The sequence below is a fragment of the Aegilops tauschii genome, chromosome 1 (assembly GCF_002575655.3).
Source record: "Aegilops tauschii subsp. strangulata cultivar AL8/78 chromosome 1, Aet v6.0, whole genome shotgun sequence".
Taxonomy (NCBI): domain Eukaryota; kingdom Viridiplantae; phylum Streptophyta; class Magnoliopsida; order Poales; family Poaceae; genus Aegilops; species Aegilops tauschii.
Window position 1 is genome coordinate 56,128,382 of NC_053035.3, and position 72,089 is coordinate 56,200,470.

The 72,089-nt window shown below is 44.1% G+C and overlaps 2 protein-coding genes, 1 long non-coding RNA gene and 1 pseudogene across 4 annotated transcripts; 3 read left to right on the plus strand and 1 right to left on the minus strand.

Annotated features, from left to right (window-relative positions):
- The first annotated feature begins 12,071 nt into the window (after window positions 1-12,071).
- Window positions 12,072-17,646, plus strand: LOC109767107 (hydroxyproline O-galactosyltransferase GALT3). Its single transcript, XM_020325864.3, has 7 exons — window positions 12,072-12,796; window positions 14,732-14,981; window positions 15,066-15,341; window positions 16,312-16,440; window positions 16,762-16,938; window positions 17,015-17,122; window positions 17,218-17,646. The coding sequence occupies exons 1-7, from the start codon at window positions 12,165-12,167 to the stop codon at window positions 17,422-17,424; spliced, it is 1,779 nt and encodes a 592-aa protein (XP_020181453.1). The 5' UTR covers window positions 12,072-12,164; the 3' UTR covers window positions 17,425-17,646.
- Window positions 17,647-17,914: 268 nt separating this feature from the next.
- LOC109767106 (dihydrolipoyl dehydrogenase 1, mitochondrial) lies at window positions 17,915-21,942 on the plus strand. Of its 2 annotated transcripts, none has more exons than XM_020325863.4 (2): window positions 17,915-18,390; window positions 20,504-21,942. In XM_020325863.4, exons 1-2 carry the CDS (start codon window positions 18,124-18,126, stop codon window positions 21,752-21,754), a joined length of 1,518 nt encoding a protein of 505 aa, XP_020181452.1. In that variant the 5' UTR covers window positions 17,915-18,123; the 3' UTR covers window positions 21,755-21,942. The 2 variants fall into 2 exon arrangements, with proteins under 2 accessions (XP_020181452.1, XP_073363916.1); XM_073507815.1 differs by having other exon boundaries at window positions 18,079-18,640; window positions 19,396-21,942.
- A 682-nt stretch (window positions 21,943-22,624) lies between these two features.
- On the minus strand, window positions 22,625-26,701 carry LOC109767109 (uncharacterized; annotated as a pseudogene).
- Window positions 26,702-45,753: 19,052 nt separating this feature from the next.
- Window positions 45,754-46,704, plus strand: LOC109767105 (uncharacterized). Its single transcript, XR_012201734.1, has 3 exons — window positions 45,754-45,880; window positions 46,233-46,315; window positions 46,482-46,704. It is a non-coding gene; the product is annotated as an uncharacterized lncRNA (long non-coding RNA).
- The last annotated feature ends 25,385 nt before the right edge of the window (window positions 46,705-72,089 follow it).

Consider the following 72,089-nt stretch of genomic DNA (forward strand, 5'->3'; position numbering starts at 1 on the left):
GTGTATCTCGGCAACCTTCAAGCGGAAGCCTGGCGAGGGAGTCGGCCACGACCTGACTAACCACACAAGTCTCTAGTCCAGGTTTATCGCCTATTCGAGTTCCATCGGCAAGGAGATCCGGCCGGGGTGTCGCTCACGGCCCCAAACGATGTGTGCAGGGTTCCCAAGCCCACCTCGACGGATGGATCTACGCTTGGTACACCGTGCCATGGTGCCTAGTCTGTCCCAAGCCCACCTGTACCGGGTGCCACTTGGTAGACTTCTAACACAACCTACAAACACCAGAAACTAGTTGCAACTCCTGGACAGAGATCAGGTTGATTAATAAGTCGAGAGAGCTTGGAGTGCCCGGAGCCCAATGTGTGGTAGTAGCTGTTCATGGATCACAAACACAGAACTCAGTTCCTGAGGACGGTTTCAATGATACAACCCACCATGTACTCCTACATGGCCTCTCACCGCTACCTTACCAAATCGTGTTCACACACTTAGCTCTCAACAGTAGTACATGTTCACAACTCTCCAATTCATCCCCGATGAATCAGACCTGACACAACTCTAAGCAATAGTAGGCATGACAAACAAGCATGAATGAGTAGGCACATCAGGGCTCAAACAACTCCTACTCATGCTAGTGGGTTTCATCTATTTACTGTGGCAATGACAGGTCATGCAGAGGAAAGGGGTTCAGCTACCGCAGCATGTAACAGTTGAAGCGTTTTTGTCCTAATGAAGTAAAAGAGAGCAGGAGCGAGAGAGTGGAATTGTATCGGAATGAACAAGCGGGTTTTGCTTGCCTGGCACTTCTGAAGATAGTATAGCTCTTCATCGGTGTCGTCGATCACATCACCGGAACAACATCTACTGAGAGGGAACAAACACCGGCAAACAAGAGGGAACACAATCAATGCGATGCGACAATATGATGCATGATCATGACATGGAAATATGCTGTTGATTGAGCTAATGCAACTAGCAACCAGATTAAATGAGGTTGGTTTGAACCAAAGGTTCAAATTCAAACTCCATATGTGGAAATTCAAATGCCATTTACATGATTTGTCCTAAACAGTACCTATAAGTTGTTCTAACATTCATGAAAATTGTACAGATGGATAGATTGGATTTTTCTGACCATTTTTCATATATAATTTATCTTATTTGGAGTTACGGTTGAATTTCTATGAATTTTAGAACTTTTAAGCATCTTCTGGAATTTCCTGGATTATTTTAAATCCAGAAAATCAATTACTGCATCAGCATTGCGTCTGGGTGACGTCAGCAGGGTCAACAGGCCGGTCCAGGTCAAACCTGACCAGTGGGTCCCACTGGTCAGTGACTCAGGACAGGTTAGTGTCACAGACAGGTGGGGTCCGGTCAACAGGTGACATGGCCAGGTTAAACTGACCTGTGGGGCCCTTGTGGTTAGTTAAACCTAAACAGAAACTAAACCAGGTTAATTGGACAGTGGGGCCCGGCTGCCAGCGTCACTGGGTTAAACTAACCACGGGGTTAGTGGCTAACCTAATCTGCCACGTCACCTAACCGGCGTTTAGCCGCCGGTGCTAATCAGAACGCGGCGGCGCTCCTCATCCGGCCATCTCCGGTGACGAGAGCTCGCGTGGCTGGGCTCTATGGACGCGTCGTGGTGAGGCGCGTCATTTGGTAGCTGCGGGAGGTGCTGGGGTGGTCGGAATCAGCAAGGGCGGCGAGCGAGGCGGCGGCCGGAGCTCGGGTGGGCGCGGGGTTAGCGCTGCGGCTTACAAATGAGCTGGCTGTCGCGCTAGCGTTGCTCCACGGGGCGTTGCGAGTGCAACGGACGCACGCGCGGGGCCATTTGGTCACCGGGGCTTCGCCGGCTACGAGCCCGTGCGGCGACGGCTACGGTAAGCAAGGGGGCGACGGCTACGGCGACCAAACGGGGACAGGGTTAGGGGGGAAATGACCGGGGGCTCACCACGGTCACGAAGAGCTTCTCGGTGAGCTCGGGGAGGCACGGACGGCGACGGATTTGACGGCGGCGACGCACGGCCGTGCGCGGAGACGACGGGTCGATGGCGAGGCGACAGGGCGTCCGGCAATGCTGGCATTGAGGGGGGGCTTCAAGGCGTCGAGGCGGACGTAGGGGACAGCACGGGGAGGCGATGGAATGGTTGTGGCTGCGCGTACGGCGGTCGGCGTCGACGACGCACTCGGTGGACACGCGTGAGAGAGACAGGGAAGGGGAGAGAGGGCGAGGAGTGCTCGAGGGGACTCTGCGGGGATGGCGTGGTGTCTCCAGGCGCATCGGGGTAGCGGTGGGAAGCAAGAGGTGGCGCAGCGCGTGTGCGCGCACGGCGGCCACACGCCCTCGTCCTTCTGGCGCAAGCAGGAGGACGACTGGCATGGCCAGATGGGCCGGCTGGGCTGCACAGGTAAGTGGGCTGCCAGGTTAGGCCAGGTAACTCTCTCTCTCTCTCTCTCTTTTATTTCTGTTTTTCTATTTTCTGTAATTGTGTTTGGCTTTATTAAAAACGCCAGAGCATTTCCAAAAATCATGCAACTGACTGTGGCCACTGTTTGGAATATTTCCAATAGTAAACATTTCAGTTTGTGATTATTTGGGCATTTAATATATTTTATAGGATTTAAATGCCCAAATGCAAATACTATATGGTTTAATTCAGTGACCCCCAATTGACCTAGAAAAATGTGCAATATTTTTGGCAGAGGTCCAAGACCAATCCAAAGATGATGAACATTTTTGGGAAGGCATTTTGGGTTCATTGAAAATATTTTTATTTGAACCTAGTTGAATTCTTTCTGATGCTAGGGTTTGGTCAATCCCCATTTCAACTTAAATAGAATTTAAACATGATGCAACAAGATGCAAAACACCAGGCAGTACCAGAAGCTAGGGATGTGACACATATCCCCTAAACCAATAGTAACAACATCCTTTTTGCAGTCTATCTGGGCATTAACAGTATTCAAGAAGGGTCTACCAAATATAATGGGACAAAAGTCATCTTGTGGGGAACCAAGAACAAGAAAATCAGCAGGATATTTAACTTTCCCACACAAGGATAAAAAGACGAGATCTATATCTACCGCCATATAGATAAACGAATTTTGTCTACATCATGTCATCGTTCTTATTGCATTACTCTGTTTTTCCATGAACTTAATACACTAGATGCATGCTGGATAGCGGTCCATGTGTGGAGTAATAGTAGTAGATATAGGCAGGAGTCGGTCTACTAATCTTGGACGTGATGCCTATGTAATGATCATTGCCTGGGTATCGTCATGATTATTTGAAGTTCTATCAATTGCCCAACAGTAATTTGTTTACCCACCGTTTGCTATTTTTCTCGAGAGAAGCCACTAGTGAAACCTACGGCCCCCGGGTCTTCTTTCTCATATATTTGCCTTGCGATCTACTTTTCCTTTGCATTTTTATTCAGATCTATTAATCCAAAAATCCAAAAATACTTTGCTGCACTTTATTTTATTTGCGATCTATTTATTCAGTCTACTACAATTTACCTCACGTCCTTGCCAATTTCTGGCGCCGTTACCCGGAAGGGATTGACAAACCCTTTAACACGTCGGGTTGCGAGGTGTTGTTATTTGTGTGCAGGTGATGTTTACGTTGTGTTGCTTGGTTCTCCTACTGGTTCGATACCTTGGTTTCATAACTGAGGGAAATACTCTGCCGTCGTTGTGCTACATCATCTCTCCCTCTCCGGGGAAATACCGACATAGTTCTAGCTACCATCAAGGAGAATTTCTGGCACCATTGCCGGGGAGGATCTTCAACATAACCAGGTTCCTAATCACAAATCTCATCTCCTTGCAATTTACATTATTTGCCATTTGCCTCTCATTTTCCTCTCCCCCACTTCACAAAAATTTGTCGTTTCACTCGCCTCTCATTTTCCGTTCACCGTTTTCTTGCCGGATCTGTTTTTGAGTGCAATCTTGTTGTGTGGTCACCATGGCTCAAGAGAACACCAAGTTATGTGATTTCTCAAATACCAACAACAATGATTTTATTGGCACTCCGCTTGCTCCTCCCACCACTAGTGCGGAGACTTGTGATATTAATACTGCTTTGCTGAATCTTGTTATGAAAGACCAATTTTCCGGGTACTCCTAATGAGGATGCCGCGTCCCATCTTAATACCTTCGCGGAATTATGCGATATGCAAAAGAAAAAAGATGTGGACAATGATGTGGTCAAGATGAAATTATTTGCGTTCTCTTTGCGTGATTCTGCAAAAATTTGGTTCTCTTCTTTGCCTCGCAATAGTATTGATTCTTGGAATAAGTGCAAAGATGATTTTATCACTAATTATTTTCCTCCCGCAAAAATTATTTCCCTTAGAAACCAGATCATGAATTTTAAGCAACTTGAACATGAGCATGTTGCACAATCTTGGGAAAGGATGAAAATGATGCTAAGGAACTCATGGGTTAAATCTTTGAATGATCATACAAAAATTTTATGCGGGATTGAATTTTGTTTCTCGTGATCTTTTAGATTCCGCCGCGGGTGGTACTTTTATGGAAATTACTTTGGGTGAAGCCACCAAATTGCTTGATAATATCATGGCAAATTATTCACAATGGCATACCGAAAGAGCTCCTACTAGTAAAAAAGTTAATTCGATTGAAGAAATTTCTTCTTTGAGTGATAAAGTTGATGCTCTTATGAAATTGGTTGCTAGTAAAAGTGCTCCTATTTATTTTAATGATATGACTTTGTCTACTTTGATTGAGCAAAATAGTGATGCCATTGATGTGAATTTTATCTCTCGCAATAATTTCAATAACAATGCTTATAGAGGAAATTTTAATCCTAGGCCTTTTCCTAGTAATTCCTCTAACAATTATGGTAATTCCTATGGAAATCAATCTTATAATAATAATAGGAACACTTCTGATCTTGAGAATAATATTAAAGAATTTATCAACACACAAAAAGTTTTCAACACTTCCATAGAAGAAAAGTTGAATAAGATTGATGATTTGTCTAAAAGTGTTTATAGAATTGCTCATGATGTGGAAAATCTCAAGATGAAAATTTTTGTGCCTAAAGTTGATGAATCACTTAAAGCTCTTTATGTTTCTATGGATGAAAGTAAGAAAATAACTACTATGCTTAGAGCTAAAAGAGAATTTTTAGAAAAAGCTTTTTCTAGTGATCATTCTTGCAAAAATGATTGGTGTTTCTTATATTGATTCCTTGTTTAGGAAAGTTAAGAATGATGAAAAAGGGACCGGAGAAGAGTCAACTTTAGGTAGAAGGCATCCCAATATTTCGGAGGCTGAAAATCTTGTTGAAAAAATTGATGAACGTGGGTTTGGAGAGGTCAAAACTTTAACTAGTGATGTGCCCACTCTTTTGGATTACAAAGACTTTAATTATGATAGTTGCTCTTTGATTGATTGTATTTCTTTGTTGCAATCCATGATAAATTCACCCCATGCCTATGAACAAAACAAAGCTTTTACTAAACATATTGTTGATGCTATGATGAAAGCTTTGGAAGAAACGTTGGAATTAGAAGTATCAATTCCTAGAAAATTTCATGATGAATGGGAACCTACTATCAAAGTCAAGATTAAAAATTATGAGTGTTTTGCTTTGTGTGACTTGGGTGCTAGTGTTTCTACAATTCCGAAATCTTTATGCAATGTGCTTGGTCTTACCTATCTTGAATCGTGTTCTTTGAATTTGCACTTGGCAGATTCTACTATTAAAAAGCCTATGGGAAGAATTAATGATGTTCTTATTCTTGCAAAGAGAAACTATGTGCCCATATATTTTATTGTTCTTGATATTGATTGCAATCCGGCTTGTCCAATTATTCTTGGTAGACCATTTTTACGCACTATCGGTGCCGTGATTGATATGAAAGAAGGCAATATTAAGTTCCAATTTCGTTTAAGGAAAGGGATGGAACACTTTCCTTGAACTAGAATTAAGCCACCTTATGAATCAATCATGAGGGCATCTTATGGATCTCAAACCAAAGATGACAAAACTTAGATCCTTGCTTTATGCCTAGCTAAGGGCGTAAAACTATAGCGCTTGTTGGGAGGCAACCCAATGAATAAATTTATTTTTGCCTTTTGCTTGATGTTTTTGAGTGTTATCACAATTATGCTACTGTTATGATTGTGTTTTTTATGTTTTAATTAGTGTTGTGCCAAGTAAAGCCTTTAGGATCTTCTTGGGCAATAGTTGTTTGATCTTGCTGTAAAAAACAGAAAGTTTGTGCTCAAGAAAATAATTATAATTTTTTACCAGAGAGCGATAAAATACCTATTCCAATTGCAGTAGATCAATATATAAATTTCTCAGGTCGTCCTAATTTTTCATAATTTTTGGAGTCACAGAAGTATTCGAAATAGTCAGATTGCTACAGACTGTTCTGTTTTGACAGATTCTGTTTTCTTTGTGTTGTGTGCTTATTTTGATGGCTCTATGGTTTTCTTTGATGAGTTTTTGCCATAGAAAAATTGGAATATAGTAGATATAATACAAAAACAAAATATGAATTGGTTTGATACAACACTTATAGTAGTGGTTTATTATTCTTATACTAACGGATCTCACGAAGGTTTTTGTTGAGTTTTGTGTGATTGGAGTTTTCAAGGTTTGGGTTATCTTGAATGGATGAAGGAAGGATGTAAGAGCCTAAGCTTGGGGATGCCCCGGCATCCCAAGCTATTATCCAATAATGAGCAACCAACTAAGCTTGGGGATGCCCCCGAGTGGCATACCCGCTTTCTTCCAACAACTATCGGTATTTTACTCAAGACTATTTTTTATTCATCACACGATATGTGTTTTGCTTGGAGCGTCTTGTATGATATGTGTCTTTCTTGTTTTATTTTGTGTTTTAAGTCATCAATCCTTGCTGGACACACCTATTTGAGAGAGCTAAAATTATATCATGACTTGTTAGAATTTCTCTCTATGCTTCACTTAAATCTTTTATGAGCTAGGACTTGCTCTAGTGCTTCACTTATATCTTTTTGAACACGGTGTGCTTTGTTATGTTTTTGAAGAAATGCTCTCTTGCTTCACTTAGATTTGTTTGAGAGTTAGTAAAATTTTGAAGAAATTCTCTCTTGCTTCACTTAAATTATTTTGAGAGAAAGAAAAATTTGTTATGCTCATGATCTTCACTTATATTTGTTTGAGATTATGAAAAGAAACACATAAAAATTAGTGCCAAAGTGATATATATCCAAGAAGGATAAAGTAAAAAATGTCATGAAGATCATTGGACAAAATAAACTTGATACTTAGTAATAGTTTTGAGATATGATGATGTGACATGTGAGTTATGTTGATGAGTAATTATGCTTCAGTAAGAATCAAAGTAAATAATCATGTAGTGAAAATTATATCCTACTTGTGGTGCATTATTTGGTGTTAACTATGCTTAATGCTTGCTTATGAGATTATTCGTTTCTTGGTTGGTCGCTTCCCAATCTTTTGCTAGCCTTCATTTTGCACCAAGTATGATCTCTACTCGTGCATCCAAAATCCTTTAAACCAGTTTTGCCACATGAGTCCACTATATCTACCTATATGTGGTATTCTTTTGCCCTTCTAAGCAAATTTGCATGTGCCATCTGTAATTTTCAAAATAAACTTCTCTTTTGTGTGTTCGTTTCGCTCGCAGAACGGTAACGGGTGGCTAATATTTTCCATGCTGGATGTGTTATTCTCAAGATGAGTGTTTATTCACTTGTCATTGCACGAGAGTAAGGCAAAGGTCTTAGGGATGCCCAGTTCCAAAATGCAAAAATATTTACTTTATGTTGTCAAATAATAAATTCCTTGGAAAGTGTTGGTATGGAGGGCACCCGTGGATACGGCTAGCCATGTAAAGTGAAAGAAATGGTGGAAAAAGGAATAAACTTTATTTTCTGTTTGGGAACCGCCTATGGCATATCTAGCATGGAAAGTGTTGGGAACTCTAAGTCGTTTTTGTGGGAGGCAATATGATCGTGCTCAAGTATTGGGTGTAGTTAATATTCGAGCGTGTTTCATGAATGGATCAATGTTTGAGCATGATGGGCTAGGGAAAACTTATTTTAGCGTTAATATTTTGAAAGACTTCGTTGCTTGTTGATATGCTTGAATATCTAAATTATTATGTCAAAACTAGACTATTGCTTTGAATCACATAAAAGTCCAAATGTCCATGCTATAAAGAAAAGAATATGTTATGACTTGATGAACAACAATCCACATCAAAAATTCTGTTTTTATCACTTACCTACTCAAGGACGAGTAGGAGTTAAGCTTGGGGATGCTGATACGTCTCATACGTATCCATAATTTTTGATTGTTCCATGCTGTTTTATTATCAATCTTGGATGTTTTATAATCATTTTATATCATTTTTTTGGTACTAACCTATTGACATAGTGCCAAGTGCCAGTTGCTGTTTTCCATGTTTTTTACATCGCAGGAAATCAATATCAAATGGAGTCCAAATGCCCCGGAACTTTATAGAGATTTTTATGGGCCAGAAGAAAGGCAATGGGCCCTGGTTGCACCTGGGGGTGCTACCTCTTGAGCACTGCGTTGGTTTTCCCTTGAAGAGGAAAGGGTGATGCAGCAAAGTAGCGTAAGTATTTCCCTCAGTTATTGAGAACCAAGGTATCAATCCAGTAGGAGGCCACGCACGAGTCCCTCGCACCTACACAAACAAATATATCCTCGCAACCAACGCAATAAAGGGGTTGTCAATCCCTTCACAGTCACTTACGAGAGTGAGATCTGATAGATATGATAAGATAATATTTTTGGTATTTTTATGATAAAGATGCAAAGTAAAGAAAGCAAAATAAAAAGGCAATGGAAATAGCTTGTTGTTGGAAGATTAATATGATGGAAAATAGACCCGGGGACCATAGGTTTCACTAGTGGCTTCTCTCAAGAGCATAAGTATTACGGTGGGTGAACAAATTACTATTGAGCAATTGACATAATTGAGCTTAGTTATGAGAATATCTAGGTATGATCATGTATATAGGCATCACGTCCGCGACAAGTAGACCGACTCCTGCCTGCATCTACTACTATTACTCCACACATCGACCGCTATCCAGCATGCATCTAGAGTATTAAGTTCAAAAGAACAGAGTAACGCTTTAAGCAAGATGACATGATGTAGAGGGATAAACTCATGCAATATGATATAAACCCCATCTTGTTATCCTCGATGGCAACAATACAATACGTGCCTTGCTGCCCCTACTGTCACTGGAAAAGGACACCGCAAGATTGAACCCAAAGCTAAGCACTTCTCCCATTGCAAGAAAGATCAATCTAGTAGGCCAAACCAAACTGGTAATTCGAAGAGACTTGCAAAGATAACCAATCATACATAAAAGAATTCAGAGAAGATTCAAATATTGTTCATAGATAAACTTGATCATAAACCCACAATTCATCGGTCTCAACAAACACACCGCAAAATAAGATTACATCGAATAGATCTCCACAAGAGACGGGGAGAACATTGTATTGAGATCCAAAAAGAGAGAAGAAGCCATCTAGCTAATAACTATGGACCCGAAGGTCTGAGGTAAACTACTCACACATCATCGGAGAGGCTATGGTGTTGATGTAGAAGCCCTCCGTGATCGATGCCCCCTCCGGCGGAGCTCCAGAAAAGGCCCCAAGATGGGATCTCACGGGTACAGAAGGTTGCGGCGGTGGAATTAGGTTTTTGGCTCCGTTTCTGGTAGTTTGGGGGTACGTAGGTATATATAGGAGGAAGGAGTACGTCGGTGGAGCAATAGGGGGCCCACGAGGGTGGAGGGCACGCCCAGGGGGGTAGGCGCCCCCCCTACCTCGTGCCCTCCTGGTTGATGTCTTGACGTAGGGTCCAAGTCCTCTGGATCACGTTCGTTCCGAAAATCATGTTCCCGAAGGTTTCATTCCGTTTGGACTCCGTTTGATATTCTTTTTCTGCGAAACTCTGAAATAGGCAAAAAACAGCAATTCTGGGTTGGGCCTCCGGTTAATAGGTTAGTCCCAAAAATAATATAAAAGTGTATAATAAAGCCCAATAATGTCCAAAACAGAATATAATATAGCATGGAACAATCAAAAATTACAGATGCGTTGGAGACGTATCAGGGGGGTGCCCCGAGGGGGGCACAACCCACCAGGGCGCGCCAGGAGGCCCAGGCGTGCCCTGGTGGGTTATGCCCACCTCGGGTGCCCCCGGACCGCCTCTTTGCTCTATAAATACCCAAATATTCCAGAAACCCTAGGGGAGTTGACGAAATATTCATCCAGCCGCCGCAGAGTCCAGAACAACCAGATCCAATCTAAACACCATCTCGGATGGGGTTCACCACCTCCATTGGTGCCTCTCCGATGATGCGTGAGTAGTTCTTTGTAGACCTTCGGGTCCGTAGTTAGTAGCTAGATGGCTCTCTCTCTCTCTCTCTCGCTGATTCTCAATACAATGGTCTCTTGGAGATCCATATGATGTAACTCTTTTGCGTGTGTTTGTTGGGATCGGTGAACTTTGAGTTTATGATCAGATCTATCTTTTATATCCATGAAAGTTATTTGAGTTTCTTTGATCTCTTATATGCATGATCTCTTATAGCCTCGTATTTCTTCTCCGATATTTGGGTTTTGTTTGGTCAACTTGATCTATTTATCTTGCAATGGGAAGAGGTGCCCGGTAGTGGGTTCGATCTTACGGTGCTTGATCCCAGTGACAGAAGGGGAACCGACACGTATGTATCGTTGCTACTAAGGATAAAAAGACGAGATCTATATCTACCGCCATATAGATAAACGGATCTTGTCTACATCATGTCATCGTTCTTATTGCATTACTCCGTTTTTTCATGAACTTAATACACTAGATGCATGCTGGATAGCGGTCGATGTGTGGAGTAATAGTAGTAGATGCAGGCAGGAGTCGGTCTACTAATCTTAGACGTGATGCCTATGTAATGATCATTGCCTTAATATCGTCATGATTATTTGAAGTTCTATCAATTGCCCAATAGTAATTTGTTTACCCACCGGTTGCTATTTTTCTCGAGAGAAGCCACTAGTGAAACCTAGGGCCTCCGGGTCTTCTTTGTCATATATTTGCCTTGTGATCTACTTTTCCTTTGCATTTTTATTCAGATCTATTAATCCAAAAATCAAAAAATACTTTGCTGCACTTTATTTTATTTGCGATCTATTTATTCAATCTACTACAATTTACCTCAAGTTCTTGCCAATTTCTGGTGCTGTTACCCGGAAGGGATTGACAACCCCTTTAACAACCTCTTTAACAACCCCTACAATTTACCCGGAAGGACTGTGGGGCTGTTTCTCTACAGTAAATAGTCAAAAAAACCCTTTAACACGTCGGGTTGTGAGGTGTTGTTATTTGTGTGCAGGTGCTGCTTACGTTGTGTTGCTTGGTTCTCCTACTGGTTCGATACCTTGGTTTCATAACTGAGGAAATACTCTACCGTCGCTGTGCTACATCATCCCTCCCTCTCCGGGGAAATATCGACATAGTTCTAGCTACCATCAATGGTGCACGAGTTAGCCATGGAATGCTCATCCTGGTGATCATGTCGGTGCTGAGAAACAACTCGATTGGTCAACAAGGGAGGGAAGCACAAGGTGGCATGGCGCGCCCGTGCTATTTGCCACATGACTGCCTGAGGAAGAAGACGACATGCTTGAGGCGCTTCCGGTGTTGAGTTCGCCTTGCTGGGCTAGCTGGGTTGCAGTTAGGGCGGAGAAGAAGGATTAAAATTTCGTCATATACTATAGCGGTAAATTGACATTTCATGTGCCATTTAACAACATTAGCTAAAAAATGATGCAAGTGTTATATTTTAAACGAATTTCGGAATTGATGGTAAACCTAACTGTCAAAACGTCTTATATCTAGAAATAGAGGGTGTAGGTAAGAAATAATTTTCAGGGAAGCCACTATTTCGATGATGTGATTCTTTCTCTCTCTAATAAAACATCCATTTAATCCTATTTAAACTCACTTATCGGTCTAACAGTTTAACAGTTTAGAGCAGGCGCCGTTTATTACGCCGTTTACAACACGAGCTCAAACTATGGAGCGTGAGGTCTCCCCAAACTCTGTGGACTAGTCGCTCCGATGAGGAATTGCTCCGGCGTGATCCTCATCGTCTCCCTCGCCGCCCTGCTCTTCCTCCTATCGCCGTCCCCCCTCACCACCCACCAGCCCGCCACCTTCCCGGCCGGCTCAGTCGCCGACCTCCTGCCCTCCCTCCCCGGGCTCTCGGGCCTTTACCCGGCGCCCGCCAACTCCACCGCGCACCTCTCCTGGCGCCTCCTCCGCCCCATCCTGTCCCGCTCCGATGCGATCCCAGGCACCGCCGCCGGTGTCCTCGAGGCGGCCGCCGCCTGGCGCAACCTCACCGCCGCCGTCGCGGCGGCGGCAGCAGCCGGCAACAACCAAGAGACCGGCGACGCGAGCTGCCGGGCGTCCGTGGGCGGGGATCTGCGCGCCCGTGGGGTAAAGATCCCGTGCGGGCTCGCGGAGGGCGCCGCGGTGACGGTGGTCGGGGTGCCCAAGCAAGGAGCGGCCAGGTTCCAGGCGGAGTTGGTGGGGGGAGGCGGCGAGGTGGTGGCCTGCTTCAATGTGAGCCTCGGGCCTTCTGGGATGGTGGTGGAGCAGAGTTCTTGGACCCGCGAGGACGGCTGGGGGGAGTGGGAGCGGTGCCCACCGCTTGGTCACATCGGCAGCAATAGCAGCTGGCAACTAAGGTGATACTTTTTTTTGTCAGCGTTGCTGAGATCTGCAAATTTGAACTCTTGAGGCACGGTCTTACCACCAGTTATCATGCTTTCAGTTGATGCGTCTAGAGATATCAGGATGTGTTGGTATATTGACAGTGTCAGTGTTCGATCTAGCCTGGCGCCATGGTTGATGGACAAGGATCCCTACATATAGATTGTCCCTGTGGCCTAACATAGATTGTTCCCTACATATAGATTGTCCCCTGTGGCCCTGTGTCTGATCATACAGTTACTGTTGCTTTGCAGCCAACTCAATGCAGAAATTATATCGTACTATTAAACATTGTGCTATGCTTGAATAGTGTTGTCCAGATGATTAGCTCAGGTTGTCAATGAATACATTACATAAAAGACTGGTATCTTGCATCAGTTCATGTTTGGTTAGACTTTGACCGGGTATGCAAGAAGGCTAGATGATAATGCAGCATTTCTCTGTGGTATCAACCTGGAGTATGCGAGCACCACTTTTGATATATAATTGACTGCATTTAGGATTGCTGAGTTTAACGTTGTGTTGATCTTCAATTCATCATAACACAGATACACGATGATTATTTATGCTAACAATGAGAGCGACCGACAAATGGGCCATAATAACTCGGTTAGATGCCATGTTGTGTCCTCAGCAAATTTATCACGACCAGCATCTAATGGTGGTTGATGTCATTTTGAACAGACAATAGATCAGAATATTCTACTGCCAGCTTCCAAATGGACAGATTTAGTTGGTACCAGGCTACCAGTGAACAGTCTTTATTTTCATTGCTTGTTGGGGTTTTAGTTGTTGATGGTCGTGGTTAAGTATATCTATATCCAAAGAATTTTTGGGTAAAAGTAATATGTTAATTGCCCTTAGAACTTTGATTTGCTATTTGAGTAGCTGCAGTGGTGATGACCAAAAGGTGCAGTAATCCTATATGCCGAATGAACGTTATGGTTTTGTTAGCGTCCTTTTATGGCTCTATCATGGGTCTTATACTCTTATTATTAATAATGTTCTTGTTATGGAAACAACTTTTGGCTAGTGTATCCTTAGTAGGGTGGTTAGAGAATGTAATTAGGGCTGTGCACAACGGCCTTATAGCGAAGGTCATTGTACACCGACAAAGTGACACGGCTATGTTTTTTAAATAGGTTCAGCCGCCTCGTGGGAGGGTGACCTACGTCCTATGAAGAGAGCCGTTGGGAGAAGTGCTCTGCGCACGGAACATTTAGAACGTTGCCACTTCCGAAGTCCCACAACTCCCGACGGTCCGAGCCTTAAAAGGTCCCTCGGACTCGAAAACCTGGCCCTGGCCTCCTTCAACCTTGGTTCTGAGGGCTAAGTGTCTCTCCTCTTGAATTTATTCAAGTGTGAGTGAATGAGTTGCATGCCATGGGGGCTATTTATAGGCTAGGGGTCTTTGACAACTGACCGAGGTTACCATTGAACTAAGGAAGTGGAACCATGGAAGGGCAGAACTAGGTAACCTTTTGTCCATGAGTCCATGCGCTCATGGTGGGCTAGGAGGGGAATTGTGGCCCATGGGAGCCCATCACCATATAAAGGCTTTCCTCTTGGGCCTGGGCTCCTTTGCTTGTTTGCCTTCATTTTTGACCTGGTCTTTTATTTTTCTTCTCTTCCTTTGACTTGTTGACCACGAGGACTTGCTTGGACTTTTGTTGACTATATGGTTGCTTGCTTGGACCCATGGTAGATTGCATGGAGTTGTGTTGACAGTCTTGTACTTGCGTTGACCATCCATGTGGATGCCATGTAGGACTTAAGTGGGCCTCCGGTATAATTTAGCCATTCCCTCAACAAATAAAAATATATCTGTATGTATTATTTGAATTATGTAATATTTTTCTTGTTCTTATAGTTTCTGGTGGTTATGATAAAACAAAATTTCTTTTGATCAGTCCGGTCGATGCCCTTGTTCGTTGCAATCAGCAAGTGAGTGTGAATACCATTCAGGGGAGTAGCAACACCACACAGAATGTTAGTGCGAACCAGCCTGAAGATGAAAAGAGGCTCAAAGGACGTGCACATTTCAGTGGCAGCACTGCAATTGTCGAAGGAGAACCTTTTACAGCAACACTGTGGGCTGGTGCTGAGGGGTTCCATTTGACAGTAAATGGGAGGCACGAGACATCGTTTGCATACAGAGAGGTAAGCTTACGCTAAGTGACAAGACTGCATTCATAAATGTTCATGAGTATTGGATAATTATGAATGCTGTTAGGTTTTTGATAGAGGTTGGAGCCATGGTCAGTAGCAGAAGTCAAGGTCTCTGGGGATTTGGAGCTCCTATCAATCTTGGCTAATGGATTGCCAGTTTCAGAAGATGTAGACATGGCTAGTGTTGAGCTTCTGAAGGCCCCACCTGTTCCAAAGAAGCGGATTTTTCTTCTTGTTGGTGTTTTCTCTACTGGAAACAACTTCAAGCGCCGGATGGCTTTGAGACGAACATGGATGCAATATGAGTCTGTCCGCTCAGGCGAAGTAGCTGTGCGGTTTTTCACTGGCCTTGTAAGCTTACTTCAATCGCCTTGAGTGCAGTTACAGTTTTTCAGATTCTTTCTTTTGCATCAATATTTCTGTTCAGTTGTGATTGCTTATTGGATTGAGCGACACTTGCTTATTACTTGGATCTTCCTAATCCTAATTGCTTTTCCAGTTTCCTGTAGCAGTTATTATATCTACACAGACTAGCTTCTACGTAGTAGTATGTGAACACCAATTCCATTCAAGAGGGTACCATTTTGGGAGAGACTGACCATGTTTCTTCATAATATGAATATTAGATGAAGCAACATCACAGTGTATAACTTCCTAAATTTTTGTTTTGGATTGAGGAACATTTAGTTACTATATCCACACGTTTTGACAGATGGGTTTTCACTTAGTTGCTTACATAGTTACTGTGTGAAAGAAAGTTTTAAAGAAAGGGGAAGATAATGGAATAAGTTTTGGGAGTCAATCCTGTGTAGGAATGTTTTGGACCTAAGATGCAAATAGACCCTTACACTGCTTCTTATTGGACAACTACTTCTCGTCATACTAATACACCAATGAATAGATTATGCAATTTATATATTAATTACTTTCCATGTTAAAGAAATATATATTTCACTGTTTCCTACCTCTTACATTTGAAGTAGGCTTATATAGCCTTAACAATCCAGCTAGCACCTTGTTCAGTAGTTGTTGCAGATAAATTTTAAAATGCCGAAAGGTTACTAAAATTCCAGCTATATCCCAACAATGCAGATCTTCTTTTTCCTTGGTTTTGTTTTATTCATGGCAATCGTGAAGCTTAAATTAGCACTGGGTAATCAAGGTGAATTTCTGCGAAGAATAGCAAGACAATGTTAAATTGAAGGAACAAATATTTTTTAAGCTCTTTTTTCATCCATGACAAATAAGGTGCTCAAGTGTTACTATGACCTAGTACTAGTTTCATCCAATGTGATCGTCATTTTTTCGACCTCAAATGCAGCATAAGAATGAGCAGGTCAATATGGAATTATGGAGAGAAGCTCAGCTGTATGGTGATATCCAGTTTATGCCATTTGTTGACTACTATACCTTGATCACTCTAAAGACTGTTGCAATTTGTATGTTTGGGGTATGTATTCTCTTTCTGGTTTGCAGCTTATACGAACTTCATTTTCCTTGCTCTCTGTAGGGCATAACTAGATTTTTTTTAATACTCCAAAATTACCATGGTTTTTGGAAAACACACAGTTTATTAACTTATGGTATTTACTGGATACAAACACCTTTGTCATGGTTTGCTTATTATGCATGTTCTTGTATGTGTTAAGTAAACCTGAAATCACCATGGCTTTAGCACCTACTCAAATTCCAGATATGGGTTATAGGCTATATATAGTAATATATGCACATCCTGGCAACATAAACTTATATTCTGTCTACAAATTTGCAGACCAAAATTATGCCTGCAAAGTACATCATGAAAACAGATGACGATGCTTTTGTTAGGATTGATGAAGTAATCTCTAGCCTGAAGAAGGCCAACCCCCATGGTCTCTTGTATGGTCTTATGTCTTTCCAGTCTTCACCACACAGAGACAAGGATAGCAAGTGGTTTATCAGTCCAAAGGTACGGCATGTTTCCAGTTACCCTGCCCTGCACACGTTCATTCTCAGGCTGCTTTTCTTACCCTTGAGGAACACAGGAATGGCCTGTCGAAACATATCCGCCGTGGGCTCATGGTCCCGGATACGTAATTTCAAGGGACGTTGCTAAATTCGTGGTTCAAGGTCACCAAGAACGAACACTTCAGGTTCGAAGATAAATCAACTCGCAATACATTCGTAAACTTCTTTCTTGTGTTTACCCTTTGACAAATCTCTTGATTGATCTCGTTTGCTGCCTCAGCTATTTAGACTTGAAGACGTGGCCATGGGAATATGGATCCAGCAATACAAAGACAGTGGCCAGCAAGTGAACTATGCCAATGATGAGCGCTTCTACAACGAAGGATGCGACTCTGATTACGTCCTCGCCCACTACCAGAGCCCGAGGCTTATGATGTGCTTGTGGGAGAAGCTCCAGAAGGAATCTCAAGCAGTGTGCTGTGAATAACTCTGAATCAGTGTTAGCACGAGCCGTGCAAGGACGCGGTAGATTAGTTAGTGTTGTTGTTGTTGTTGTTGGTGGTGGTGGTGGTGGTGGTGGTGGTGGTATGCGTCCAGCATTTTTATGTTGGTGGGAAGTTTGTGTGTAACAGTTGTAACAACCGGCGATCATCGTTCTTTTGTTCCGATCAACGTTTTTATTTCACGGAAGAGAATGTTGATCCATGTATATGAATGTTGTTCTCAAATGAGACTTTGAGAGAGATTGCTAACTAGAGATCTCGAGCTTTTCATATGTTCGTTCCCAGCGATGAAGTTAACGGTAAACAAACCATGCATAACTCAAGAAATTTAACTTGAACACGACAGATTTCTGAAAATGCCGTGTTTGAAACAGATTGATTGAATGAGAAGCATGCCTTGCTTTTTAGTGGTTCTGAAAGAGAAGTAGGGATAGCAAAATAAATTGACTTGTGAGGGCAGAGCCTCCCCAGGATCCCAGTGGTCTACAAGGCCATATCCATCCTCTGCAGGATTGGGTGTTCGCTGTGAGCCAGCAACATCCCTCTCGGCCCAACGTACGGCCGCACACATTCCCGCCACGTCCGGCCCCGGCCCCGGCCCGGTAGAGAACAAATAACTTTTATCGACCAGATGCCATAGGCGCTTCCCACCCTCTCCTGTCGAAGAAAGGAAACAGAGGAAGATGGCGCTAGCTATCCTGGCGAGGCGGAGGGCGGGGGAGGCGGTGGCGCGGCGGGCGCACGCCCCCGGGGCGGCGGCGCTGTCCGCGTGGAGGGCGTACGCGGCGGCGGCGGCGGCGGAGGAGAGCGACGTCGTGGTGGTCGGCGGCGGGCCGGGAGGGTACGTGGCGGCCATCAAGGCGGCCCAGCTGGGGCTCAAGACCACCTGCATCGAGAAGAGGGGCACCCTCGGCGGCACCTGCCTCAACGTCGGATGCATCCCCTCCAAGGTGATTGATTGACTGACGACGCCCTCTCCGTTTGTTTGCTGTCCCGTTCATTCGCTGCGCGATGCGAGGTGACGCCGCCGAGTGTTTCTAGATCTGTGATGCATGGCTATTAATTAGGTTCTCGTCGTTCGTTGTAGCTCATGTGTTGTTACTTTTATTAATTTATGATGTGATGATGAAGCGCCTTTTTGTGATGCATGAACTCTGGCCTTGCAGCGGGGTAGCATTTTGGGCTATATATGCAGCTAGGGTTTGAGTTCCCTTGATTAGAGGTCTTTTGCAATCTACCGCCATGATTAGAGGTCTTATGCATTATCTTTGTGGCCAAGAATTGAAATTATGTCAAATTCAGTTTTATTATGTGTTTGTAAATTTCTTGGACCGCGAGATTTGTTTGGTTTTCATTAAGCTTAGGCCACAAAGTTTGTTATTCCAACTTGCAAGCATCATCTGAGTAACTTATTTTTGTTTTTTTATAACCATTTTTTTTCCAGTTAGACTTTGTACCCTTATAATTTCTGTATACACTTGTAAGGATTTCATTTGATTTGCAATCAGTTAAATGTGTCTAATTTTTTAACCTTGCTAACAATATAGTACTCCCTCCATTCCACAATGTAGTGCGCATGGTTTTTTCTTGAAGTCAAACATCACAAAGTTTGACCAAGTTTATTGAGAAAATATCAACAATAATAATACAAAATAAATATAATACGGAAGTCTATCTTGTGCTTTATATATGTAGTGATATGAATTTGATAATATATACGTAGATACTTTCCTCTATAAACTTGGTTAAAGTTGATGAAGTTTGACTTCCTAAAAAAATCTATATGCACCACATTATGGAACAGAGGGAATATGTCATAACTAGGTTCTTGTCGTTCGTTGTAGCTCATGTGTTGTTACCTTTCATTAATTAATGTGATGTGATTATGAGGCGCCTGTTTGTGATGCATCAACTCTGGTATTGCAGCGGGGTAGCATTTTGGACTATGCAGCTAGGCTTTGAGTTCCGTGATTATTAGAGGTCTTTTGCAATATACCGCCATGATTAGAGGTCTTTATGCGTTATCTTTGTGGCCCAGAATTGAAATTACGTCAAATTCGGTTTTATTATGTGTTTGTAAATTTCTTCCACTCTGAGATTTGGCTGGTTATCATTACCTTGGGTAATAAGGCTTATATTTGTTATTCCAACTTGTGAGCATCATCTGAGTAAATTATTTTTGTTTGCTTTATAGCTATTTTTGTTCCAGTTAGGCTTTGTACCCTTATAATTTCTGTTTACACTTGCGAGGACTTCATTTGCAATCAGTTAGATGGGTCTATTCTTTTTTTTTACCTTGCTAACAATATAGTACTACTATCTGTCATAAATGGTGAAATGAGCAAAGGGTTTTCTGCAGTTTTTCCCCAAACAGTTTACCAGAATACTGTTCCTGCTAAAAAACAGTATCAAGTCTCATCTTTATGTGTGAGAGCGAAACATCTTTCTTACATGTTTATCCTTCCTATATCTTCAATATATGATTTAGGCTATATGATTCTCTCGAGTCTTATAAAATGCAAGCTAAACTTACTCTTGTTCGAGTTAAATATCTACACGGTAACTCAACTTCTCATAAGGTAGGAAGATTGGCTAGGAAGAGATGTAGTGGGGATAGATACAGAAGTTAGATGGGTAGGGATAGCAACTAGCCAACTAGAAGGGAAAGAGTTCATAAGGTAGGAACAGCAAGTCCAGTTTGTAACAGTTGGAATCATATCCTAACATACGAAGTCAACAACATAATTTGACTCCCGAGATAGGGACTCCTAATTGGGTACAAACATAGTTGGATACACTAATGCAAGGTTGGATATTACTAATATATGTCTACAACATCTTTCTTATAGGCCTATCGTTTGTATAGCTCCTACATGAAATTTATGTTGTAGCTTAGGATTCTCTTAGCATAAGATGAACATCTTTATCTGGAATCTAAGCATTTGATGTATTTCTTCTATGTGAACAAGTACACCTAGAGAATTATCTACGTTGGTGATATATCCTTGCAGATGTGCTTATTGGAAACACTTCTAACTTCCTTCAATGCTTCTGATCCACCAGGCTCTGTTGCACTCTTCTCATATGTACCATGAAGCAAAGACTTCTTTTGCACACCATGGAGTGAAAATCTCTAATCTGGAAGTGGATCTCCCAGCCATGATGGCGCAGAAAGACAAGGCCGTGGCCGGGTTAACAAAAGGAATCGAAGGCCTCTTTAAGAAGAACAAAGTGACATATGTCAAAGGCTTTGGGAAACTTACTTCCCCTTCAGAAGTTTCGGTTGATTTGGTCGATGGTGGTAACACTGTTGTCAAAGGAAAAAACATAATCATTGCCACTGGATCTGATGTAAAATCACTTCCTGGGATTACAATTGACGAGAAGAAGATTGTCTCATCCACTGGCGCCCTGTGCTTGTCAGGTATCCCAAAGAAAATGGTTGTCATTGGAGCTGGTTACATTGGCCTGGAAATGGGTTCAGTCTGGAACCGTCTTGGGACAGAGGTCACTGTTGTTGAATTTGCTCCAGACATAGTCCCATCAATGGATGGTGAAATCAGGAAGCAGTTCCAGCGCATGTTGCAGAAGCAGAAAATGAAGTTTATGCTCAAAACAAAGGTGGTCGGAGTTGATACCTCTGGAGACGGGGTGAAGCTAACACTTGAGCCTGCAGCTGGAGGTGAGCAGAGCATCCTTGAAGCAGACATCGTTCTCGTCTCTGCTGGAAGGACCCCATATACCGCCGGGCTCGGGCTGGATGCCATTGGGGTTGAGATGGACAAGGCTGGCAGGATCCTCGTCGATAAGCGGTTCATGACCAATGTGAGTGGAGTGTATGCGATCGGCGATGCCATCCCTGGGCCCATGCTTGCCCACAAAGCTGAGGAGGATGGTGTGGCATGTGTCGAGTTCCTTGCTGGCAAGGAAGGTCACGTTGACTATGATTTGGTGCCTGGTGTGGTCTACACACATCCGGAGGTGGCATCTGTCGGGAAGACGGAGGAGCAGGTGAAGGCCTCAGGAATTGCCTACCGAGTCGGCAAATTCCCGCTCATGGCAAACAGCCGTGCGAAGGCTATTGATGATGCCGAGGGGATGGTTAAGGTCGTGGCTGACAAGGAAACTGACAAGATTCTTGGTGTGCACATAATGGCGCAGAATGCTGGAGAGATCATCCATGAAGCTGTGCTTGCCCTGCAGTATGGAGCATCCAGCGAGGATGTTGCCCGAATATGCCATGCACATCCCACTGTGAGTGAGGCCCTCAAGGAGGCTTGCTTGCAAACCCATTCTAAGGCCATCCACATATGATTTCTCCTTTTTCTGTTATCACTTGTCTCAGGAAGTTCCAAAATTTTGTAATAATTTTGGATGTATGGGAACAAAAAGCATACGATTGTCATTTCGCCCTGTCGGCAATACTGTGAATTAACAGTTGCCAGTGCCACGGGTTCATTGTACATGCCATTGAATTTATGTTTCCTTCTTAGGCCCTACTACATCTGGAGTGAGGCGCTTTGGATATTTGAAGATGACCTTTTTTTTTGCTATTTACAAGTTTTAGGAAAATTTCAATATTTTTTTGCAAGGATACATATAGATGTTTTTTTCATGACTGTATGCAAAAAAGAAAAAATCGTGGCCCAGAAAGAACAAAAGGAGGTCCCATTTTTATACACATATTTGTCTTTTTTTGCGTACTTCACTTATGAAAATGTATGTTGCTGCACCCGCAAAAAAAAATTGCTGGAAATTCATACACATATACTATACAATTATATGTACTAGCTCATTGCCCGCACGTTGCAACTGAGGTAAACATATTTCAGTGATTCAATATCAACTACAAGTGCCTCAACAGAGACATTGTGAGTTTTTTTTATGGTCCTTCCCACATCGAAGTCATCGGCTAAGATCGTGTTGTAGAATGTGAAGATGATGAAGAGGGAATGAGAGATTTTAGGAGGAGCCCACATAAATAATATTTTCCCTAATTAAGGTGATCCTCGCTTGACAGCGCCTGGGCCATTATGTGCCCAAGGAAGAAAAACTGAGAGTGCTTGGATGATGCAGGTGCAGAACTTGAGAGTCAACTATTATCCGTCAAATGAAGGGTGACATTTTACAGTACTTGATCGAATTCCAAATAAATATATATCATAAAAAAGAACAACACATGCGACACAATTTCATATGGAATGAATTGAAGGTTTTTAAGTGAGCTGCAACTTGAGTTGAGCAGAGAAGGAAATTACGAAATTCACTGACTGGATGGCCACATTTTCCCTCTAGCAAACACGAGGAAGAACAACATCAAGGCATGCCTGCAAGAGCTATTTCCAGATTATAAGACCATACATCATAACATAAACACCTGCACCAAGAAAATGTATTGAGATTATTTGATATCCAACTTGATATTGAACACATGCAACTAACTATAAACATGAAGATCTTAAAACAGCAACAGTAGAATAAAAAAAATAAAAGGCCCTGGGGTACAAACACCCCTGGCATATTCAGGGAGAGGATGTGAACCTTGAGCATGGAAATGGCGTGCAGACTAGGGGCAATGTCCATAGGATGCACACCCAGCAGCCACACACATTGGGCCAAAACACCATGGCCACCAACGCCAAGCTCGATCTTGGTGAGCGCATGGAAGAGAACTCATATCAACATCATTGAGAGGGAGCTACAAACCAGACCAATGGTTTTCTGTCTAGTGCTCAACTAACTCCATCGAAAAATTGGTACTTTACAGGGAGCAAATTTATTTGTCCCCGATATTTCCCTTCACTTGAAAAGAGACGTATCATCAACGAAGTAGTTGAAGCTTCAAGTGAGATGCTCCTGCCATCAACTTTAGACATATAGTTTCCAGCCTTGACAATCTCACCTTTCTTCAGTAATATTCTGATGATATCATTTATAAGACGAGAGTCCGGAGCACAACCGCTCTTCTCCATTAATGAGAACATATTTTCAGCTTTTTCCACTGATCCTTCTCTTAGAAGATTTTTTATCATTACACCATAGGTAGAAGCATTAGGTACCAATCCACTGGCTGATACTGCAGAAAACAAATCGTTAGCTTCTTCTCTTCTCTGAAGCTTGAACATTGCATTGATCATGGTATTGAGTATTGCAATATCCAACTTCACATTCATTGCTCCTAATTTCTGGAACAGGGTGATCGCTTCGTCCTCACAACTATTCCTGCAAAGTCCTCCAAGGACTGTCCTGTATGTGGAACTGCTCACTGTTATTCCACTTTCGATCATCTCATGGAACATTTTCATTGCAGCAACTGTTTTCCCAGCACAAAATAACCCACCCAGTATGATGTTATATGTAACAGTTGTAGGTTTAACTTTCTTCAGCATTTCTCGGAATATGGTAAATCCATCATCGATCCTTCCATTTTTAAAACAGCCATTAATGATTGCACTATATGAAATATCATCAGGCTCAATGTCAACTGATGCCATGGTATCAAGTACTCCGAAAGCTTTCTTCATCTTGCCAACTAAGCAATACCCGTCAATCAGCAAATTAAATGTACTGATGCTAGGCCTCACACCAAAGTGTATAACGAAGTCAAGGATACTGTGTGCATCTGTAACCCTTCCTTCTTTGCATAGACTAGTCATTATTGAATTAAAGAACACAATGTCAGGAGGAGGAATACCTCTGTTCATCATTTCAGAAACCAAAACCTTTGCTTTCACCAAATCACCAACTGTACAATAACCCTGAATTAGAGCTTGATAAACAACTGCGTCTGGTTGTATGCCAATAGAAATCATCTGACTGAATCTATCCATGGCATCCGCCAGCCTACCCGTTCTGCTAAGTGCAGATATAAGAGTTGAATAGGTGCATACATCTGGACTCAGTCCTTGTCCCCGCATTTCAGTAAATATAAGCATAGCTTCATCCGTCATTCCACGCTTAGCATATGCATCAATTAATATGTTGAAAACCTGGCGATTGGGTACAATACCATTGCTTGACATTGAATTATAGAGATCAACCATATCTGCAAAGCACCCTCTGTAGCATACCCTTGGAGCAGAACACGATACGAGACGACATCAGGCTTGTGGCCCTTCGCAGCCATGGAATGAAAAATTTCTGCAGCTTCTTTGCTTCTTCCATGCTTGCAGAGGGAGGCCATGGATGAGTTCCAAGTGACAGTATTTGGTACAAGACCGAGGCTTGTCATTTCTCTAAACATTTTAGCCGCCTTTTTCCACTGGCCCAAAGTGGAATATCCATGGATTACTGCAGTATATGTCACGTTATCTGGTCGAACACCGTTATCAACCATCTGCCTTAGGAACAACTCTGCCTTGCCCATAGCTCTGGCCTTGCACAGCGCATCAATAATCGAGTTATACGTCACCACATCAGGCACAACCCCTTGCTGCATCATTTCATGGTATAGATTGCATGCCTTGCTTACTTGTCCTTCCTTGAAGAAGCCGTGGATGACCGTGTTATATGTGACCAGACTAGGGGAGCAGGCACCTCCTTCTTTTGCCATCATCCGGAGCAGGTCGAGCGCTTGCTGGCTCCTGCTATCTTCGCACAAGCTCTTTAGAACTATGCCGTGTGAGATGCAGTTAGGCACACAGCCGAGGTCGGACATCCTATGAAGCAGCACGCCGACAGCCTCGTCGGTCCGTTTTGCGCGGCAGAGGCACTTGAGGAGGTTGTTGGCGGCGATCTGGTTTGTCTTGAGGCCCGTCCTTAGGAGGCGGCCGAAGAAGGCAAGCCCCAGGTCCGGGCGACGCTGTCAGGACCGATCTAGTTCTATGCAGAATTAAGCGAGGTAAATCAAGAGAATTTGGGGGAAGGAAGTCTCAGATCTGAGATATTTGCTATTGCTTTAAGGTTGGAGTATATCGCAAGCCATCTAGGCAAGTCTGGAAGAATAGAGAGATAACCACGCCAGCCACAACCCGGCTGGTTTTATAGGCCACTAGTTACCGACAAGTGAAAAGTAACTGTAGTTACTGTATAACGGTACAATTACGAATCAACGGCTCTCGACGAAGCGTAAGGCGAGGAGACATATCCGCCGTTGGATAACTGAAGCTTGATGACACCCCATAAGATCAGGCCTGACATTGCCCCCGTCCAAGAAACGACATGCCCTCATGGCGTTTGATTTGCGTCTCTCCACGCCTGCGATGTTGCCTTGAAGAATTCTGGAAATGCATATTTGATGAAATCTGCATCCTCCCATGTTGCTTCAGTTGGAGATAGGTTTTCCCACTGTATGTACCACTGTACCACGGGCAGATTGTTGCGGGGCACTTGCCGAACCTGTAGCACTGCAAACGGCCCTGTTTTGACAGTTCCATCCTCATTTACCATAGGCAGGTTGGGGCTAGGAATTGCTTTACTTCCTATATGTTTCTTAAGCTGGCTCACATGAAAGACTGGGTGAATCTTCACATGGGAAGGAAACTGTAGTTTGTAAGCTGCCCTGCCCACTTTTTGAGTTACCAGAAAAGGACCATAGAATTTGTTGTGTAACTTGATTGCTCCCCTGAAACCAAATGCTGCCAGTCTGTAAGGTGCCATTTTGAGATAAACCAAATCCCCAGGTTCAAAGCTTCTTTCCACTCTTTTCATGTCAGCAAATCTCTTCATACGGTTTTGTGCTTGTGACAGATTCTCCTTGAGTTGGTCCAACATACTCTGTTTGGCAGTAAGGAAATCCTGAGCCTCTTCATCTTCTGGTCCAGGTATTGCTAATTCAGCAATCATTGGGGGAGGAAACCCATATAATGCCTGAAAAGGAGACATCTTAATAGCAGTGTGGTAGGTTGAATTATACCAGAACTCAGCTAAGGGTAACCAAGAATTCCATTTCTTTGGAGCTTGAGTTGTCATGCATCTAAGATAAGTTTCCAAGCATTGATTAACCCTCTCTGTCTGTCCATCAGTTTGGGGATGATAAGCTGAACTATATCTTAACTCCACTTGCAATGCTGCAAAGATGTCCTTCCATAGCTTGCTGGTGAAAATTCTATCTCTATCAGATATGATCATTTTAGGTGGACCATGTAACTTGATTATATTATCCACCACTGCTTGAGCCACTGTGAGGACTGAATATGGATGAGATATAGGAATGAAATGGGCATATTTGGTGAATCTATCAACAACTACCAATATCACTTCCTTTCCTCCAGAGTTAGGTAGTCCTTCTATGAAATCCATTGATATGTGTTCCCAGGCCATATCAGCAACAGGTAAGGGTTCTAGCAGTCCTGGCTGTAGACAATGTTCACTTTTAGCTCTTTGGCAAGTAGGACAGGAGGCAATAAAACTTTCCACATCAGCCTTTAACCCAGGCCAATAAAAAATTCCTTTAACTCTGTGGTAAGTAGCCCTTACACCAGAGTGTCCCCCTACAGGAGAACTGTGTAGAGCCGTAAGCAACTTGTGTCTTAGCTCAGGAACCTTGCCCACAAAAAGTTTTCCTTTAAACCTAATGATACCAGATGTAATTGTATAATCATCCAGAGTATGATCTTTGTGCAATAACAATTTTTCTTGCAGGGTCTGCTAGATAGCTCTCTACTAGCTCTTCAGTCCAGGTTGGTACAGGAGCAGATATTGCCATGCATTTAGGCAATAATCTGGATAATGCATCTGCTACTCTGTTTTCAGCCCCCTTTTTATACTGGATTGTGAAATTGAATTCAAGTAATTTCATCATCAATTTGTGTTGAACTCCTTCAGTGAGTTTCTGGTCTGTGATGAACTTCAAAGACTGTTGATCAGTTTTGATTATAACTTCATTTCCCAAGAGATAATGTCTCCATTTCTTTAATGCTTCCAGTATCGCCAGGGCTTCTTTCTCATATGTGGACATGGCTGCATTTCTAGGGCAAAGAGATGAACTGTAGTAAGCTAGAGGCCTTCCTTGTTGCATAAGTACAGCTCCAATTCCTTTCCCAGATGCATCTGTCTCTAACACAAAGGGCTGAGAAAAATTTGGCAGGGCCAAGACTGGAGCTGATATTAATGCTTGTTGGAGCTGAGAGAAAGCAGTTGTATGAGCTGGTGTCCATAAGAAATTTCCCTTTTTCAGTAAATCATGTAGAGGCCTACAGATCAATCCATAATTTTTAATAAATCTTCTGTGGTAGCCTGCTAATCCCAAAAAACTTCTGAGCTTAGTGGTATTATCAGGTACTGGCCAATCAGCAATAGCAGAAATTTTCTTGGGATCTGTAGCCACTCCTTCAGCAGAGATAATATGCCCTAAATATTCTACTTGTTTCTCAGCAAACACACATTTGGAGAGCTTAGCAAATAACTGGTTTTCTCTGAGTACTTGGAGCACAATCTTGATATGTTCTTCATGCTCTTGCAGTGTCTTACTATATATCAAGATATCATCGAAGAAAACCAACACAAATACCCTCAGATATGGACTGAATATTTTGTTCATCAATGCCTGGAATGTACCTGGTGCATTGGAGAGCCCAAAAGGCATAACCAAATATTCAAAATGTCCAAGAAAAGTTCTGAAAGCAGTTTTATGGATGTCTTCAGGGTTCATTCTGATTTGATGATACCCAGATCTCAAATCCAACTTGGAAAAGAATTTTGCTCCATGCAACTCATCTAGAAGATCTTCAATCACAGGAATAGGAAATTTATTTTTGACTGTGAGGGAATTCAGCTTTCTGAAATCAGTGCATGATCTCATAGAAGAGTCTTTCTTTTTCACTAAAATCACAGGTGCTGCATAAGGGCTCTGACTGTGTCTGATTAAATGAGCAGCCAGTAATTTTTTTATCTATTCCTCCATTTCTTTCTTTTGATGTTGAGGCACTCTGTATGGTCTCAATTGGGGTGGTGTTGCTCCTGGTATTAGTGGAATAGTGTGGTCCAACTCTCTGTGAGGGGGTAAATTCTTTGGTTCCTCAAATAAATCTGCATATTCCAACAACAGTTTCTGTATTTGAGGAGGAGTTGGGATTTTCTCCGGAACTTCTTTCAATATAGTTTCCACTTGCAAAAGAAATCCCTCCACACCCTTGTCCAGCAACTTGTGCATTTTCTCAGCAGGAATTTCTTTTATTTTCTCTACATCATTATATATAGCTGCTGTAACTGTTTGTTTGTCTCCTTGTGTGAAACTGACCGTATTTCCAGGTATGTCAAAAGCAATAGGGCTCATTGCTGTAAACCAGTCATACCCTAGAATTACATCATGACTAGGCAATGTCAGTGTTCTGAAGTTATGTTTGAACTTCTTTTTGGCCAGCTGGAATTCACAGTCAGGCACTACTGCTGTGGATAACAGTTTGCTTCCCCCTGCTACAGCAATAGCTCTGGGTTTCACTGGCAATAGCTGACAATTTGCTTTAACTGCAAATTCTTGATTGATGAAAGAGCAAGAACTTCCAGAATCTAACAATGCTACAGCTCTCTTGCCATTTATGTGAATGAGGACAGTGGGAGTTTTAACTGCAAGTGGCTCTCCCAAGGCAAAAGCAGAGATGAACATGACTTGTTCTTGTGTTTCTGTTATTTCTTCTTGTTCCTGTGCTAGGTTTTCATCAGATTGCAATTGCATTTCCTCTGGAGCTTCTTGTTGCAGGAGATGAACATTAGGTATAAGTTTGCACTTGTGCCCATGTACCCACTTATCTCCACATCTCCAACATTCTCCTATCTTCCTCAACTTCTGAACATTGGCTGCAGAATTTTCAGTATTGTGATTTACTGGCATTTGCTGTATAGGAATAATAACATTGTTTGCTCTGTTGTTATTTCCACCACCACTTTTCTGATAATAGTTGGTGTAAGCCATGTTCTGTTTCTTCACAGCAGCAACAGGTGGATGATGAGGCTCTATTTCCCTTGCTAAACAATAAGCATCTGTGAGTGATTGTGGTCTTAATGGTCTAAGTTGGAACTTAATTCCCTCTCTTAGGCCATTCACATAACACCTGACAAACCACATTTCTCCCAGCTCTGGATTTTCTTCTTGGACTTCTGCCATTAAATCCTCAAATTCTTTAGTATACACTGATACTGTATTGCTGAACTGTTTCAGGCTGGTAAACTTCTCTGTTAGATCATAAGTGCCCTGTTCAGAGAATCTTTTGACCACCTCAGCTCCAAATTGCTTCCAGTTCAATTGCTTTTTTAAAAGGCCAGACCTTCTCAACCAAGTGTCTGCTTCATCAGTTATATACATCTGAGCCAGAGAAACTTTGTATTCTTCAGGAGCTCCAGACATTTGAAAATATTTGTTACATTGCCTTATCCACCCTACAGGATCTGTGCCAGAAAATCTAGGAAATTCCAACTTGGGGCCTCTAGTAATAGACTTCATGAACTGTACTTGCATGTCCTGTTCATAAGTTTTATAGCACCCCTGCCATAGCTGCCTATCCCTGTTTTGTTGATATATTTGATTGAATGCAGGAGTGTACTCCTTGTTCCTGCCAGTGACTGGAGTTCCCATCTGACTAGCTGCATCTTGCCTGCCCTGGTTGTGGAACCCAGGAGGAACTGTTGGTCTATTGGTCCTGATAGGAGGTAAGTTGTGGTTCTGCACATCTTCTAACTGTTTTGATTTTTCCTTCTCTGCTGCTAGCTGTTTCCTCAGTTGCTCCATTCTTGCTTCATGTTCTTGATTTTGTTCCTGATGAAGCGTGGGAGATCTTGCCACCTCTGTTGAGCTGGATGGTCGATCAGGGTTTTGTGCTGTGTGGCTTGATTTAACCAGAGCGGACAATACATTACTGATGGCAGATAATTGTTTCCCCAGATCCAGAACCACTTGTTCCACTGTGCCTACTGTTTTTGCAATTTCTCCTTGCTTGGAACTGATAGACTGCACCTCGTCTTGCAATTTGGAAACCTGAACTTGCGTCTCCCTGCTGTCCTTTTGCAAGACTGCAAAATCATCCCTCATTGCTAGTACCTCTTGCAGATCAGTATCATCTGTTGGCTTAGCTCTCCCCATCTCCTTGATTCGAGGTGTGGGTCTGGATTTTTACCTCTGGATAAGCAGGACTTCTTCCCGAACCTCCAATCCTGCCGCCGCCGCAATCCACGCCTCCTTGGCACACGGATCAACGCTGGAACACGGAATTTTACCGTTCGAACATAGTGCTCGAACAACCGCTTTCGCTCGGCTGATCTGTGCCCGGATTCTCGCCGCCTCCAGCGCCAACCAACCGATCCCCGCCACCAACGCCGCCAGAAATCCTGCCACCGTCGCTGCTCACGAAGAAGGGTGGGAAACAAGGGTGGGAATCACTGATCCGAAATTTTTTTCCCCATCGGAGCGTGTTTCTGCCGAAGAACGTTGGCTCATGATACCATTTGTCAGGACCGATCTAGTTCTATGCAGAATTAAGCGAGGTAAATCAAGAGAATTTGGGGGAAGGAAGTCTCAGATCTGAGATATTTGCTATTGCTTTAAGGTTGGAGTATATCGCAAGCCATCTAGGCAAGTCTGGAAGAATAGAGAGATAACCACGCCAGCCACAACCCGGCTGGTTTTATAGGCCACTAGTTACCGACAAGTGAAAAGTAACTGTAGTTACTGTATAACGGTACAATTACGAATCAACGGCTCTCGACGAAGCGTAAGGCGAGGAGACATATCCGCCGTTGGATAACTGAAGCTTGATGACACCCCATAAGATCAGGCCTGACATTGCCCCCGTCCAAGAAACGACATGCCCTCATGGCGTTTGATTTGCGTCTCTCCACGCCTGCGATGTTGCCTTGAAGAATTCTGGAAATGCATATTTGATGAAATCTGCATCCTCCCATGTTGCTTCAGTTGGAGATAGGTTTTCCCACTGTATGTACCACTGTACCACGGGCAGATTGTTGCGGGGCACTTGCCGAACCTGTAGCACTGCAAACGGCCCTGTTTTGACAGTTCCATCCTCATTTACCATAGGCAGGTTGGGGCTAGGAATTGCTTTACTTCCTATATGTTTCTTAAGCTGGCTCACATGAAAGACTGGGTGAATCTTCACATGGGAAGGAAACTGTAGTTTGTAAGCTGCCCTGCCCACTTTTTGAGTTACCAGAAAAGGACCATAGAATTTGTTGTGTAACTTGATTGCTCCCCTGAAACCAAATGCTGCCAGTCTGTAAGGTGCCATTTTGAGATAAACCAAATCCCCAGGTTCAAAGCTTCTTTCCACTCTTTTCATGTCAGCAAATCTCTTCATACGGTTTTGTGCTTGTGACAGATTCTCCTTGAGTTGGTCCAACATACTCTGTTTGGCAGTAAGGAAATCCTGAGCCTCTTCATCTTCTGGTCCAGGTATTGCTAATTCAGCAATCATTGGGGGAGGAAACCCATATAATGCCTGAAAAGGAGACATCTTAATAGCAGTGTGGTAGGTTGAATTATACCAGAACTCAGCTAAGGGTAACCAAGAATTCCATTTCTTTGGAGCTTGAGTTGTCATGCATCTAAGATAAGTTTCCAAGCATTGATTAACCCTCTCTGTCTGTCCATCAGTTTGGGGATGATAAGCTGAACTATATCTTAACTCCACTTGCAATGCTGCAAAGATGTCCTTCCATAGCTTGCTGGTGAAAATTCTATCTCTATCAGATATGATCATTTTAGGTGGACCATGTAACTTGATTATATTATCCACCACTGCTTGAGCCACTGTGAGGACTGAATATGGATGAGATATAGGAATGAAATGGGCATATTTGGTGAATCTATCAACAACTACCAATATCACTTCCTTTCCTCCAGAGTTAGGTAGTCCTTCTATGAAATCCATTGATATGTGTTCCCAGGCCATATCAGCAACAGGTAAGGGTTCTAGCAGTCCTGGCTGTAGACAATGTTCACTTTTAGCTCTTTGGCAAGTAGGACAGGAGGCAATAAAACTTTCCACATCAGCCTTTAACCCAGGCCAATAAAAAATTCCTTTAACTCTGTGGTAAGTAGCCCTTACACCAGAGTGTCCCCCTACAGGAGAACTGTGTAGAGCCGTAAGCAACTTGTGTCTTAGCTCAGGAACCTTGCCCACAAAAAGTTTTCCTTTAAACCTAATGATACCAGATGTAATTGTATAATCATCCAGAGTATGATCTTTGTGCAATAACAATTTTTCTTGCAGGGTCTGCTAGATAGCTCTCTACTAGCTCTTCAGTCCAGGTTGGTACAGGAGCAGATATTGCCATGCATTTAGGCAATAATCTGGATAATGCATCTGCTACTCTGTTTTCAGCCCCCTTTTTATACTGGATTGTGAAATTGAATTCAAGTAATTTCATCATCAATTTGTGTTGAACTCCTTCAGTGAGTTTCTGGTCTGTGATGAACTTCAAAGACTGTTGATCAGTTTTGATTATAACTTCATTTCCCAAGAGATAATGTCTCCATTTCTTTAATGCTTCCAGTATCGCCAGGGCTTCTTTCTCATATGTGGACATGGCTGCATTTCTAGGGCAAAGAGCTGAACTGTAGTAAGCTAGAGGCCTTCCTTGTTGCATAAGTACAGCTCCAATTCCTTTCCCAGATGCATCTGTCTCTAACACAAAGGGCTGAGAAAAATTTGGCAGGGCCAAGACTGGAGCTGATATTAATGCTTGTTGGAGCTGAGAGAAAGCAGTTGTATGAGCTGGTGTCCATAAGAAATTTCCCTTTTTCAGTAAATCATGTAGAGGCCTACAGATCAATCCATAATTTTTAATAAATCTTCTGTGGTAGCCTGCTAATCCCAAAAAACTTCTGAGCTTAGTGGTATTATCAGGTACTGGCCAATCAGCAATAGCAGAAATTTTCTTGGGATCTGTAGCCACTCCTTCAGCAGAGATAATATGCCCTAAATATTCTACTTGTTTCTCAGCAAACACACATTTGGAGAGCTTAGCAAATAACTGGTTTTCTCTGAGTACTTGGAGCACAATCTTGATATGTTCTTCATGCTCTTGCAGTGTCTTACTATATATCAAGATATCATCGAAGAAAACCAACACAAATACCCTCAGATATGGACTGAATATTTTGTTCATCAATGCCTGGAATGTACCTGGTGCATTGGAGAGCCCAAAAGGCATAACCAAATATTCAAAATGTCCAAGAAAAGTTCTGAAAGCAGTTTTATGGATGTCTTCAGGGTTCATTCTGATTTGATGATACCCAGATCTCAAATCCAACTTGGAAAAGAATTTTGCTCCATGCAACTCATCTAGAAGATCTTCAATCACAGGAATAGGAAATTTATTTTTGACTGTGAGGGAATTCAGCTTTCTGAAATCAGTGCATGATCTCATAGAAGAGTCTTTCTTTTTCACTAAAATCACAGGTGCTGCATAAGGGCTCTGACTGTGTCTGATTAAATGAGCAGCCAGTAATTTTTTTATCTATTCCTCCATTTCTTTCTTTTGATGTTGAGGCACTCTGTATGGTCTCAATTGGGGTGGTGTTGCTCCTGGTATTAGTGGAATAGTGTGGTCCAACTCTCTGTGAGGGGGTAAATTCTTTGGTTCCTCAAATAAATCTGCATATTCCAACAACAGTTTCTGTATTTGAGGAGGAGTTGGGATTTTCTCCGGAACTTCTTTCAATATAGTTTCCACTTGCAAAAGAAATCCCTCCACACCCTTGTCCAGCAACTTGTGCATTTTCTCAGCAGGAATTTCTTTTATTTTCTCTACATCATTATATATAGCTGCTGTAACTGTTTGTTTGTCTCCTTGTGTGAAACTGACCGTATTTCCAGGTATGTCAAAAGCAATAGGGCTCATTGCTGTAAACCAGTCATACCCTAGAATTACATCATGACTAGGCAATGTCAGTGTTCTGAAGTTATGTTTGAACTTCTTTTTGGCCAGCTGGAATTCACAGTCAGGCACTACTGCTGTGGATAACAGTTTGCTTCCCCCTGCTACAGCAATAGCTCTGGGTTTCACTGGCAATAGCTGACAATTTGCTTTAACTGCAAATTCTTGATTGATGAAAGAGCAAGAACTTCCAGAATCTAACAATGCTACAGCTCTCTTGCCATTTATGTGAATGAGGACAGTGGGAGTTTTAACTGCAAGTGGCTCTCCCAAGGCAAAAGCAGAGATGAACATGACTTGTTCTTGTGTTTCTGTTATTTCTTCTTGTTCCTGTGCTAGGTTTTCATCAGATTGCAATTGCATTTCCTCTGGAGCTTCTTGTTGCAGGAGATGAACATTAGGTATAAGTTTGCACTTGTGCCCATGTACCCACTTATCTCCACATCTCCAACATTCTCCTATCTTCCTCAACTTCTGAACATTGGCTGCAGAATTTTCAGTATTGTGATTTACTGGCATTTGCTGTATAGGAATAATAACATTGTTTGCTCTGTTGTTATTTCCACCACCACTTTTCTGATAATAGTTGGTGTAAGCCATGTTCTGTTTCTTCACAGCAGCAACAGGTGGATGATGAGGCTCTATTTCCCTTGCTAAACAATAAGCATCTGTGAGTGATTGTGGTCTTAATGGTCTAAGTTGGAACTTAATTCCCTCTCTTAGGCCATTCACATAACACCTGACAAACCACATTTCTCCCAGCTCTGGATTTTCTTCTTGGACTTCTGCCATTAAATCCTCAAATTCTTTAGTATACACTGATACTGTATTGCTGAACTGTTTCAGGCTGGTAAACTTCTCTGTTAGATCATAAGTGCCCTGTTCAGAGAATCTTTTGACCACCTCAGCTCCAAATTGCTTCCAGTTCAATTGCTTTTTTAAAAGGCCAGACCTTCTCAACCAAGTGTCTGCTTCATCAGTTATATACATCTGAGCCAGAGAAACTTTGTATTCTTCAGGAGCTCCAGACATTTGAAAATATTTGTTACATTGCCTTATCCACCCTACAGGATCTGTGCCAGAAAATCTAGGAAATTCCAACTTGGGGCCTCTAGTAATAGACTTCATGAACTGTACTTGCATGTCCTGTTCATAAGTTTTATAGCACCCCTGCCATAGCTGCCTATCCCTGTTTTGTTGATATATTTGATTGAATGCAGGAGTGTACTCCTTGTTCCTGCCAGTGACTGGAGTTCCCATCTGACTAGCTGCATCTTGCCTGCCCTGGTTGTGGAACCCAGGAGGAACTGTTGGTCTATTGGTCCTGATAGGAGGTAAGTTGTGGTTCTGCACATCTTCTAACTGTTTTGATTTTTCCTTCTCTGCTGCTAGCTGTTTCCTCAGTTGCTCCATTCTTGCTTCATGTTCTTGATTTTGTTCCTGATGAAGCGTGGGAGATCTTGCCACCTCTGTTGAGCTGGATGGTCGATCAGGGTTTTGTGCTGTGTGGCTTGATTTAACCAGAGCGGACAATACATTACTGATGGCAGATAATTGTTTCCCCAGATCCAGAACCACTTGTTCCACTGTGCCTACTGTTTTTGCAATTTCTCCTTGCTTGGAACTGATAGACTGCACCTCGTCTTGCAATTTGGAAACCTGAACTTGCGTCTCCCTGCTGTCCTTTTGCAAGACTGCAAAATCATCCCTCATTGCTAGTACCTCTTGCAGATCAGTATCATCTGTTGGCTTAGCTCTCCCCATCTCCTTGATTCGAGGTGTGGGTCTGGATTTTTACCTCTGGATAAGCAGGACTTCTTCCCGAACCTCCAATCCTGCCGCCGCCGCAATCCACGCCTCCTTGGCACACGGATCAACGCTGGAACACGGAATTTTACCGTTCGAACATAGTGCTCGAACAACCGCTTTCGCTCGGCTGATCTGTGCCCGGATTCTCGCCGCCTCCAGCGCCAACCAACCGATCCCCGCCACCAACGCCGCCAGAAATCCTGCCACCGTCGCTGCTCACGAAGAAGGGTGGGAAACAAGGGTGGGAATCACTGATCCGAAATTTTTTTCCCCATCGGAGCGTGTTTCTGCCGAAGAACGTTGGCTCATGATACCATTTGTCAGGACCGATCTAGTTCTATGCAGAATTAAGCGAGGTAAATCAAGAGAATTTGGGGGAAGGAAGTCTCAGATCTGAGATATTTGCTATTGCTTTAAGGTTGGAGTATATCGCAAGCCATCTAGGCAAGTCTAGAAGAATAGAGAGATAACCACGCCAGCCACAACCCGGCTGGTTTTATAGGCCACTAGTTACCGACAAGTGAAAAGTAACTGTAGTTACTGTATAACGGTACAATTACGAATCAACGGCTCTCGACGAAGCGTAAGGCGAGGAGACATATCCGCCGTTGGATAACTGAAGCTTGATGACACCCCATAAGATGACAGACGCGCGTGGCAGCAGCAGTCCATGAGGATGCCGTAGGTGCAGATCGTGGGCGTGGCCACCCGCAGGCCGGCTTCTTCCCGGGAGACGCGGTTGAAGATGGCGAGGACGAGGGCGGGGCCGTCTTTGCACGCGGAGGAGTCCGGCGCGCGCGCGAGGGCGGCAAGGAATCCGTTCAGGGAGCGCTCGGGGACCGGAGTGGCCTGCCGAAGCAATTTGTCGAACAGGTGGTGCGCGTGTTCCGGACTGAGCGTGCCGGCGCGGACACGCTCTGTGGCAGCGGCGAAGGCGGCATGGGGACACCAGGACGGTGACGGCGAAGAGGTGGTGGTGGAGGAGGAGGACAGCCGGCGGCGGAGGCGGATGTGGGACATGGGCCTGGTGGAGTGGAGGCGAGGCATCAGGTTCCGCCGGCCGAGATGAGGCAGCCAGGCCGCCCCCGAGGCGGAGGCGGCGAGCTCCCTACTGGCGAGACGGCGAGAAGATTTCGTCGTCCAAGCGCCGCCTCCGCGCTCAGTTACCTCCGCCGCGTCGGAATCCCTCTCCACCGGTCCGCCCCCACCCCTGCGCCGTCTACTTCGACGGCCTGTTTCTATCGACAGGTTCAGTTTCAGGAAGTGAATACTGTGCCCGGGGTTCAGTGTCAAATCTTCTTCTTCTTTTGGGTTGGCAAATGCAACACAAGACCACATAGCCTTGAAGGGGTTGTTTGGATACGGTGATTTTACTAAACCAGTTTGGCCTACACATGTTTTTGGTTATAACAAACTAAAATTCTGTTTGGTTAACGTGACAAATCCATGGATAAGAAGATCTCTTCATCTGCCGCCGCGATCGGTGTATGGCTCAGCTGGCACGCATGTTGAGTCTTTCCCGAGCAACAACTCGTCTCGCATCGCCCATGACCATCACTCCCGCGTCGCCGGCGGCCGCCGCTGGTGCCGTCGACCACTGGTCTTCTCCTTCCCCAGCGACAAATCATCTCACGACGCTCATCATGACCATTGCCATCGTCGGGCCGTCGTTGTTGACCTCTGATCCTTCCCCGGCGAGCACTCATCCCGCGGCGCAGGCGGCCGTCGCATCACAGTCGACCACCGGTCCTTCCCGAGCGGGCACTCCTCCCGCGTCTTCCTCGCTGATTCCTCTGGGCGGCAGCGACTCACGTCAAGAATGCTTCCAGGTCGGCACTACATCATCAACGTCTTTCGGGGCTTGGTTCCGCGTGCTAGATGCTTGTCTCAACAATTTGATCTTGAGTTGTGCAGCCGCAGCAGATTCCTTGTATGCTAATTCTTGTTCTTCAATGGTTGGTCATTTGCATGTCTGTCACACGAGTGTTATTTTTTCTGCTAAGATTCATGTTCGTGAGCATCGAGGCGACGGCCTACCGCAGCATCCATGCTGGACACGATCATCTCTTATGCCGATGCGAGGACACGGCGGCGACGGTGCAGTCCTCCAGTGCCTCGTACTTAAACATGTTTTACCGTCCAAACAAGGTTTTGTGCATGCTTATTCTTAACCGAATTATTAGTAAAACTAGTTTTCCAAAAAACTCCTACTAAAATGCGTTTTGTTAAAACTAGGCGTTAATTTCGTTTATCCAAACAACCACGAAAGAAACAGAGGAATACCACATGGTCATCGGATCCATTTCCAAGCCCAGACTCATTTGCACATGGTTAAGAGAAAATTCAAAACAAATACTAAACAATTCAACAAAATTCATTTTTTCTGCATGGTCCGTTCCAAAATTTAGATCATTTGGACATATGAGTGACTCTTAACAAAAAAGATAAATTGGGTCGAAATAGTAGATGAGTAGCAAACTGTTTCAAGGACCCCAAATTTGTCTTTTCAGATGTTCAAATGAGCTGAAATTTGGAGCAGACCTCACGCACTTAAGCGTCTTCCATGCAAAAAAAAAACTCGGATGTTTTTGAATTTCCTAGATTTTTTTTAATTTACTATTTACCGCGGGAGCAGATGAGCTCGGGAGCCCTATAGCCCTATCCCATGGTCATTCCTTTTTTTGCAAATATTAATAGGACCTCCAACCATACATACAATAGGAACGCGGTTGAGTATTAAATCAAGTTTTCTCGTTAAAAAGAGTCTTGAGGCAAGTAGAACCTTGTCACAGACTCCATGGCCACCATCTTCAACGTCAACCTTGCCAATGATGGGCAAGGGGATGAAGATGCCACATCAGAAACAATTCCTTTGCTGATCTGAGGTTTAAAGAATGCGTTTAATCCATAAGTCAGCTCGACGGAGGCAGAAAACAGAACCGCCTTTTTTTCTCTAGCCGGCACCAATCCAGTGAAGAAAAAGAGGGAGAGCGGGTCCAGATTTGGCCACCAGAGAGTTCTTCCGAACTTATTAAAGAACTCAAAGGAGACTTAATCTTTAGAGAGATGTGAGGATGAGCACTACCCAAGCTTTTTTTTAATAATACATTTTTTTATTAATTTTCATAAATATTACGCTGGATAAAAAAAATTCACAAATAATACACCGTCGGCGCCTAGTCGGCCCACAGCAGGCCGATTGGATTCCAACTGGCCGACTGGCCCCTGTCGGCCCACTGTGGGCTGATTGCGTCCTGTCGGCCCACTGTGGGCCGATTGAAGCTAATTGGCTCGCTGTGGGCTAATTGTTTTTGCAAAAAAAGTAGGCATAAAAAATATATGTTTAAAAAATGTTAATCATATAATTAAAAAATGTTAAACATGTATAAAAAAATGTTCCTGATGTATACAAAAAATGTACAATATATATGCAAAAAAGTTGACATAAAAAATATGTTTTAAAAATTGTTAAGCATGTATTTAAAAATTGTTAAATGTGTGTATAAAAAAGTTCCTTATTTATACAAAAAATATAGAATGTGTATAAAAAAATTTGACACCAAAAAAATATGTTTGAAAAGTTGACATTTTTTCAAATACATGATTAAAAATTGTTAAATGTGTGTATAAAAAATGTTTCTTATCTATTCAAAAAATATAGAATGTGTATGAAAAAAAGTTGACACCAAAAAAATATGTTTGAAAAAAATATTCCAGTTCCATACAAAAAGATCAACCAATCATACTTAGGTCCGTGATGCTCCCATACCGGATCCGGAGCTGGAACATTTTTTATACACGTTTAACCTTTCATTCCAATACATGAAACATTTTTGTGTACTCGTTGAACATTTTTTCAAATACATGATTAACATTTTTTTCAAACATATTTTTTGGTGTCAACTTTCTTTCATACACATACTATATTTTTTGTATAGATAAGGAACATTTTTTCAAATACATGATTAACATTTTTTTCAAACATATTTTTTTGATGTCAACTTTTTTTTCATACACATTCTATATTTTTTGTATAGATAAGGAACATTTTTTATACACACATTTAACAATTTTTAAATACATGATTAACACTTTTTAAAACATATTTTTAGTCAACTTTTTTGCATATATATTGTACATTTTTTGTATATATCAGGAACATTTTTTATACACGTTTAACATTTTTAATTACATGATTAACATTTTTTAAAACATATATTTTTATGCCTACTTTTTTTGCAAAAACAATTAGCCCACACCAATCAACCCACAGTGGGCCGACAGGGGCCAGTCGGCCAGCTGTGGGCCGACTGGAGTCGGCCTGCAGCAGGCCGACGGTGTATTATTTTTGAAAAAAATTTACCCAGCATAATATTTATGAAAATTAATAAAAAAATGTATTATTTAAAAAAAATTAGCACTACCCAACAGGAGTGGAAGCTATAGGAGGTCGCGCATAAGAAGAGAAAGAGAGAAGATAGAGCTTAGCATCGTCTGCGAGGTAGCGGCTGTGACCGAGAGTCCGCATGCCCAAGAGATGTGATCAAATGGCAACAACATGGGTTCGTCTGCGGGCATGAGAGAGCTGCCTATCTATCATGCTTACATGTGATTTCAATATTTTTACTACACTCCTGCAACAAAAAAATACTAATAACACAACAAAGGATTTTGCCACAACATCTGTCTCACCTCTATTACAACCGAAAAAAAAATCATTTGCAACAACGAATAAAACACTCACACCTTGCATGCATTGCCTTGTCCTTGGAAAAAATATTGTTGGGGCTAGGGCCCTATCTCTAGTCGATTTCAGTATGAGAATTGTCAGGGCAGGAGCCCTTGCCATGGAGTACCTGCATAATATGTATATTTTCCTTACTTAGTCTGCCCTATTCCATAACCATGACAGTATATCCTCGTCAAGAAAAGAACCCCTAACGGACTAAATAATCCATTCGTTCAAAACCACAACCAACTAAGAGCATCTTCAATCAAATAGGATTAATTTGGCCTCTATATTCGCAGACACGTCCGAATAGTGTTCACGGACATACCGTGGGAACCTCATTTGTTCGTGCACACAACATTTAGGCCCCATTTGTCCCCAAATTGCCCGGACAAATGCCTTGGTGGGGATAAAAAAGATTGAGAAGAAAAAGAAAAAAAAGAAAGAGAAAAGTGGCCCGAATCCGACACGGCGGCGACACATCCAGTCACCCTAAATTTCCTCCTCATGTGTGGGTTGGGTTGCGGTTTACGGACAACCGAACATATGAAAACAATTAGAGGCCTTCTAAGCTTTTTTGTCCGAACATTGTCCAGGATGTCTGCAGGGATGTACGAGGACGATTGGAGGTTCGGTTGGAGATGCTCTAAGAAGCTAATTACCGAGCAAGTGTAACATTAATTTTGTTCTAGCATGTTCTTCCTATATTTTATTTGAAAAAAGGTCCCGCCTCTTCATCAACTGATGCATGCAACCATCTTTATACAATGTTTTAGTCATCCGTAAAGCGAAAAGAAAAACTCGATTAAGGGCCAGACCACAAAAATGAGCAGATCCAAAAACTTATTGAAGCCTGGGCCAACCATATACTCTAAGTTAAAGTATTTACAACAGATAACATCATGTTCTTTTTATACACCTCATTGTAAAATATCACCTGTAAAATATCACAGCCAGCAAGACGCTAGATCTGTCCATGCATAGCACGCTCGAGAATGGGCCTTTCTTGTGGGACTCGCAACGAAATCATCTCTCTTGACTAATAAGCACTAGAATAAAAGCAAGGACAACTCACAATGAAATAATCTAATATCTCCATAGTGAAAAGATAACTTTAGGTTCGGGAATCGATTATCATTCGGAATATATGCCGTAGGAAAAGAAGGTGCTGGTGAGGCGACGACCGTGTATGTATGAGTACTTTGATTTGATTTGAAAGTAGTAGCTGTAGTCAGATGGCCCTGGATCGCGCGAGCTGCTCGTAGAGGACGGCGTTGGCGTGCATGCACCTGCGCATCGCCTCCACGGCCTTGGCGCACGCCTCCATGTCCCGCGGCCGGCCCCAGTCGGGGTCGCACGCCCTCGTGAACTTCTTCACGCATCCGCCGCTGCCGTAGATGTGCGTCTTCACCAGCCCGTCGATGAACGGATCAACAGCAGCCGAGGGCGAGGATGCCGTCATCACCACGGCCCCAGCAAGAACAGCACAACGTCAGTCAGTACTGGAGTATATAAGATTGTAACAACAGCGATGGTTTTCGTAGGTAGGCGTCACTTCTGCCTCGAATTTATAGAGACGTTGCTAACAGTAGGACTGGGAACTAATAATGGTGAGAGATTAACCCACACCCAACCTAACCCAGTCGGTCCAGTCCAGAAGAAACTGAAGAGCACCACCAACCCCAAACCAAACCACAGCCAAAACCCGAATTCACCACTATCTATCAGCCTGCCAACCACATCTCTGTTTTTTCATCAACCCCAAAACAAACAATTTCACCATAACTACTGCCTGCACTCACTCAGCCATAACTGACTTTCCAGAAGCGCAACAACAACTATACTGTAATTTTGTACCCCCTCTGTCCCATAATGTAAGCCATAAGTGAGAATACAAATGCAATAGCAAAGCTCCATGATTAGCAATTCTCAGTCATCGATCCTTCTTTTTTTTGTAGATGAAAATTTGTAGTGAAGCAATCAATCAAATTGTTCAACAGCATTTTCCTCGGTATATTCCTTTTGAGCCTCTATGTACAGACCGTTCACTGTATCTCTCTTTAAGGAAAACCAACACCTTTGTGCCATATTATTAGTCCCTTCTGGATTTCTAAATGTATTTCGCTAAATAGATACCTAGCCACTATACTATACAATGCATGTTATGCTAGTAAATTATCTATTTTGTACTAGCATAACATGCATTGTATTGACATACTTATCCCTGCAATGCATGTTTAGTTATGAAATAATTCATGATGGATCAAAATGGTATTTGAAGATACAATATCGATGGCTGCAACATATTGTAGCAGACTGAGTTTGAATTCGTGGAGAATAGAATCCAGATCCACAGAGTAAGCACACAACGGGATTTTCTCTTAGCAAATGCAGAAACTCACATTGCGGAGCGGAATGAGCCATCATCTGTGTATCCAAAACACCAACAATCGTCTGAAATAACAGCAAACACTGAACCTTCAGAAAGTTCTGTCATGGCCAAAACTGTAAAAGCATTCAAATTCATGACCTAGCGACAGCAGCCAAGAACTTCCGCTTTGATCTGCAAGGGGCAGCTTGAAAAAGCCAAAATATATACAATAGCGCCTTAATTATAGAATCGATCTAATGATAACCATAAAGTCTTGCTGGCTTGCAACAAATTGCTCAATGCTTCAATTATTTTTCTGATGCTACAGCTTGTAGCTGTCAAGCAACTAGACCTTAACTGATCTCAAGGCTACATAGTTCGCAGTCAAGGTCTTGATGCTCAGCTTCTTGCATCATCCAAACTTGGTGAGCTTAGCAGGATACTGCGCAGATCAAAGGCTACTGGTGTATCATGTATGAGTACATGACCGTTGGTTCACGTGTAGACTAGCTGCTAAATTAACAGAAACCCCTATGCATTGAAACCACTATGTTCAGCGTAAAACCCTATAGAAGGTATTTGGACAACATTATATCATCATTTCCTAACCCTGTCATCATCACCACATTTAGTTACTAGATACAACAAGACTTTATAAGTTCAACTTGCACCATTGCGGATAAACTTCTGATCAAATACCACTCAGCTGGCGCTTTCTTTCTTACCCGAAGAAAGAAACGGCAAACTCGCCAGCTGCCTAGAGAATTTCTTCCGCCGCCGTCCTCCAGCGGCTCCCCTCCACCGACGACCTCAGTCATCAAGGGTGAGGGGGGTCGCCGGATCAACGCGTATGGATCGTGTTGCTTTAGGTTTAGGCCCTAGTAGCTTAGGTTTTTGGGCCGTTCATCGTCTTGGCAGCGGCAGTGGCGGTGGCGGCGCTGAATAAAGAGGCTTCAGATCCTTCCCCACTGAGGCCATCGGTCCTATGGTTGGGGATGGATTTGGAAACTAGCCTGTTCAAGCAAGTATGATGTGGCGGCGGTGGCATCCTCGTGGTGGACTTGTGTCCTTGGGCTCTTCCGTTGCGACGATGTTTGCTCCAGCGCCGGTGCGGAGCTTGGGAGGTAGTCCAGGAGCGGTTGCAGATTGTGGTCTGCATCGGCGACATCTAGAACATGGTGGATCGTGTCTTGGGTTCGTGGTTCGTAGTTCGTGGCTGGCAGGTATGGTTTCCTCCTTCGGCGCCTTAGTCATGCAGGAATGCCAGATCTGGAGTTTGATGGCGTATCCGGGTGTTGTCCCGGTCTGATTCGTTCAACGGCCTTTGGTGAGCCACCTTAAAGGTCTGCAAAGCTGCATATCAGCGATAGAGCCGCGTCAAGCTCGGATGAGGAGGTAATCATCATTTTTTCCTTTGGTGGCTGCAGTGGTGGTGCCAAAGGGAGGTGACGGGTGTGGGTGTCAAGCTCAGGGATACTTGTCTTGGTTGTAATTTTCCTTCTTGTCTGGTGTTCCTTTGTGCAAAGGCTAGCATTCTGCTGTCTTTTCAGTTTTGTTCGGCTGGTGTCTACGTGGCTTGTACTATGATCTTTATCTATACTACTATTAAACAAGAGAACACATTCTTTTCTGTAACCACCCCGTTTAGTGTACACGGTTAATTATCACCGTCTGATTATCTAGATTAATCAAATCTAACAGACCAGATTAATCTAATGAGATCTCATTGGTGTACTTGGCGATTACAATAGGCGGACGAAAACTCTGCCGCACGACGCCTCCCACCATCGCATCCCATCCCCACAATCCCCGGCACCCGCACTGCAACTATTCCCTGCCCGGTTCTTCCCCAGGCGACAGCCCGCCGATGCCTCTCATCCCCGCACTCGTCGGCAACCCCTGCCCCACAAGGTCCTCGGCGCCCCATAGCCACCTCGCTCGCACCTCCCTGCCCTATCTCTGGCCCCGCAACTGATCCTCTGCTGCCCCACGTAGGCCGCGGCCCCCGCCGATCCTCTTCTGCCGGACACGAGAGCAGGCCGCAGCCCCAGCCGTTCCTCCTCTGCTACTTCAGGTACGCCAGCGCCGAACAGACAGCACGGCCGCCGCTGCCGCCCGCCGCTCCTCATCGTCTGCACCCATGAAGTTGCTGCAATTAAGGTGCCTTAGCGCTCTGCAGATCGAGTGATTTGTAGGATTCGAATTCATTGGATTTTTAATGGTTTCTTAGCACTCTATTTGTGAGGAAATTCATATCAATTTCTGATTAAAATTCTTGTGGTCCTCCAATCTTGGACAGGTGTCACTCCAGTAGGAGGGGCGCTAAGGAAGGCGCATCAGGCACGTTGTTGCGGCGGCCGTGAAGGCCGGAGAAGAGGTGGATGGGTTTCTCACAGTTTCTGTGGCTCGCGGTGTTCATCCGACTCTCTAGAATAACTAGAAGATGAGTTCCCACAATTTCTACATCAAAGGTTGTATCTTTCAGCACTTTGTTATTGGGCGTGCCTACTTACTAATTCTATTTGATAAGTCAACCTGGGAAACTGCGGAATGGTGCTGAATGAAGTTGTTAATATGATTTCTTTTGTGTTTGCTACTGATATATCTCTAAACTTGCATTTCTCTGCTATGTTTGTCTGTCAGAGCTGTTGCTGGATAAGGCTGACGTGCACCAATGTAAACTTCAGATTGAGCTTACAACACGGTGAGGGTTTACCTTGATTCTGCATGATGCCGGACTACCAACATTTCAGATTTCACTGCAAGCACATATTTTTCTCTGAACTTTGGAGATGAATCAAGAGTAACCACTGAGTATTTCAGTTATTTTCCGGCGAGTCATACTACCTTAATTAAACTGCCCCAGCATCATATATTTAGGAATGGAGGTAGTACATCAGACTTAATGCAGATCGACCAGCTGAAAGTTTATTTTTATGATATGTTTATTACTTGGTGATTCCAGCTGATGTACAACAAAAATTGTGTGATCCAGCATGATGTTCTTCCTGTTCTACAGGTTCATTCTAATGATTCTTATTTGCGTTCGGTCACAGGATTGTTCCCTCCAGCTGTTCGATTTGCACATGCGACAATCGAAGTGTGCCTATGTTTGGCTGCCCCGTTCACAGATATACAGGTTGAATTCTTCGTTCTTTATTATAGGCCGGTTCATGTGCTTTGACTTGTGATCTGGGTCGGCGCATCTATTATTTTCGGTCGCAAATGTGCGCTAGCTCATGCCTCTCTTGGGTGATATAATCTTTTTGGGGTTTCTCATAAACTGCAGTGTATGTATTATGCAGATGAACAAAAACCATTCAGGTTCCGCATCCACCCATCAGGTTCTCTATTATACTGCAGGAGGAAATCCTTTCTTATTGACCCTTCAAGCGGTAGTCTTTTAGAGGCAGCTTTTGTGCTTTTCCCTTCCGCTGGAACTGCATGCAGAGTTTGAGTTCATGGAGTGCCTTTGGCCTTCAGAAAGAAGAAGAATAAATGTTTCGTCGTTGATCTTTCTTATGTTCCTAGGTGCATTGTTTTAGGTTATGCCCTCATATGCAGAGATGGAAAATCACACATTTTGCATCCAGCTTTCAATGGGAATAAATTGAATTTTGTTTTGAAGCTTGCCGATGAATCAAGAATATATCTCTGAAAGCTGCTTCTTTTTTGCAAAAAAAAGAAGAAGCTGATTTAAGCATCATTGCAATTCAAAACCTACACAGTATTTATTTCTGCATTTATTTGAAGATGAGAATATACTGACTTCAATATCGAGTGTCGATCCATTGTTTTCTGCAGGTAAGTATTATTTTTTATTTCCTAAAAAGGATTTGAATATCATTTTGATCTGTTATTGACTGAGGATCAGCATCTTGTACAGTATGAATTTATGGTTCCTCCTTTTTTTATCTCGGTCCTAAAATGTACAGTATGATTTTATGGAGTGCATTATGCCAATGGATTACTGCATTTTTATGTTAGTTTTTAGACTATTTGAATGTAAGGACTATACATAATCTCTTTGACAATCTACGGCAAATCATTTTCTGCACAGAAAATTCAGTACATGCTTCTGTGAATATCTGCAATACAAGAAGCATAATTGTTCTTATATGTTGGCCTGCCGATTGGTATTGGCAGCCTTGCATGCATGTTTTTAAAATTCTTAATCCAAGCGCCACTTCTGTAGTAAATAAGCTGAACTTTGATTTAAATAACTAAATGTTGGTTTGCCGAAGTTTTCTTGTGACCGAACCACTGAATTATGGAACTTCCATTGTGCAGTTTTTACATATGGTCATGCAGTCATTTTGGCTATTTATATGTAACAACACATTGTCCAGTTTGCAAGACGTTCTGTCTATAGGTTCTTCTGTACTTATCTTGTGTTTAATAGGTTTGACTGTTGTTCCTCTACTATACAACTTCATCTTTTAGTATCGACCAATACTTCATAGTCAGTACATGGTTCTTCAATACTGTGGTAACAATTGAGGGGAATATTAGGGCTTTATGTTATCTTACCATAATATCCAATAAAAATGATTCTCTTCTTCAATACCTGTCTAACCACCTCTGACATGTTATTTGTTGGCTTAGCCTGTACTCTTTTCACAGAGAGGTGTCGAGTTGTGATGCAAGGTTTTGCCATGTTGTTGGTGAAAAGATATCGACATCGAAGACTATATACTCGGATCGCATGGCATGTTTAGGAACCATGGCTCTACTACTACTACACATCCACTAGCCATTGTAGTCATCTACTGAAATTTAGTCAAAATCGATATTTGTAAGTTGAAAATTTCTTTTTGGCGGGCTAAAAGGACGGAAGTTGTGCGGGAAGAGACTGTTGTTATTTAAAGCCAATTATTGTTGTTGAGTCACTTCCTCTTTCTCTTGCTGGTATGCGGTTATCCATATGATAACTGTTATTGAAAATGCAACTACCTACCCAAGCTCAGCAAGCATTAACTATTTTTTGTCTTCATAGTTCACTTTTAATCTTCATATTGCAGTATTTATTCAATTATTTAATTTAATGGTCACATTGCAGTATTCCTTGGAACTCTAGACTGACTTGTAGGTGAGTTAATTAGGAATCCATTTCTAATTTCTGGGATGTCCGCAAAGCAACCAAACTTGTGCTGGGAGGGACATTCTTGTTGGCCTTCTATTTGAAGAAGCTCGCTATGTACACCACATGTCAGAGTGGTTGTTCCCCTACTCCATAGGGATGTGATACTCAGAGGCGTTGGTTGAGACGATGACGACGGCAAAAGAGATAGATGATTATGAGAAGTTAGACTTGTAAGAGAATAATCATATTACTAACAATAGATGTAGATCTTGAGTAGATAGAAACATTAAATAGTGATTGTAACCAAGTACTTGAACATGTTATTCAAGATTTATAGAATAAAAAGGGCACTAATGGTTTGAAACATGAACGCAATACCTTTTCTTTGGTGAAAAATCAACTTTTTGTATACAATAATTCATTTTAAATATTTCTTGCTGCTATCATATTATCCTTTTACATACGAATTTTCACATATAATTTTCATATTAGTCTAGACGTGCGTTGCACGTGCACACTTACTAGTGATATAAATTAGACACGTATTACCATGCAAAAAAAAAAATTCCACTCAGCTGGCATATCAGGATGAAGCAGCTGGTCATCTACCAAGGTCTCTAGTCTCCTGCTACCCATCTTTCTTGATGTGAAATATAACCATAAACTCGCAGACTTTGGGCTGCCAAATCTCGGCCCGGTTGGGGACAAGACATACATCTCAAATTGAGTGATGGGCGCATATGGGTACTGCACTCCAGAAATATATTTCCCTGTATAGGATGTTTAGTAGTTTTATTTTGTTTGGAAAATATGCCTGGACAAGATTTCTTTCTGACTGCTAAGCTAAATTCATGTTTGATCAACAGGCAAAGTCCAAGATCACGGATAGGAGGAGATACCATTAGTTAGCGAACCCTTTTCTTAGACGCGAATACCCTGGGAGAGACTCGAGATGGGCTGAGAGCGTGACGAAGCTTTGGCATGAAAAAAAACTATCTGGACTTGCAGGAATGATTTGGTTTTTAACAGAACATCACGTATTCACTTTTTGCAGGTTATTTTCCGAGCCACGGCCGTGATCCGTTCATGGTCGCTACTCACTCCGATGGAGGCCAGGGAGCATTTGGTTACTGGATCTATCCGCTGGGAGATGGTAGCTCGGGATATCTTCAACCGGTTTGGATGGCGGTCATGTAATAGGATAGGCAATTAGTTTACCTTTCTATCTTTAGCTAGCCGGTTGTGGCGTCTTATCTTGGCTAGTCTGTGTGTCCAGCCTCTTTAGCTCTGTGTGAGCTGTCTTTTTACTACTTTTCAGTCGGAGACTTTGGAACCTTGTTGGAACCTTTTATTTCGGTAATAAGATGGCCGTATGCATCATTCTGATGCAGAGGCCGGGGAGATCCCCCTTTTCGAAAAAAATGTGTCAAGTGTTAGTATAATAGCAACAAGTTTAACGATACTGAATAGAACCGAGTCAATTGCAAGAAACCACCACATTTGTGGCTAGGTTTGCAGAAAACCACCAACTCGTTGATCCGTTGCAAAAAACTCCGCAAAATCACTTAAGTCATTGCAAAAAGCAATGATCGGGTGGTTTAGTCCGTTTGATCGCTTTCTGACAAGTGGGGCCTGGCTGTCAAGAGCTGACATGGCAAAGCATTGACACACACCCCCTAGATCTTTTAAAAAGTGCAATCAGCCCCCTCGGTGTGGACAACCTCGGCGCACTGGCCCTGCCGTCCTGTAGGCACGGCGGCGCCCTCATCGGCGTCGGAGACGGGCACGGCCGCGGTAGAGGATGAGGAGGCGGCCGGGGTGTGCGCATTTTCGAGGCGTTGGCATGCCGGTGCTGCAGCGATGTGGAGCACACGTCGGGAGCCGAAGCGGAGGAGCGGCACCCTCCTCTGATGTGGTCGGCGAAGAGGGTGGAGAGGGAGGAGGCGACGAGCTCCACCTGCTCGACAAGCTGTTCCCGTCGCCCTCCTCCATGGAAGAGGATGAGCTCAAGTCGGAGGCCGCTCTGGCGCTGCAACGGCAGAAGCGTTCGCGGAGTCTGCGCCATCGAGAGAGTGCAGCGGGTGGGCTTCCGGCAGCGGTGACGGGAGCTGGTGGGGGCGGCACAGCGACGGGAGCCGGTGGGGGCGGGCCGGCGACGGGAGCCAGCGGCAGCGACGGGAGCTGGTAGGGGCGGGCCGGCGACGGGAGCCAGCGGTGGCGACGGGAGCTGGTGGGGGCGGGCCGGTGACGGGAGCCAGCGGCGGCGACAAGTGCCAGTGGGGGCGGCGCGGCGACGGGAGCCGGCGGCGGTGACGGGAGCCGATGGGGGCGGCGCAGCGATGGGAGCCGGCGGCGGCGACGGGAGCCGGTGGGAGCAAGGCACGGGGATTGGAACGGGGGTTTGATTGCTTTTTATTTTTAGATAAGGGGGGTGTATGACATTTGATTGCCAAGTCAGCACCTTACAACTCGGTCCTACCTGTCAGAACGTGATTAAATGAGCCAAATCACCCGATTAGTGTTTTTTGCAACGAGTTTGCTGCTAATCCGGTGTTTTTTGCAATGGATTAACGAGTTGGTGGTTTTCTGCAAACCTAGCCATAAATGTGATGGTTTTTTGCAATTGACTCAATAGAACCAGATAGTACACAAAAGAATATTGATGTTTACTTGCAAGTGTGTTGGATATATTACAAAAGAAGGAGAAGGTTTGATAGAATATCGTCAAAAGGGTTAAACTCGGGGACATTTCGGTACTGTTTTAGACTTACTCAGTTAGCAATATGCACCGACACCTGACTGCCGAAAGAATAGTCTCAGTCCTCTTTGAGCAGCTCACGTCCAATTATCATTTTTATCTCGCTAGTGCCAGCTCCAACCTCAAACAGTTTTGCATCTTTCAGGAAAAGGCCAGCCGGGTACTAATTTATGTATTCGTACCACCTAGACAATGAATTGCCTGCCATAGGGAAAGGTTTAAGATTAATTACTGGACGAAATACATACTGTAACTCACTATAGCCTAAAGAAGTTACAGATAGATAGTAAATCATTTCAGAGTACTTGGATGACACAAGTGCATAATGTACCAAAATCTTGGCCCAAGGAAGATAAAAGGAGAGTGCTTGGATGCCACAAGTGAAAAAATTGAAGTCAACTGTTATCTGGCCAATAAAGGGTGGCATTCTACGATACTTGATCGAATTCCAAATAATTAAAACAAAAAAACATGTGATACAAATTCATATGCAATTAATTGAATTCTACGTCATGTGCAACTCAAGATGCACTGAGAAGAGAAGAAAATTACAAAATTCACCGATTGGATGGCCACATTGCTCCCTCTAGCAAACATAAGGAAGAACAGCATCAAGGCATGTCTGCATGAGGGCAATGGGACCCGCAGCTAATACAAGTCTTTCCAGATTAAGAACATGCATCATAACATAAACATCTGCAACAAGAAAATGTATTGAAAATATTTAATATTGGTATCTTGCTCAGGAACTAAATTTTTAATTGAGGTTCCTGAAGTCCTTTAGGGTGATATGGCAGTATCTTGTTCAGGAACTCCTACAGTATTCTGGTGTATAATGACACGTGCAACTAAGTATAAACATGAAGATCACAAAACAGCAACCGAAGAGTAAAAAGAGAAAAGCCCCTGGGGTACTAACAACCCTTGCACATTCATAGGGGGAAGAGAGGATTCAAACCTTAAGCTTGGGAATGAGGCGCAAATTAGTGAAGATGTCCATAGGATGCGCACTCAGCAGTCACACACATCGGGCCAAAACACCCTAGTGACACCAACACCCAGCTCAATATTGGTGGGCGCACGAACTCATGTCGACATCGTTGAAAGCGAGCACCAAACCATGCCAATGTGTATCCGCCGAGTCCAGTACATCAACTGACTCCTTCGAAAAATCGGTACTTTACAGGGAGTAAATTTATCTGTTCCTGATATTTCCCTTTACTTGCAAAGAGATGTATCAACAACGAAGTAGTTGAAGCTTCAAGTGAGATGCTCTTGCCATCAACTTTAGACATATAATTTCCAGCCTTGACAATCTCACCTTTTTCCAATAATATTCTGATGATACAGTTTATAAGACGAGAGTCCGGAGCACAACTGCTCTTCTCCATTAATAAGAACATATTTTCAGCTTCTTCCACTGATCCTTCTTTTATTAGATTTGTTATCATTATGCAATAGGTATAAGCATTAGGTACCAATCCACTGGCACCGCTTGAAATGAGTGGTTAGCTATCTCAAAAACAATCAACACTGGCTGATACTGTAGCAAACAAATTGTTAGCTTCTTCTCTTCTCTGAACCTTGAACAGTGCATTGATCATGGTATTGAGTATTGTAATATCCAACTTGACATTCATTGCTCCTAATTTCTGGAACAGGGTGATCGCTTCATCATCACAACTATTCCTGCAAAGTCCACCAAGGATTATCCTGTATGTGGATATGCTCACTGTTATTCCACTTTCGATCATCTCATGGAACGTTTTCTTCGCAGCAACTGTTTTCCCAGCACCAAATAACCCATCCAGTATGATGTTATATGTAACAGTTGTAGGTTTAACTTTCTTCAGCATTTCTCGGAATAAGGCCAATCCATCATCAATCCTATCATTTTTAAAATATCCATTAACAATTGTATTATATGAAATACTATCAGGCTCAATCCCACCTGATGCCATGGTATCAAGTACTCCGAAAGCCTTCTCCATCTCACCAACTAAGCAATATCCGTCAATCAGCGAGTTAAATGTAAAGATGTCGGGCCTCTCACCAAAGTATATAACCAAGTCAAAGATATCTTGTGCATCTGTAACCCTTCCTTCTTTGCATAGACTATTTATTACTGAATTAAAGAACACAATGTCTGGAGGAGGAATACCTCTGTTAATCATTTCAGAAACCAATCCCATTGCTTTCACCAAATCACCATGTGTACAATAACCCTGAATTAGAGTTTTTTTAACCATGTGTACAATCACCATGTGTACAATAATCATGTCTGGAGGAGGAGGAGCGGCGGCGCAGGCCGAGGAGGCACATCGGCGTGGAGGTCATTGCCAAGGCAACGGCCGTGTCTGTTTTTTTTCGAGCCAATGAAATGTACGGCTCCTCCCTTCATTTTGTAGATCGATCTATGTCTGATTTAAAGCGAAAGTGCTTTCCAGAGCTCAAGCTCGTATGATCCGAGTGAACAGTCCAATCTAGAAAAAGGAAAATTATTCAAAAAAATCTGAATTTGTTTTTAGCAAACATTCACAAATGTTTTCATTGCTTGCAAGTTTCATCACGTAATGACATTCGTGAAAGACATTGGGGAAGAACGTCGCTCCAAAATGCTTTCGAAAATAACCTTTTGGAGCATCTTTTGTTGCCACATTTTTCACGAATGTCATCCAATGTTGAAATTTTGCAAGCAATCTAATGATTTGTCAATTTTGCTAACAAAAGAAATTAACGAAAAAAAGTATTGATTTTACTGTTCACACCCGCTCGAGCTCAGTTTAACCGCATCCGATTTAAACATATAATGGTTATTTTTTAGCGGAATATAATTAATGGTCTAGTTTTATACTTTGGCTCACAGGAAATATGAGGGTCAAAATATCATGTTCTAGTCTTAACATACTTGATGACCTATTTGCCTATTGGCGCAGAAACCAACTACAGTTTGTAAGTTAAGCAAACTATATGAAACAGAAAATGAAATCAAGTGAACTATTTAAAAAGACCAAATAAGCAACTATAACTTGAAAGCTAAATGCACTATTTGAAATATAAAATGGAAACTAAGGAAACCGTTTGAAAAGACCAACTACAAACCAGAACATAAGCGGACTATTTGAAGGATTTTATTCACAACTGTCTAAAAATAATTATGCTCAGACTTTGTTTCTATTCGCTTTGACAATAATCATTACCCATAGCATTCTTTGGCGATTTGTTGCCCACTACAACCAAGAAGAGAAGCAACTAATACAACTGATTTTTTTGCTAACTATTCAAAGCATGTTTAACCCATTGCGCCAATTGACACGGAGACCAACTACAACCTGAAAGTAAAGCGACATATATGAAACTTAAAATGAAAGTCAAGTAAACTATTTGAAAAAACCAACTAACCAATTAAAACTCGGAAGTTGAAGAGGACCAACTAACCAATTAAAACTCGGAAGTTGAAGAGGACCAACTAACAAACTACTACTGGGAAGTTAAATGAACTATTACACTTGGTTATACATGCTACGTGTTTGGAAGTGGCTCTAAGGGTTAAAGTCACCAGGTTGGAATTGGTCAAGGTAAGGAAGGGGCACAGAGTCTCGGATCGTGCCCAACTCCAACCTGCAGGCTAAGAGAACTATATTGGAACTACCAAATAAAAACTAATTTCAGAATAAACATTGCTGTTATCTCGGCAGTTCAATTAAATGGACGTCTTCTTGGGTCTGCGCTCAATCTATATCTATATCTATACCTATTAATAAAAGAAATAGGTATTCTTAGTCCGTCATGCTATTTTATAGAACCCCCCTCCCCCGATGTTTCTGGCATTAAACCCGTAGTATATATCAAATGTTTTTAAAAATACTTATATCTTCTAGACCCTAACTCCAAATTTAACATGTTATATATGGAATTTGATTAGAAAAATATGTAAAATCTGAATATGATGTTATTTTACATGTTAACCATTTAAAAAAATACTATCTAGGGTGCAATCCTAAAGTGCATTATCCGCGTTTCTTTCATATCGGTACTGATCCGGATTGTGGATGAACATCTCAGCAAAATCAGGATTGGGGGCGAAATTGAAGGTCACTTGCCCATTTCTTTGCCCGTTTATTTGTACGTATTAAATCTACATGCAAATTGTGTTTAATTAGAAGACATGTGGAATCTTGAACTTGCGCTTTTGTAGGCAAAGACCATCTTTGTTTGGGCAGTAGCTAACTCAGATTATAGACAATTTTTTGTAAATTAAGAGTGTGGGTATTCTTTTCTCCCGTTGCAACGCACGGGCCCTTTTGCTAGTGTACTACCCAATTACGGCAATGAGGGTGGACCAAGAGGGAGGAAGAGGCGGTACTATGGATTAATTTCAGTGAGGAATAAGTTCATTGAAAACTTGCAAACGTTGGTTGAAGAACATCTCAGAGCGCAAGTAGGGGTAAGTTCTAGAGTGCAGATGAGCGATGCTGCAAGCTTAGGGATACTTGTGGTTCTGATTCTATCCTATTCAGATTGGAGAATGTGTTCTCGGCCCGCCCTCTCATTGCCAGATTATCAGTGATTAGAGATTTTACATAGATATATGGAGGTTATGCATGAAGAAACTTATATATACCTCGGCCAAAATGGGATACAAATTTTCACCATTGCACATTTGGAGATCCTCTCTGGGACTTTGTATTTGACATGCCCCCATTTGGGATACCCGCGCATGGTTTTTTTTTTCGGAAAGGGGGAGGGGGGGCTCCCCGGTCTCTGCATCAAAACGATGCATACGGCCAACTTTATAAACAAGCAAATAGGTTCAACAAAGGTCTTAAAGTCACAATGAAAGTAAAGAAAAGCTCACACAGAGCCTAAAAAGTAGTCATAAAGCCACAACCGGCTGGCATAAGAAAGATAGGGAAACTAATTGACTATCCTATTACATGACCGCCATCCAAACCGATTGAACATATCCCGTGCTACCATCTCCCAACGGATAGATCCAGTAACCAAATGCTCCCTGGCCTCCGTCGAAGTGAGTAGCGACCACATACGGATCAACGCAGTGGCTCGGAAGATAACCTACAAAAGATGAAAATTTGTTGTTCTGTTAAAAACCAAGTCATTTCTGCAGTTCCAGACTGCCCACAATAAAGCACATACTCCTACGCGAATGTGTCTCGCTGTTTCGGCCTCTATCGCGTTAAGCCACGTTCCAAATAACGTGCTAACAGAATTCAGAGGAGTAATATTAAAGGCTATGTGCATCGTCCGCCATAGCACTTTTGCCAGCGGGCAGTCAAGAAAAAGGTGTTTGACAGTTTCATCCCGATCAACAAAACTACATCTAGTAGGTCCTGTCCAGTTACGCTTTGCTAGATTGTCCTTGGTTAAGATGACTTGTTTATGTACAAACCACATAAACACTTTAATTTTCAAAGGAACTTTGACTTTTCAAACGTGTTTAGAACTAGGAATGGAGCTAGAGTTGATAACATCGAGATACATATTGACTTAACTATTGACTTAACTGTAAACTCCTCAGTCCTAGTAAGCTTCCAGCGCAACTGATCGGGTTATTGAGACAGCTGGACCTCCATCAGTCTACTCGCTAAATGGAGCCAAGCTTCCCAACGATTACCGGCTAGCGTCCTCTGAATTGAATATTGAGGGGGATGGACTGAAGTACTGTTGCAACGTACGCGTCGCGTCGTTGAACAATACTATAAATAGACGGGTATTGAAGCGCGAGTGGTGTCTCACCTAGCCAAGTATCCTCCCAGAATCGCGTATTGGTGCCATTTCCGATTATAAAGTTTGTCCTAATGAAAAAGGCTGATTTAACTCTCATCAGCCCTTTTCAAAAAGGCGAGTCTGTCGGCCTTGCTGTCACCTGGGACAAAGTTTTGGAGTGAAGATACTTACTATGGAGAATCTACGCCCATGTGGCTTCTGTCTCTACAGATAACTTAGACAGCCACTTGCTGAGAAGACATCTGTTCTTGACTTCAAGATTTTCAATGCCAAGACCCCCTTGGTCTTTTGGTCGACAAATAATATCCCATTTGGCGAGTCTATATTTTCTTTTTAGCTCATCACTCTGCCAGAAGAATCGGGATCGATAGAAGTCCAGCCTTTTCCTAACTCCAACTGGAACTTAAAAAAAAAAGATAAGAGAAACATAGGCATACTCGTGAGAACCGAATTAATAAGAATTAATCGGCCTCCGTATGACATGAGCTTGCCCTTCCAGCAACTCAGTTTCTTCTCAAATCGATCCTCAATGCACTTCCATTCTCTGTTTGTTAGCTTACGATGGTGAATTGGTATACCTAGATACGTAAAAGGTAAAGCCCCCAATTCGCACCCAAACAATTGCCTATAAGCCTCTTGTTCCTCATTGGCTCTTCCAAAACAGAACAATTCGCTTTTATGAAAGTTAATCTTTAACCCGGTCAATTGTTCAAATAAGCATAACACCAGCTTCATATTTCTCGCTTTTGCCAAGTCATGCTCCATAAAGATGATAGTATCATCGGCGTACTGTAGGATAGACACACCTCCATCCACTAGATGAGGCACCAAGCCACCCACCTGACCAGCCTCCTTAGCCCTTCCTATTAGAATTGCCAACATATCAACTACAATGTTGAACAAAATAGGAGACATCGGATCACCTTGTCTCAGGCCCTTATGTATCTGGAAATAATGACCTATGTCGTCATTCACTTTAATTCCAACACTCCCCTTTTGCGTGAAAGATTCTACATGTCGTCGCCAGGCTTCATCAAAACCTTTCATACGCAAGGCCTGTTGAAGGAAAGGCCATTTGACTTTATCGTACGCTTTCTCGAAATCTACCTTGAAAACAACTCCATCTAGTTTTTTCGTGTGAATTTCGTGGAGCGTTTCATGAAGGACCACAACCCTTTCTAGGATGTTTCTGTTTGGCATGAAAGCAGTTTGGGAGTGCTGCACCATAGAATGCGCAATCTGTGTGAGCCTATTAGTCCCGACCTTGGTGAAAATTTTGAAACTAACGTTAAGAAGACAGATCGACCTGAACTGCTCAATTCTCACAGCCTCTGTTTTCTTAGGAAGCAGGGTTATCATTCCAAAATTCAGGTGAAATAACTGAAGCTGTCCAGAGAATAAATCATGGAACATCGGTATCAAATCCCCCTTAATAATATGCCAGCACTTTTTATAGAACTCCACCGGAAATCCATCCGGCCCTGGAGCCTTATTATTTTTCATCTGTGAAATGGCTTCAAACACCTCTTTCTCCGAAAATGGGGCAGTCAAAATATCATTCTCATCCGCAGCCAGTTGAGGAACATCCTCAATCCTAGACTCATCCAGGGATACACAATTATCCTCCGGAGGCCCAAAGAACTGCTTGTAGTATTCGGTTATGTATAATTTTAGGTTTTCCTGTCCTAAAATCGTTCCTTCGTCTTGTTCAAGCTAAAAGATTCTTTTCTTTCTGTGCTTGCCATTAGCAATCATGTGAAAGAATTGAGTGTTCGTGTCCCCCTGGACCACTTTGCGAACCTTAGCCCGCAGCGCCCACTTCAATTCCTCTTCAAGGAGAAGCTCTTTCAATCTCATCTCCGCCTCTAGTTTAGCATTAAGCTCCGTGGTCTATAGGATTGTGGACTCGGCTTTTAAATCTAGGGACTGAATAAGGGTAAGGAGCCTTTCCTTTTCAACCTTATAAATCCCACTAAGATGCTTAGCCCACCCAAGCAAAAAACTCCTCAAGTGCCTTATCTTATTTTGCCAGCGCTCAACCGAAGTCCTACCTCCTGCATCCTTAGCCCATTCCCTGGCTATCAGATCCAAGAAGCCTTCTCTTTCAAACCACGCCAGTTTGAACAAAAAAGAGTTTTTGTTCCCCATGTGGGTTGCCTCACCGGAGTCCACCAGTAAAGGCGTGTGGTCAGAAATTCCGCGCGAAAGCGCTTGGACCGTTACCAAGGGAAACCACTCGACGCTCGCGAGGACTCGATCCAACTTCTCGAATGTCGGGTTTGGCAAGGTATTAGCCCAGGTGAATTTTCTACCCGAAAGCTCTATCTCTCTCAGATCCAAGCTTTCAATAATGGTATTAAACATGAACGACCACCTGCCATCGAAATTATCATTGTTCTTTTCCTCTCTCCTTCTAATAATATTGAAACCACCCCCAACCAAGATTGGAAGCTGCTCGGAACCGCAAATTCGAACAAGATCTGCCAAAAACTCCGGTTTGAGTTCGGGCTGCGCGGCACCATATACCGCCACCAATGGCCAATTAAACCCATCGGCCTTCGACCTAACCCGAAACTTAACTGCGAAATCTCCCATCACTACACTTCGCACTTCCAGCGATTCGCATCTAACTCCAAGTAAGATCCCACCCGATCTTCCTCTCGGAGGAAGGCAGTGCCAATCAAAATCGACACCTCCCGATAAAGTACTGAGAAACTGTGGAGAAAAATTATCTCTACCAGTTTCCAAGAGAGCAATGAAATCCAACCTATACTCGATGGAAGCATCTGCAAGAAACCTTCTTTTAGCCAAGTCTTTCAGACCTCTGCTATTCCAAAAGATTCCTCTCATATTTCGTCATGAATTTTTTTAGAAGTACAGATCCTAGCACTCCTGCGCACCGCCGAAGTAGGGTAAATCTTCCGCTTCCACTTGCGTTTACGTTTGTTTTGATCCTCCACCCGGTCCTCACAACCGGGCTCCGTGGATCTAACAACTTCAGCCTCGAAAGTGTCATCCTCTTCCTCAGACTCAAGAAGGGATGGTGCAAGATCCGCACAAAAAATATCGAGCACCCTAACTCCCAACGCATCTAAATCGGAGTCATTCATGGGTTTGACCGCTGCTAAGTTTCGAATCATTTCTAAAGCGCGTTTCGCTTCTAAATCCAGGATATCATTAACAGAGTTAGAGATTTCACTATCATTACTACCTAGTGAAACTCCTAATTGATTTGCATTATTAATAATCTCATTATTAGAAAAATGCAAAATGGAATTAGATGTGTTGACCAACATACCAGTAGTGACCTCAATGTCACGAAGCTTGGTCGCCCTCATGGCGCACCGCTGCTGCATGTCGTCAACCTCCGGATGATCCTGGAGGCAACAGCTCATCCGTCGCCCCACAGATAACGGATCCGGAATCCCTCCAAACGCGATGACCTCCTCCCGAGTGGCCCCGCACGAAGTAAGGCCTCCAGCCTCAGCCCCAACGCACTGCGGGGCTGCACCCCTCGAAGAAGCTGCAGGAGCTGCCGTGAGCAGCGGTGAGGAACTCCAAGGCCCCGTCGACGTCGGCCTCAAACCGACGCCCTGGGACGCAGGCGCGCAGGGGGAGGAGAGTGTGTGGGCCGCCTGCCCGTACTCCCCGCCCGCCCCGGCCCTCTGGCTAGAGGGAGTCGCGGGCGCCACAGGTGGTGCAGCCACCCTAGCCGTTGGAGGAGAAGAAGGAGCCGAGGCCACCTGCCCAGGCCCCCTTCCCCTAGGCACAACCACCGTCGTCGGATCCATCGCCTGGGATGAGACAACGGTCAGAGCGGGAGAAAGAGGGGCCACCTGCCCAAGCTCCTCCCCCTCCCTCGACCGGGGTCATCACAGGGACAAACACCTCTGAGCCCCCGAGCACGGGACCATCAGCATCATCAAAGTCCAGAGAAGGTAGCATGCGCTCAAGCACGTCATCAGACTCCATCCGGTCACTCCAGAGTCTGGGAGGAGCAGACGCTGGCTCAAACGACCCAAATGTCAGAGTGTTCATTGGCACCGAAGAGGCTGGTGCCGTTCCGTCCCCGGGCGTATGAGAAACGGACCCCGATCCGTTGGACAACTCACGTCCAACATCATCCACTGGCGCCTCCTTAGCACCAGAACTATCATCTCCCTCGTGCATGTCTACATCAGTCCCATTGATGGCCTCAGCGAAAAGATCGGTATCCTCAAACTCAATCTCATGGCTGAATATTTCGCCTCTATATGTCCACTTAACCACATCAGGCACGAACTCAATATCCAGAACACTCACCAGCAATCGGGCCACCCCGTGAGCTCGGGTAAAGGCCATATCCACTCTCTTAGTTTTCCCAACCAAGATACCCAAGCTAGCAACGACCCGAGCATCCCGCATCAGCTTCGAGGGAGCCCCGGAAAAACGTAACCAGACCTGCGTAAGAGGCTTGCCCTGCGACTCAACCTTCTTCCACTCATGGAACTCCAGGATACATTCTGTGCCAGGCACTCTGCACAACCCGAAACTCAGAAGTCTCTGCAAGTCCTCAACAGAAGGGAAGTCAACCTTATACATGTTGGCCTCAAGACTGACAAGCTCCCACTGGAAGTCACCTGGAACTAACTCCTTAAGCCTCTGCACAATCTGAGTCTCAGAGACATCAGTTTTGGTAACTTTCACAATCCCAGTGGTCATACTCTGGGTCTCCTCTAGGATCTCCCTCGCACTAGGAGACTCAAAGAACATCAACTCAGCACAATACACTCCATAAATGGTAATAGTCGGCATCTGTTCACGCAAAATGGGGCAATCCCCCGTATCATGTGCTGGCTTGAGGCAGGTATCACAAAGCTCAGTCACGCATTCCGCAATAAAGTGGCCCTTCTCACCACAACGATAGCACAGCATCTTCTCCTTCTTGCGAGCCCACTTGGACGCTCTATCAGATTCTGCCTTTTCTGCAGCCTCTACCAAACCCGTCGCTGTGGTCTCAGTCCCAGGTAACTCCACTACAAAAAAAATACACTTCCGTGATGATACGTGTTTGTCACAGTAGGTCACGTTTTTTGTCATGCATGTACATCCATGACAAATTTATGACAGAATCAAGATAGTCATACCTGTGCTGTCGTAGAAGTGTTCCATGACATTACCAAAATTATCATCACGGAAGTGTCCACTTCCATGACGATAATGTGACAGCCTGGTTTTTGCCCTTTCTTATTTGCTTGAAATTTCATTTGAAAGTTTTTGAAACTTGGAGTTTCTGACTCTTTTCATTTGGACTTAAACACCTGGGCATCCTTGGCTTTCACCCAAGTGTTCACTTCTCTCCCAAACCATCACTTCACTTCTGATCCACCACAAAATAACCTTTGGAATATTTTTCTTAAATGAAAAATATTCATTTTCTCTCAAAAACCCTAAGCCAGATCTGTTTGCTTCAAGGCAACCCTAATTTTTATGGCTCAGAAAATTCTAAGATAATTCACAAATATTCTAGGGACCCTAGGGCACCTCCCTGAGCAAAAATATTTCGTCACTTTTTGGAATATTTTTGCTACAGAAAATCTTTTCTGTTCTGGACAGAAATGGTGGTTTCTACAGCAACTACCATTTTACTTGCTCCATTTGACCTGAACTTTCTTGTGCATCTTTACCTTAGTAACTTATAACTAGCCTCCAAAGCATAGCCCCAAACTCCCAGCCATTTGACCACAGTAACATCACAAAGTTACTGACCAGAAACTTACCTGGCTTGTAAAATCTTCTCTACTGCACCTGGATCCAAACCAAACCGTGGTAAACTTCAAAACTACCACGAACAACATGCCAGACATGATTTTTGGACGAAGGCTGGCCTGAGGAGAGAGTTCGCGCCGTGACCATGCGTGTCCATGATGCCAGGCATGCGTGTCGACGCGCTCTAGGTGACGCCGAGCGCTCTGTTAGAGCGTGCTCGCTTCCCCCGCCTGCCCAACCATGCCAAACCCCGCCACCATCATCGACGTCCTTAACTCCTCCCTGGCACTCGCCGACGCCGGAGCTCGCCGCAGCGAGCACGGGCAAGGTCCGGCCAGCCCAACAGTGCGGAGTGCACTGTGCTCGTCGCCATCCCCTTGATCCTGTGCTCGTCTCCGCTCGCCCACACTGGCCACGTGACCTCCGTCGCCTTCTCCCCCTCTCACTGACGCCGCTCGTCGCCGGGCGCTGTGGACATGTGTCCACCGGCGGAGCCCGAAGCACCCTCGCCGCTCGCCTATAAATAGAGCCACCCCCAGCCTCCTCGAGCACCATCCAGCACTCACACACACCCCACGATCGAGTAGGAAGCCGTAGCCCGGCCGGGAAGGCCTCGGGCCACTGTCCCCGAGCTCGAGCTCGCCGGCGATCCCCTCTGGTCGCCGCGGTAGCTCCAGCCCCTCCCAGGCCTGGGCGACCCCTCCAAGGCCTCCGCCTCTCTCCGATGAGGCCATCTCGCCGGCTTGGAGCCTCTGGAGTGACCTCTGCTCACCGTCTTCCTCAACTCTGGTGACCTCCACATTCTGCCTCCGCTTGCGAGCTAGTTTTCGACGCCGTCCGACCACCCCTAGCCACGCTACGGGTACGGGCAGGTGCGCCATCGTCCCCTCTCTCAATCCCTCCCTCTCGTTTGGGCCAAGGAGCCCTCGTCGCCCGCGAGAGCTCCGGCGAAGCCACGGCCCTCTCTGTTTCTCTCTCCCTCTTCCCCCACCTGACTAGCGGGGCCTGCTAGTCAGCCACTCAGTACACGCGCGAAGCGGTACGAGTGGTGGCGCCCCTGGGCTTTACGCCTTCGACGTCACCCCCCAGCTGTTTCTTTTTATTCAAATTCATTTATATTCCAGAGAGCTTCAAACAATTTTAACTTTTTAACCATAAGTCCAAATGAGATGATTCTTTTTGCATTGCGTTCTTTGAAAGGAAATTAAGAAAACTTGTTGCAAAATATTTTGGTTAAGTTGTGATTCATTTTGAGCAAGTAGAGTACTATGAGTTGTTGACGTTTATGCTTGGTGTGCATATGGATGACGTCGGTCATTTTTATCAATATGTGATGCATGTGTTGTTTTGCATTTCATGGCATGCTATGACACCGGTCATTTTTGGTTTAAAGTTAATCCTGAATATAACTCAACTTGAATATACCGTTGACTGGGTCATGGTATCACTGAATCGAGTTTCTTTCCAGTGCAACCACATTTGCCTTGTGGGAAGGCCTTGATTCGGTCCATTGACACGGCCTCTGGTCGGTGCCTCCATCTAGGGAAGATTATGTCGTGTTTGCCCTGGCCCGGTAAGCACACATAATCTTGTGTGCTCGTTGATGATATTATGGTACCGAGTCCCCGAGTGAGAGTGTTTTGACCACGACGGTGGTCGGGGTGTCTTTGGTAGACACGGGGCCACCCAGGACCAGCCCGTTGGGGATTTGGGTCGGAGTGGCCGGGAGAGTGCTGTGGCAATGGAGGGGTTTTGTCGGAATGCCGTTGGTCCACCCGAATGGGAATGCGAGGCCATGGGTTCCGTGGTGTGGGTACAGTGTGCTACCTCTGCAGAGTGTATAATCTATCGATAGCCGAGTCCACGGTCACGGACACCTCGTACTAGGTCCCACCATGAGTCAACGTTTAATAAAAATTGCACACTAAGCTATGAACTTTGCGTTGTCAATGGATGGCAGAAAGGCCATCGAGGTATTTGGGACCAAATGATGGTCGTGGTTGTGATCGCCGTAAGGATCACGAGTTGTTCTTGAGAAAGACCACTATGGTGGTGTGTTTGTGGTCCAAAGATGATCACAGTTGGTAAGCTGTCCTGAGGGACGTTCGGGCTTGATCACATCATGTTGACATATAATGTTGCATTATTAATAATTGGTTAAATATCATGATATTGTTTGTCATTATGATTATGCTTGTTGTGAGCTTGCAAGTACATTCAATGTACTGACCTGGCGTGTCATGCCAGATTTCAGGAAAGTCTCGTTGGAAAGGAGCGCTGTTCGAGTCTAGATCGTGTCCACATCAGTGTCCCTGTGATATGGAGCTTCCGCTACGACGTTATTCCGCTGCCACGTAGTTGTTCGAGTCGAGGCCCCTTTATGTTCACTAAATAATGTACATATTGTTCCGCCACACCGAGTGTGCCGCTTGGCCTCGACCACTGTTGTAATATGTACTCTGTTCCGCTAGCATCAATAAAGCGGTTGTTTTCTGTACCAATATGTTGTGTGTTGCCAGAAGACATGATCTCTGGGCTGGCAATGCAGGGTAAACCGGTCGCTCTGAGCCGGGGTGCCACAACGGTTGGTATCAGAGCCGCGCTGACTGTAGGCCATGCTAGACTACGACGTGTTAACTGGACGCTAGACATGAGTAAATGTGAGTGTCGATAGCAGTTATAGCTGGTTGTTGCATTGTAGTCATTTGATTATTATTTTTATGCTAACCTGTTAATGGTTGTGAGTGTAGATGGCTCCGGTGCCGTATCCGTGCGAGTTGCAGTTGATGCCGTACACGTCACCGCACCTTCTCCGCAACGTGTGGCGTCGGCTGTACCCTCACGGAGACGAACCAGTCCACCGTGTGTACCAGGAGCGTCTAGCAGACTCAGTGTATGAGTATCACGCAGTGGTTACTCTGCGCACCAGTTCCGATTCCGGCTCTTACACTCGCACTTCTCGGAGCGGTTACGCCTCCACCGCTTCTCAGGCTGTCCAGTTTGCCGCATTTGAGGTCCTTGTCGAGCTTCGTTATACCGAGGTTCAAATGCAGCATCACCCAGGATTCTATTACTACCCATCTCTGCACGACAACGGTCGTGTCCGTTTTCCTCTCGTTAACCCGGAGTCTGATAGTGTTGCTAGTCATCTTGCTCGCTATATCACTGCTAGCTATCTGATGATCCACGAGCTGGCTCGAGAGCTGACTCGTGCCCGTACTACTTTAGCCGCTACCTTGGTCACTACTAGATCAACCACTACTCCATCCTCACTGGGATTTACCCCTTATGTCCCAGTTAGCTCTAGCTCCCCTATTTCGCCGGTTACTCCCCCGAGTAGCACAGGCGTTCCGGCCGTGAACCCTCTCAGTACTCCTGCCGAGTGGGTCTCACTTCTTGCTACTCCTGCAGCCCCGATGCTTCATCCTACCCCTGCCCCTGAGGGAGAGCCCTCGAGGCAGCGTCGTCGTGTTACCTTTAACCCGGAGGTTTCCGTTAACCACGTCAGTTCGGGATCTGAGACCGCTTCAGGGGAGGACACCGCAGCACCAGCAGAGCAATAGTGTCTTTGAGTATTCGCAGTCGTCTAGATGGTGTACAGATGTAGTTGTACGAGTCATGATGCTTCATGTATGAGAGTAGTGGAACCAGTCAGGTTGTTAAATTTTCATGTATGAGTCTATGTATAATTATGATGGGACTTTAATCGCCGTATTCTCTTCGCTCTTTTGTCTTTTTCGAGAATTGTTGCTGGCTTTTCCCCAATTTTATTCTTGGATGTCTCTCATCTCGATTTCGTTGCCTTGGGAAAAATACTCAATAGGATGACGCGGGGAGGCGGCAGTAGCAACGTTTGTGAGGGAACTCCTGTTCGTCGTTCTGCACGACAGGCAAGATATTTTCCCGAGCCGTACGTTCAGCCACCACCTCCTCCGCCTGATCCTCCCTCCACCGAGCAAGTTCTGCATATGTTTGAAGAAAAAAGGAACAATGATCTGATTGAAATATTGAGAAGTGTGCAAGCTATAGTTGGACATAATGGAAATCAGAATGGTCATCACTCAAAGTTGTCAGATTTTCAGAGGACCAATCCACCCAATTTCAGTCAGGTTGTTGACCCATTGGATGCAGACGATCGGTTGCGCACCATGGAGAAAAAGCTTGAGATCGCCCGTACTGAAGGAAATGATAAAGTCCCATTTGCAACCCATTACCTTGAAGGCACAGCTGCCATATGGTGGGAAAATACAAAAGCCATGTGGCCGATTGATGAGGAAGTCACCTGGGAAAAACTCAAGGATAAGTTCCGCAAATATCACATCCCTACTGGAGTTATGAAGGACAAGCAGCGTGAATTTCTCGCGCTTGTCCAAGGAAATCAATCTGTGGCTGAGTATCTGCAAAAATTCAATCATCTGGCCCGTTACTCTCTGTATGACGTAGCCACCGAAGAAAGGAAGATGGACAGATTTCTTGGAGGTTTAAATCCGCAACTTCGGTGTGCTCTCAGTATGTTTGATTTCACGGATTTCCAAACTCTGGTAGACAAGGCATTCATTGCTAAACGGGAACACAAGCTTATATCAGATAATAGGCCTGTTAACGACAACAAGCGCAAGTTTGAGCCAAAGAAGGATGGGCAACCTATGCAAAAGGCTCGTACCTGGCAGCAGACTCAGGTGGAATACCGGCCAAATTGGCAGCAGAATGTTAACAAGACCACCACTCAAGTCAAGAATGTTGTGGCCAATCCAATGCATGAGGAGCGGTAGTGCAATAATTCTTGTTTCACTTGCGGGCAGCCCGGACATTATGCCAAACAGTGCCCCAAGAACCACAAGGTGAATGCGCTGAGCAGGCCACAAGTCAACTTTATGGAGTCAGGGCCAACCCAGCAAAACTTCACTGGGCACGTGAATCATATCTCCGTCGATGAATCCCAAGAGAAGCCAGAAGTAGTCATTGGTATGTTTTCTGTTAATGACATACCTGCAGTAATTTTATTTGACTCTGGGGCTTCCCATTCTTTTATTTCTCAGAGTTTTGCCGCCCAAAACAATTTTCCTTGCACAATTTTGGGCAAAAATATGCTGGTACAAACCCCGGGATCTATAATCAAGAGCAATCTAGTCTGCCGTGATCTGGAGATCAATATCAACGGGGTCCACTTTCCAACATCTCTGATAATCATTGAGTCTGAACAGTTGGATATTATACTGGGAATGAATTGGCTGACCAAATATCAAGTTTGTATAAACTGCGCAACCCGAGAAGTCAATTTAACCAGTCTGAATGGGCAGCTCACCAAATTCTATGCTCGCAAGCATATACCCAAGCCAGAACTAGTGTGCACTGCTGTGGTCGAATTGGAATTTATTCCTGTGGTCAGTGAGTACCCTGATGTGTTTCCAGAAGAACTGCCAGGCATGCCACCAGATCGGGAACTGGAATTTGCCATAGAACTTGTGCCCGGAACCGCACCATTATATAAGAAGTATTAGCGGATGCCCTCATCAAAATTAGTGGAACTAAACAAACAGCTTGACGAATTACTCTAGAAAGGTTATGCTCATCCCAGCTCTTCACCGTGGGGGTCACCTGCAATCTTCGTGGGTAAAAAGGATGGCAGTCTTCGTATGTGCATAGATTATCGCCAGCTGAATGAGGTCACCATCAAAAATAAATACCCACTGCCAAGGATTGATGCTCTGTTCGATCAGCTCAGTGGGGCTAAAGTATTCTCAAAAATCGATTTACGGACCGGGTATCATCAGCTCAAGATTAAAAGGGAAGATATTCCTAAGACCGCATTCACTACACGATACGGTCTTTACGAATATACTGTGATGTCCTTTGGTCTCACCAATGCCCCTGCCTTCTTCATGCATATGATGAACAAGGTGTTCATGGACTTCCTCGACAAATTTTTGGTAGTCTTTATCGACGACATCCTCATTTACTCCAAGAGTGAAGAAGAGCATAAGGATCACCTCCGGGCAATGCTACAACGGCTCCGCAACCATCAGCTATACGCCAAGTTCAGTAAGTGCGAATTTTGGCTCAAGCAAGTTGGGTTTCTCGGGCATGTACTATCCGCCGAAGGCATAGCCGTGGACCCGAGCAAAGTAAAGGATGTGCTCGATTGGGTACCGCCCACGACTGTAACACAGATCTGGAGTTTCCTTGGATTAGCTGGATACTATCGTCGTTTCATTGAAGGGTTTTCCAAAATTGCTAAACCTATGACGGAACTGCTCAAAAAGGATACAAAGTTTGAGTGGACCAAGGACTGTGAGAAGAGTTTTTATGAGCTAAAGACGCGTCTGACAACCGCACCCGTATTGACTCTTCCAGACATTTATCGCAGCTTCGACGTGTACTGCGATGCCTCCAGACAAGGTATTGGTTGTGTATTGATGCAAGACGGCAAGGTAGTAGCCTATGCATCACGACAACTACGACCACATGAGGGAAATTATCCTACTCATGATTTGGAATTGGCTGCAGTGGTTCATGCATTAAAATTTTGGAGACACTATCTCATTGGAAAAAGGTGCCAAATTTTTACCGACCACAAAAGCCTCAAGTACATCTTCACTCAGCCAGATTTAAATCTCCGCCAGTGAAGATGGTTAGAGTTGGTCAAGGATTATGACCTTGGAATGAATTACCATCCAGGCAAGGCCAACGTCGTTGCCGATGCGCTCAGTCGAAAGCCCGTCAGCTTAAATGTCATGTTAAAATCATTGCCTACAGAACTTCAGGAGGAGTTCGCTCAGCTCAACTTGGTCATCGTGGATGCTGGCCTCACTAATATTTTGGAAGTTACCCCCACACTTGAGATGGAAATCCGCAAGGCCCAGCCAGATGACGCCAAGCTACAAAAACATGCAAGGCAGCCCCCAGATTTCTTCAAGGACAACTTCGGTACCCTCCGATTCCGTGGACGAATTTGTGTACCAAATCAACCGGACTTGAAGAGGAAAATCTTGTAAGAAGCACACGAATCCTCGTATTCCATTCATCCGGGAAGTACGAAAATGTATGAAGACCTTAAACAAATATTCTGGTGGAATGGGATGAAGAAAGACATTGCCTATTTTGTAGCCTGTTGCGACATATGCAACAAGGTGAAAGCAGAGCATCAGAAGCCAGCCGGACTTCTCCAACCACTGCCAGTTTCACAATGGAAATGGGATGATGTTTGCATGGACTGTATCACCGGATTGCCTAGGACTCAGTGAGGCAAAGATGCAATCTGGGTTATAGTGGATACCCTAACCAAGGTTGCTCATTTCATCCCGGCCAGCACCAGATACAGAGCAAATGAACTGGCGCAACTGTATGTATCCAGAATCGTCAGTCTGCATGGGGTACCCCGGACTATCACTTCCGACCGAGGTTCTTTGTTTACCTCCGCTTTCTGGTCCCGCCTCCATCAAGCCTTGGGGACAACACTAAAATATAGTACTGCTTATCACCCCCAGACGGACGGTCAGACAGAGCGAGTAAATCAAATACTCGAAGATATGTTGTGAGCATGTGTGCTAGCCAACAGGGCGAACTGGGAAGATTGCTTTCCATACGCCGAGTTCTCGTATAACAACAGTTTCCAGACCAGTCTAAAGATGTCACCCTATGAAGCTCTATATGGTCGTAAGTGCCGCACTCCTCTAAATTGGTCTCAAGCTAGAGATAGCCATATCTTCGGAACCGATCTCATGATGGAAGCCGAGAAACAAGTCAGGGAAATCAGAGACCGACTGCAATTGGCCAAATCCCGTCAGAAGAGTTATTATGATGCAAAGCACCGGCAGGTCAGTTTTGAACCCGGAGAACATGTGTACCTCCGAGTCACTCCTATGAAAGGAGTTAAGCGATTTCAGACTCGTGGAAAGCTGGCACCCAGATTCATTGGTCCATTCTCAATTATGTCTCGAGTGGGTACGGTTGCATACCAACTGGAACTACCCCCGGAGTTGTCAGAAATACACAATGTGTTCCATGTTTCGCAATTGAGACGATGCATATCCCCGCCTGAGAAAAGGACTGCAATGGCTGAGATAGAATTGGCAAAGGATTTAACTTATGAAGAAAGACCGTCCAAAATTTTGGATCAAGTGGAAAGGGTCACTCGCAGCAAAGTCAGAATTTTTTTCAAAGTTCAGTGGGAGCATCACACCGAGTCAGAAGCAACTTGGGAGCAAGAAGAGTTCCTTAAGAGTCAGTATCCAGAGTGGTTTCCCCAAGCAACCGAATCTCGAGGATGAGATTCATTCTAAGTGGGGGAGGTTTGTGACAGCCTGGTTTTTGCCCTTTCTTATTTGCTTGAAATTTCATTTGAAAGTTTTTGAAACTTGGAGTTTCTGAATCTTTTCATTTGGACTTAAACACTTGGGCATCCTTGGCTTTCACCCAAGTGTTCACTTCTCTCCCAAACCATCACTTCACTTCTGATCCACCACAAAATAACCTTTGGAATATTTTTCTTAAATGAAAAATATTCATTTTCTCTCAAAAACCCTAAGCCAGATCTGTTTGCGTCAAGGCAACCCTAATTTTTATGGCTCGGAAAATTCTAAGATAATTCACAAATATTCTAGGGACCCTAGGGCACCTCCCTGAGCAAAAATATTTCATCACTTTTTGGAATATTTTTCCTACAGAAAATCTTTTCTGTTCTGGACAAAAATGGTGGTTTCTACAGCAACTACCATTTTACTTGCTCCATTTGACCTGAACTTTCTTGTGCATCTTTACCTTAGTAACTTATAACTAGCCTCCAAAGCACAGCCCCAAACTCCCAGCCATTTGACCACAGTAACATCACAAAGTTACTGACCAGAAACTTACCTGGCTTGTAAAATCTTCTCTACTGCACCTGGATCCAAACCAAACCGTGGTAAACTTCAAAACTACCATGAACAACATGCCAGACATGATTTTTGCACGAAGGCTGGCCTGAGGAGAGAGTTCGTGCGGTGACCACGCGTGTCCACGATGCCAGGCATGCGTGTCGACGCGCTCTGGGTGACGCCGAGCGCTCTGTTCGAGCGTGCTCGCTTCCCCCGCCTGCCCAACCATGCCAAACCCCGCCACCATCATCGTCTCGACGTCCTTAACTCCTCCCTGGCACTCGCCGACGCCGGAGCTCGCCGCAGCGAGCACGGGCAAGGTCCGGCCAGCCCAACAGTGCGGAGCGCACTGTGCTCGTCGCCATCCCCTTGATCCTGTGCTCGTCGCCATCCCCATGATCCTGTGCTCGTCTCCGCTCGCCCACAGTGGCCGCGTGACCTCCGTCGCCTTCTCCCCCTCTCACTGACGCCGCTCGTCGCCGGGCGCCGTGCACAGGTGTCCACCGGCGGAGCCCGAAGCACCCTCGCCGATCGCCTATAAATAGAGCCACCCCCAGCCTCCTCGAGCACCATCCAGCACTCACACACACCCCATGATCGAGTAGGAAGCCGTAGCCCGGCCGGGCAGGCCTCGGGCCGCCGTCCCCGAGCTCGAGCTCGCCGGCGATCCCCTCTGGTCGCCGCGGTAGCTCCAGCCCCTCCCAGGCCTGGGCGACCCCTC

Excerpts from the sequence above, each read along its gene's own strand:
- LOC109767107 (XM_020325864.3), top strand. The coding sequence starts at position 12,165 with ATGAGGAATTGCTCCGGCGTGATCCTCATCGTCTCCCTCGCCGCCCTG. Across the intron at positions 15,342-16,311 it reads TGCGGTTTTTCACTGGCCTT|CATAAGAATGAGCAGGTCAA; the intron begins GTAAGCTTACTT and ends CCTCAAATGCAG. Across the intron at positions 16,939-17,014 it reads AGTGGTTTATCAGTCCAAAG|GAATGGCCTGTCGAAACATA; the intron begins GTACGGCATGTT and ends TGAGGAACACAG.
- LOC109767106 (XM_020325863.4), top strand. The coding sequence starts at position 18,124 with ATGGCGCTAGCTATCCTGGCGAGGCGGAGGGCGGGGGAGGCGGTGGCG. Across the intron at positions 18,391-20,503 it reads TCGGATGCATCCCCTCCAAG|GCTCTGTTGCACTCTTCTCA; the intron begins GTGATTGATTGA and ends CTGATCCACCAG.